At 36.7% G+C, this 69,233-nt stretch overlaps 2 protein-coding genes across 2 annotated transcripts; both read left to right on the forward strand.

Annotated features, from left to right (window-relative positions):
* Positions 1-17,377: 17,377 nt before the first annotated feature.
* Positions 17,378-27,563, forward strand: EIN2 (NRAMP metal ion transporter family protein). Its single transcript, XM_086569786.1, has 8 exons — positions 17,378-17,517; positions 17,924-18,807; positions 19,709-19,795; positions 19,924-20,034; positions 20,130-20,342; positions 23,739-23,930; positions 24,060-26,723; positions 26,908-27,563. The coding sequence occupies exons 2-8, from the start codon at positions 18,559-18,561 to the stop codon at positions 27,283-27,285; spliced, it is 3,894 nt and encodes a 1,297-aa protein (XP_086425912.1). The 5' UTR covers positions 17,378-17,517; positions 17,924-18,558; the 3' UTR covers positions 27,286-27,563.
* Positions 27,564-38,855: 11,292 nt separating this feature from the next.
* On the forward strand, positions 38,856-39,572 carry LOC147487680 (uncharacterized). The gene has a single exon (XM_086574108.1). The coding sequence runs from the start codon at positions 38,856-38,858 to the stop codon at positions 39,570-39,572; it is 717 nt and encodes a 238-aa protein (XP_086430234.1).
* Positions 39,573-69,233: the final 29,661 nt, after the last annotated feature.

Genomic DNA, 69,233 nt, shown 5'->3' on the forward strand with positions numbered 1-69,233 from the left:
TTGATAAGGACATTTTTTGGCTTATCAAAGACCATGAATACTGAGTAGTTGAGAATGTTCCCAGTGACCCACGTCAGCCCCCTTTTTTTCTCTGAGACTGACACATTAGATTTTACAATAATTCGGCATAAAAAAAGTAAATCTATGCCATTTTTTGCCGATTTCAATTGTTCGTAACCCAAAATAGATAAAAAAAAAAAAAAAAACCCCTCTTTCCATACTCTCTTTTCAATTGTACAAAACACTCCAAACTCTGCAAAAAAAAAAATCATCTTTTCAAACTCTCTCTCTTATTCTTCTTCCAAAATTAAACTAAGGTCATCCCTTCAAGCCCTCCATTCATCAAGTAAATCAAACTATTGCAATAACTTTACCAACATTATTAAAGTTTCAAGTCTCTCTCACACACAAAAAACCATGTTAAATTGTGCTTCAGCTTTTATTTATTTCTTGCTAGATGTCCTTTCTCATGACATCTAGGTGTCTGGTGGTTTACAGTCGGTTTTCATTTGAATGTTTCCTGATTCAACTGTTTCTTAACTATTAGATCTATTTCTTTAATATAGGTGCTGGTTTGCCCAAGATAAGAATGACTCAAGAGGCATTCAACAACACAAAAGATGGAGTTTGGAACTTGTAGAATGAGCAGACAAAAGAGCGTACTGTAGTGGCCCATTTAATATTTGATGATGGACACATGAAAGTATTTAAAAATCATGTCAGGCAGATTCTTATTTTGTCAGGGTCAACAACATTTACAAAGATCGTCAACAAATGGAATACAGCTCTCTTGGGTAACATTGTTACCTTTGGTTTTCATTTAATTTTCAGTTTTCTTTTTTTGTATTTTCTTTCTTTTTTTATTTGTAGATGTAGAATTTGTGATACCACAAAGACTCAAGTACTTTTGATTGCCTTTGACAGGTCTTATGACATACTTCTGCGAGGCAACTGTACATACGCAAGAACTGTTAGATTTGCTGGTCAAATGTGAAAATAAAATCCAAACACGTATTAAAATTGGGTTGAATTCAAAGATGCCTAGCAGGTAGGAAATATGGTTACCTTCTTAGAGCATTTGCAATGCAGGGGTGAAAAAGTCGCGACTTTATTCCCCAGTTCAAAACAAGGTGAAACCTTCCACCGAGATAGTGGATGACTTGTTAACTTCGGACGGGATGTTGGATTCCGTCTCGTGTGTTTTTAAAAAAAAATGGGTTTTTTTTCGGACGGAATGTTTCATTCTGTCTCGCATGATTTTTTGACTTTTTTTCGGTTTTTTTTTTAATTTCAGACGGGATGTTTCATTCCATCCAGAGCATTTTTTCGATTTTTAAGTCCAGACGGAATCTAACATCCCGTCCGAGATATTTTATTCACCTTTGCATTGCACAGCTTCACCTTGTTTTTCACCGTTTTGGTGAAAAGGGGGTGAATAAGTGCTGAGGTGAATAAGGGGGGGATTATTTTCACTTGCATTGCAAATGCTCTTACCAATTGAATTTCTTGAATTTTTAGGAAGGTCCTAATTAATAATATGTTATGTAGGTTCCCTCCTGTCATCTTCTATACACCAAAGGAAATTGGAGGACTGGTATGGTGTCAATGGGTCACATATTGATTACACAAAGTGACCTCAGATATAGCCAATAGACAGATGTTGGAGTAACCCATTTCCGAAGTGGTATGAGTCATGAAAAGGACTAGCTCATCCCGAATCTCTATCGTTACATACAGGTATTTTCTGGAGCCCCTGATTCACAATTTTATGCATATCTAAAGTTGAAACCTGTATATTAATATTCATATATACTAATATCCTATCATATTTCTCGACAGCCATGGGAAAGTGAATTTGTAGATCTCAACGTTCGGGCCGGGCTGAGTATGCGTTAAAGAGGCAGGAGGCACAATCCCAAAACAGGCGCTTAACTCTTGAGGATCTTGAGGTAATATTATTTTCACATGAACTCACATCTGTATAAAATACTAAAAATTGGACATAGTTGCCATCATTTGGTCAGCGGAGGTGTTGAACTTCAGGCTTAGCGGACGCAAGTCCTTTGTAGTCTTGATAGTGTGCATATGGCTTGAATGTGTGCTTCCATCAGAACTTTGTTGGTTAGCATGGAGCATTTTACAGATGTGAGCACTGCACTTCTAAACAATCAGGAGATATAATAAAGTTGTTGATACTTGAAGCAAGTTCACATAAATATTCACTAACAATATTAAAATAACTAAACTAATTCTAAAAACTATTCCCATTCCCTCTTCATAATTGCCTTGAGATATTCAATCTCTTCTTTTGAGAATATATCTTTTGAAATATGATTTACAATGGGAAACCTGTTGATTTGACTCCTGAACAAGAGGAGGTGGGGAAAAATATAATATATGCTGTCTGTTTATTGAGAAAAAAACTTTTCTATTTAAATACTCAGTACACCTGTTGATTTGACTCCTGAATAAGAGGAGGTGGGGAAAAATATAATATATGTTGTCTGTTTATTGATAAAAAAAACTTTTCTGTTTAAATACTCAGTACATGGTATTTTTCCAACCTAAATTGTCGTATTAATGCATTCAAATTGTTTTATCTCTCGGTTTGCATCGAAGTTGTTCACCTTTGCTAAGTGCAGGTTGCAACAATGTTTTGCGATGATGAAAGATCTTCGATTATGCTACGAAGCCAAAAATTTTAGAGAATTTCATGACTAATTGGAGAACAGTACTAGGGAAGAATCATATTATAAAGAAATTTGAACTTTGTGATTTCACCCCAATCTATGAATGGCATTAAAATGAGGAGAAGAAAAAACAAATGAGTTGTGATTACTATTACATAAAGAAACAATTGTATATGGATCTTAGCTTATTGTTCAATGTTGTTTTGATTTGACTAACATTCATGACTTTTGCAGGAGAAAAAGCTAATGAAAGAAGAAAAGATGAAGCAAGAAGAGAAGTATATGTGGGCTATTGTTGACAGTGTCAAAGAGAAGGTTACCTTTGACTTTGACGTATATAAGCTCTTAGATATTTATTTAAATGTAACATGAATCTTATGCTGGTAATTGCACTTAATTCTTTCTAATAAAAATAGACCTCAGTTTGAGTCATATATAAACTCTGATTAGAAAGAATTAAGATGATGGTGTATATCGAAGTCATGGTTTGGAGAAATTGGGAACGTAGAATGATAAAAAAGCATACACAATTCTCCATAGTTGGTGTTGTTTAGGGGTTGTGCTTTGTTGCATAGTACATAGTCCCCATTATGGATGGCCATGAGCGGCTGATTATGGTTTTTGTTTGTAATAGCATACAAACACCTAGAGTACTTGCATTTTACCAAAAAAAAAAGGGTGGGGGTGGTGTTTAGTTTTTCCGCTGAAAACATTTTTTTATATGCATATGTAATTTTAGGTACATGCTAATTTATTCAAGGTTTACATTTTTTTTAATGGATGTGACATTCTCAATCTCAGGTTGGAAACTTTAGAGTTGAACCACCGGGACTGTTCCATGGCCATGGAGAGCATCCCAAGGTTATATACTTTGTTGTTTATAAAATGATTGATTTTTAGAAAAGCATGCGAGTAAAAGCTTAGAATGGCTGTTAATAGAGTTTATTTTTATCATATTATATGTAGTATTATTGGTTTTTATGCTTTCAGATAGGAAAACTGAAAAAGCGCATTCGTCCAAGAGATATTACCATCAATATAGGAAAAGGTGCTCCAGTTCCGGAGTGCTCAATACCTAGTGAAAGGTTCTTGAATCCAATTGCATTAAGATTGCACTTATTTTATGTTTTGAGGTGTGGATGAGGATTTATTCTGTTATCCTTCCAAGGGTTAATTTATTTGGGGTGGCTTGCAGGTGGAAAGAAGTAAAGCATGACAATACTGTTACATGGTTAGCATTTTGGAATGACCCTATCAATCCAAAAGAATTCAAGTATGTATTCTTGGCAGCTAGCAGTTCATTAAAAGGCCAAAGTGACAAGGAAAAATATGAGAAGGCTAGGCTGCTAAAAGTAAATTCTCAACTCATTTCCATGTATTATTTTTTATGTTTGTTCTTGAGTACTGTTTGTGTGCATATGTGGTAATAATTGTACATTAATCGATATCTGTGCAGGAATACATTGAAAATATAAGAGTAAATTACGCCAAGGATTTCACGAACAAAGATGTTGTGAAGCGGCAAGTAGTAGTTGCTACTTATCTTATTGATAAGTTAGCTCTCAGGGTAGGAAATGAAAAGGTAACTTGTGAATGAATGTGTTTTGGCTTCTTCTGTGATCCATTTTGTTTTGTTATACTTAATTTCTTCTGAGCATTTTCTTATTTTTGAATAATTGATTATTTTCTGATTGGTTTCTTTATAAAGTTACCGCTTAACTTATGGAAACTCTGGATATCAAGTTCGGAAACTAAGGGGATGAAACTTTAAGGCACGTTTTTTATCTTAGTAGGACACCTCAGCTTTTTCAAGAATTCGACAGTAAAAAAAATGAAATACACACCCTTTTGTACGCATAAAAAAACAAAAAAACAAAAAACTCGAGAAAGTCTATTATCCTTATTTCTCTTTTCTCCCTCTGCCCCTCCTCCAAAGTATTAACTCAAGAAACCCTTGATTTCAAATTATAAGAACAACAAAGCGAAACGCCCGATTTTTGCTTTTTCTTTGGTTTTTCAATTGTTCACCATCCACCCAGAAAACCCCAAACTCTCTAAAAGAAAAAGAAAAAAAAATCATCTAGCCTTATGAACCGTTGCAATGATTCCCGTGCCTTCGAAGTTCGAATTGATCTGCTCGCTCCAACTCTATACGCCTAAACGTTCTGTTACTCCATGTCAAATTGATCATTTTTTTTCTTGAAGAGACCCCGACAGGTAATTCCCCTAGCTTTTGTTTTCCTCAATTTCTTAATTCAATTATATTTATTTCCTCATATGTGACTCCTGTGGATTTCTTCTACAAGAGAAATCATGGTCCAATCCTAGTAGTTGATGATATTGAGAGGTTACATCACATCCCTTAATTTCGTTTCTGTATTTTCAGAACTAACGAGGTTTATTTCTGATTATGTAAACTAACTTAATGTATTACTAGCGATGGTGTAGTTGCTAATGATAGGTAAGAAATGTGGGATCTCTTTTTTTACTCCTATTGATCTGTACACTTCTTCCTTGAGTGTTCTATTTTGTTTCCGTTCATTTCAACAAAGGATTGTTTTTTGGCGTTGCTCAAAGTTTCAATTAATCACTTTTGAACAAACCTCTTGCAAACTCTGAAATAATATTATTTTTTACAACTATGACGCAGAGCCTTTGTTGCACTTAGAATTGTGTCGATTTCCTTAGACTTTGTCTTTTACAGAGAAACGATATCGTACAATTGACCATATCAGACTGTCAGTATAAGTGTGTTATTCTCCATGAATGGAAAGATCATTTGATATGGAAAGAGCCAGAAGAGGAAAATGTTTTGGAAGGAGAATTCATAAAAGTATGTGAAGGACAGTCCCCATACAGATGAAGCCACAAGAGATTTGGAAATTAAACCATCTGTTGTACAAGACAGCTCAAGCACTTTACTGGAAAGTAGAGACCTTTTGGAAGCCCAAGAGAAAACAAAAGAACTCTGGGTTCTTTAAAATTCCTTAGTGGTGTTATTAACAATGATGCTTATCCTGTTCTCTGTGCTGATTATATGAAGCGTCTTTTCCCCATTCTCAAAAGTGCTATGCCTCGAACACTCTCAATCATGGGATCGACACTGGTATTATCTTTTTTTAATTATATGGGCTTAACCATTGTTTGTTATGGTGTTGTTTCTTTGGGTATTATTTCTCTTTTGTCGTTTGTTCTTATGGCTTTTATTTCAATACCCAAACTTCAGCCTCGACGTTGGCTTACATTGGGCAAAAAAGGAAAGAAAACAGATTGGACTCTATATTTTATTACTTTGTTTTGGAACTTGAATTTCTGGGATAATGCAAGTACTTTAGCTGGTGAAGTTGATAAACCACAAAGTACGTTTCCTAAGGCATTGTTTTAGCTAGAATTATAACATGTCCAGTATTTAGTAGAAGCAGGTAATCTGATTGCAGGTAACTGATTAAAAATTTGGATAAAACTTGGTTGGTGTTGTCTTCAATTGGATTATTTGAAGCACAGTTGAGTAGTAGTTCATATTAGCTCTTGGATATGGCTGATTTGGGAACTTTATATCTTGGGAATAATGGGGTCTAAGAAAGGTCCAGCAAATCTATCTAAGGCTATATATGAATGGCTACGGTCTGTCAAAATACTGCTTGGAACTTTGCTTCCAGTTCGAGGTAAGATTATTAATAGAATTTATAAGCGGGATGTAATCAAAATCAAAGATGTATAAATATGCCTATATATCCATTCCCTGTCTAAATTTCTTTTGGGATAATCAGCTTCAAACAATATATGCAACAAAATAGTTATGTATAAGCAATTAGGCTAATTGCACTATTGCCTTGGCAAGCGTAACCCAGCACAACATATTACAAGTGTTTAATCAGTTCTTATGTTTTTTACATTAGTTTTTATTTTTATATTTTTTTAATTCATTTCAGATTTTGCTGCAGGGAATTGAAGGTGTGGGAGTATTGCAAGAAATGCAGAACACCATCAATCCCGAGACTAAACATTCATATATCATTAGCATCATTAAAGCTTGGAAGGCTTACGAATGAAATTCACTTTACTGTCGATCCTCATATCATATCTAGGAAACAGGTTTATCTTTTGATTGTTATCATTGATTGTTATCATTGATTTTTTCATATTGTTCTCATTAGAAAGTAAAAAGTGGTCTGCTGAATGTTGGTTCTCGCCCCTTGATATTGCTATGTTGAGATTGTAATATGATATGGTTCTTTTATTTTAAAATATGGAGGCAGAATCTGTGGAGATAATGCTGGATTAAATAACGGGTAAAATCTCTAGGCCAATGTAATAATTCTCTCTGGGGTAAGAGCAATTCATTGCTTCTTGGTTTTCCCCACAAGTGTAGCAAGCAAGGTTTTCTTAGGTGGCTAATTAGAGCACGAAGATGATGAAACAGCACTGGGTTTGTGGGAAGTAGCTCCTCTCAAGGATTTTCCATATTAGCCTCACGAGATGGGGGATGTCACAAATGGGAAAAAGGTTCTTTTGTATATTGATTTCCACACAAAGCTTCTACATGATACTGTTAATTCTCTTTAACGGCTATGAGATGGTTCAATTCATATTCAAAAACCAAGAAGTAAAAATATCATCACTGTGAGCAAGTCTCCTACTTATTACCAAATATAAATCAACGTAGGTAAGTCACTAGGTGAATCATATTTATTTATGAAAGCACTTTCCAATTTTTTAGTTTAATGCCATCAAAGACCATTAATACTGAGTAGTTGAGAATGCTCCCAGGAAGCCACCACATCCCTCTTTTTTCTCTCAAATGGACACCTCAACTTTCACAATGATTCGATAGAAAAAATAACAAACTCACACCCAAATTTGGGAACTGTTCGCGTAACAACCTTATAACCAATGAAAGAAAAGAAAAACATAAAAAAAAAAAAAAAAAAAAAAAAACTTTCATCAAAACTCAAAACCCCAGCCCAACCTTTACCAAAAAAATGAAAAACCTACCTTGATAAACAATAAAAAGGTTGAAATTTTAACAATTTATGGTACATCTTCTCCTCATCTCAAATCCAAGTTGTTTTTTTGGTAGAAAAAGTTAATCCACATCTTCCCCTCCTCTCAAATACAAGTATTCGATCCCACAATATCATTGAATCAGTTGCACTCCCTGTTTCCACTCTTTCATGGAAGATAGCGAGGGCTTAAATAAATGTTTATAATGTTATCATGTAATTCTATTAGTTTACTTTCGCAATGTGAGGAATAATTTTTATCACTTTCCTTTTTCCTTGGTTTTGTGTGCGGTGTTCTTCATTCAATTGAGTTATATAATTGTAGTTCTACTGAATGTGAGGCTTATATTTGTGCTTTTCAAGCTTCTACTTATTGCCAGTGATGTTGTCTATTGAAGCGCACGATTGATTATTCAAGTTCTCTACATGTACTTGATTGGATTAATTTTTTATTTCCCAGGTATCCTAGCCATGCCCGTATGTGGGTAGCTCCTATCAGATTTGGGATGGGCGATGAAAAAACCAATGACTTTGAATCATCTATGGATGACTGATACAGATTTGTTGATGAGACTAAAATGGATTACAGTGTTGATATGGGTGTTTTGACAAAACATTTTAGTGAAGAGCAGAGAAAATACTATCTGCAGGTATATAGTAAATTTGTGGTGTTTTGGTTACAAGATATTTGAAATAATTTTGGATTTTTAGTTGTCTTATATGACTTTTCCTTTCAGTTCTAAAATATTTTAGTTACAAATCACTCTGTTTTCTCTGAAATCAAGCGATACTTTAACCTCAACAATCAAAAGCTTGCCTAGGTGTGATTTATGCTCTAGTACCCCGCCTAGGCAATACAATGGGTACTGGAGCATAAAGTGAATAAATAAAAAAGGCAAAATTATAATTGATTTAGGTTGTGTTTCATGTGATTAAATGCAACAGAGCAACAATCCATATCTACGGTTGTGTTGTTTCTGTGAGTTCCAGATTTTCATGCTTAACTGTTTAGTTTTATTTTGATATATAGTGTTCATGTGCCTACCTGTGTAACCCCTTGATATTGTACTTGCAGAGTTTCTACTCCCAATAAGCTCTAATATTGATCATGGATTCCACGTATTCAAATTTTAAATTATACCTATTTTGGTTATCATAAAATAGATTATAAAATTTTAAAATGAACACCATAATTTTTAACATCTAAATAGACCCTTAATCAATTCCAATATCCAAGTTTGCTTTTTGATCCATTTTTCTGATCTGTGTAGGTCAAATAACTGATAGTGGTGAATATTCTAAAGGTAAATTCTTAAAGATTTTCAACGAAAATATTCCAGGTGAGTAGTCAATTGCATTTTGTTTGCCTTAATCTTCGTTTTTGTTTGATGTGAACAACTTTTTTTACTTGATAATGATGTTTTTTAATACTTGGCCTGACAAGGGAAATTAATTGATTTAGGTTGTGTTTCATGTGATTAAATGCAATAGAGCAACAATCCATATCTGCCAAAGAGATTAAGGATACGACAAGTGAACCATGGTAAGCTTCCATAATTTTACCCAATTATTTGGCTTCCCATAATTGTTATGGCTCTTTCCCTCATTCCATAGATATTTGGTTTTAAAAAGATGTTTTCTAAAGTGATTCACCTGTTTATGAGGGCTATTCCCTGTACAAAGCTCCTGTAGGAAATACTTCCATTACCTCCTCGAACTTCATCTCACCTGTATTGGTATATAGCCACTCTGATGTAAATAATTAAGAACAAAGGATCTACATCAATTACTTGTGGTTATTTCTATAGATCCTTGATTAATCCATGCATGAATGGAAGGTGAGTTCAGTACTCTGAATATACTCACTGTCAAATATATGGTCACAAAATTGGTGGCACCTGTTACTAAAAACATTAATTAATGGATTATCAGGTACATGCATATATGCAGATTTATACGCAAACTATATGTGGCTACTGCTGCCATGTCTCAGGTTTGTTGGGCCATCCTTATCTGATTTTGTTTTAATGGTTTGGATTGTGTTAAAAATGTGTTCTTTTTGTGGAATTTAATGGAGAGGGGCAAAGGGGTTGTGTATTATGTTGTTTTATGCATTTTTTTTTTATAGGTTTGGGGGTGTATAATGTAATTGTTAATCCACATTTGTTATTCAGTTGTATTTAGAGTAAAACTTTATATGATCAGGAAGGTAGTTTAGAAAACGATTGTTTTTTGGTGCCCCGATCACCTGATTGTTACTGTAGTTGTCGTGGAGCGGTAAGAAGAATAGATACACAATTCTATGTGACAAAAAGTTAGAAAATTAGGGGTGTCTTTTTGGTTGCACATGGAATTTTCATTAGGTTCTTTTTATTGGTAGATAATTTTGTGACTTAGATAAGGGAATCCTTCTCCAAATTAAAAACGATTTTTAAGGAAGAAAAATACATATATATTAATTTCATGTTGCTTAGGAACCTAACTTACAAAGGGGCACATTGTTTGTTCCATCCCCTAATTGTCTATCAAACACCAACTTAACCATAAATTCATTGATAAGATTACCAACTGTCTACACTTCCTACCTATTGTTTCTTTCTCATTTGCCTCCATTTTTCTTTCTGCTTTGGTATCCTACGAAGTACAAACCTTATATGTGAGATGGCAGCATACTCATATAATCAACTAAGCAAATAACCTAATATATGGTGAAACTTAAGTACTTTTGTGACTTTATTTCAATTTATATTATTATATGATGTGGCATACCTTATGTGTTACCTAGCTAGGGGGAGGGAACAAATTGTATTTGGGATAACATCTTCCAACGGTGCATGGATATTTGAATACGGTTAACATATGATGTTTCAAAGGAAATCATGGATTGACCCAACAATCCATTTAAGGCCACTGAAGATCGATACCAGCCATAAGCTTAGGAATTTTTCTCTGTGATGAAGCATGCGGTAAGTGAAGGCAGAAATGATACCACCACCTAGGCAACCAAGAGTTGTAGTGTGAAGTGACAGCCAACTTCCAACTGACCTATGTTGAGGGAATTGATGTTGTGATTCTACTGATGTTAAGTAGCCACAAACCATCACACCTAGATGACGAGTGTGGGAGGCATTACAGACTACACTTGCGGCCACAATTGCTGCAATGTATGGTGGGAAAATCCATGCTACGTTGAAAAAAACCGACAAGGAGACAAAAAAGAGAGCCTATGGTAGTTGCACCACCAAAGATGAGATTGTGGTTCCTGCTGTGGTCCAGTGGACGACTGATTAAGATCAAGATTGGAGTCGCAAGACATATACCAGCAGCTCATGAAATTGCAGTCCATTCTAGTGGTCTAAACAAGTAATTGCTAACCTTTATTGATGGAGAAAGAAGATCTTGGTACCTGAAATTGGATCCGTCTATTTCAACAATATTGTTGTATTGCTATGTGAATTGAAGTAACAATACGTGAATGTTGTTGCTTGGCTTTTGTTTGTTCAACACGATAGCTTTTCATCTTATTTACATTATTATTGACACACAGGAAATTGTGTTCTTGGCTTTTTACATTTTGATAGTCTCTTGTCTATCTTGCAAGGAAGTTTTCATTCAGCAACGCCATTGCTTAGCCATTTCTTAGCTTGCAAAACTAGGTAAGGGACTTTAAAGCCGGGGTGCTGGAACCAACCCATGGTCCGAAGGCTAGGTACCTGAGTCTGGTCAAATTAGCAATCCCTATCTAGAGAGTCCCAAGAGACTCAAGTGTCAGATGTCTCACGAGTCATGAGTGTTGGTGTACTCCAAACCACCGCTGCGTCTTGGGTACACAAAGGCTTCTACTAAAGCATGTTCTAAACTTCTAATCTATACTGAAAATGAAATATAAAATTAAATAAATAATTAATTCTATTTAGAAGGAAAAGTACTCACAGTTTCATTTCTTTTGGGGAATCTTAAAACAACGCCAAAGGACTTAATAATTAGAGCTATTACAAAATAGCATAAACAAATAGTGTTTATCAACATGTCATTTGGAATTTCTGCAAACAGGAAACTGAAAATAGCTCTATATAAAGAAATAACCAATAACGCTGGATATAGACTCTGACAACTCTAATAGAGTTTAAAGGCATAATTAACTCAGAAATCTACTGCCAAAGGACATAGTCTTTATCTCCATAAATACTGGACTAATAGATATAATGTATGCTAAGAGGTAAAACTGACAGTAAGCATTACAATGTGATCAACATAAGCTAGAAAATAATTTAATTGACTGAAACACATAAACTTGCAAAGTATCAAGACATATTACAATTCAAAACAACAAAAAGTGTCATCCAAACAAAAAAATACTAACACCAACTTTCTAAAACTAACAAAACAACAGTTGGTATTTCTTAATAATATCCACAACTACCTCAGCAGCCAGCATATGTGCTTCAGCCTTGGACTTTCTTATCCATTTTACTCCTAATGCAGGTTAACTATTAAACCTGTCAAATCAAACATAAAATATTCAATTCAGCCATAACATAAATTAGGAGAAAGAAGAAGAAACAACAAGTAGGTGATATAAAGGAAATAACCTAAAAACGTGGTTTGGACGGTTTATACAACAACACACATGCACAGAGAAATTCCAAAGGGAAAGAAAGCCTATCACCAACCCAATCTGTAATACAAACATTTTAGGACTGTATGGACCTAGATATAACTACCAGCGGGTGTTTAATGGTACATGTGTATACATCACTAAGAATGTAAAGAGACTCCATACAGATATGTTAACTACTTCTGTTCAATTACCAAAACACTTAACCAATTTCACCTAAAGCCATGTCATTGTTATACAATGCCCTTCTCTAATGCATTTGTAAGCAATTCCAACTATCACACCTACCCTAGGGCATGGCAACTAAGTTAAACAACAAACAAAAGGATGTGTAAAATAGCTTAACTTAAAATCCCAAGGGTTTTAAAGGTAGAATTAAACTAAACAATTTGAAATTCAAAAAAATAACCTAGACAATGTTTTGTTAGACAACCTGAGACAATGTTTAGTAAACATATTAAATAATACTGTAACATATCCAATAAAACTTCACTGAAACCAAAACCTTCCCCTTACACTAAGTCACATGTACGAAATCATATATGATAAAAAAAATATTACCTATCAACAACTTTTACTACTAAATTCTTCTTTGTCTTTTTTTACTATCCACATTTCGACAACTTGAACTTCCATCATCATAAAGTTCTTAAATGCTCTTCGTTTCAAGACGAGGACAAACAACCTCTTCATCAGATTCATCTAAATTAATATACTTCATAAGAACTTCAACCAAAAATTCCATACAATTCAAGAAACTTAATCCTTCAAAGTTATTCTTATAATACTCGAGTAAATTATCCACTTCATTATTTACCCAGAACATCTTTATAGCATACGAACGAACACGAACACTTCACAAAAAAAAAAAAAAAACATCAAATTAATAACATTATAAGTAATTAAATTCCAAAAAAAAAAAAAAAAACCAGCAACCCTTACTCATCTAATATGTTCCTCATCTTTAGAAAATATCTCTTTTGCTTGATTTTTTTAATTAGATATTCAAAAAAACCAAAAATAGTAATGCACTCATAATTATACTGAGCATACATTTCTGCTAACCATTTGTCTTTTAGAGAACAAAAAAAAATTACGAAATTTACATGAATAATCTCTACAAAACATTAAAAAAAGCCCAAACTTATAAAATTATATGCTAAGTTGTTCACTGTAAAATTTACAGACATCAATGTGGAACAACTTGCATCCCAATCAAGTTATAGGGGTGCCCACCATTATCAAAGAAATTGATTGTTTGACTGCAACTGTCAATGAAGTTCTTAATGTGAGAAAGCTTTTCATCGTTGATCACTTTAGATGATACAATAATAACCCAAAAAAAGACTTCAAAAAATATTAGAAAAATATAAACCCTTCAAACAAAGTATGCATATACTATAAGCAATGTCATTAGCTATCAATATACATATATTATTTATTCAAGTGGACTTTAGGCTTTTGAGTCATTAGCTATCTATGTAGCAAGTCCGGCCATAGGCCGGGCCAAATAGCTAGTAACTACTAGAAAAACCAGATTTCATGTTTTAATTATTAATAAGGACATACTTGATTTTTTTTCACTATTTCCAATTTTACCCTTCTATGCTTGGTATGCACGTGACGGCTACAAGATATCATCAGCCAGATGGTATTATCTGGACACTTGTGCATACCATTTTCTTATGATGCTTGGTATGCATAGACGTTGATATATACTATTTTATTGTGATGCTTAGGTATGCACCAACATCTGTGCATACTGGGGTACTATTGTCTTTTTCAGATAAGAGTCAACTAATGTCCTTGAGAGTGTTTTTGAAATAAAGGTGGTTTTTTGGATTAATTATTTCGGAATTTTGTCCTTATTAGCTTTGTCCCCTTTACTATACATATGTTCTTGAGCCAAAATTACATATGTCCTTAAGCTGTAATCAAAAGTGAGAAGGGTGCAACTGAAATATTCACAATTTAAAAAATTGTTCAATGTCCTTGAGCCAAAAATAAATTTAGGTAAAAGTAGTTAATCCATAATTATTGAGTGGCGACATTTTTTATTTCAAGTAATTGGGGCTGAGAGCCCAATTTCAAAAAAAAAAAAAAAAAAAAAAAATCAGCCTAAGTCAACTTGAATTTTAATTTCACCCCAAGCATCAATGTAAATTTAAATTTACATATGAAAATTAAATACATGTGTAAATACAAATGTACATAGGTAAAAATACTATGTAAATTTAAATTTAAAATTGTATAAATTTAAATTTTCGCATATAAATTGGGGTCCCCCACCCCCTTTTTGGGCGGAGGCCCGACCACTTATTATCATTTGGTAAAACAGGAAATACACTGAAGGTTGTACTGCTAAGAAGGAGAAGATCGACAAGAATAACCAAAGGAAAAACAAAGAGTTTTGGTCCATATGCAAGACAGTGGGATAAATTTCAAATCACCACTTAATACTATCAAAGAAACACCATTTCTAATGGTATTCATCTTTCTTGCCATTTCCAGATATGCGTAACTTTTCAGGAATTAACTTTTCTTCTAATCCCTCAACTTTCAAATTAACTACCAAAGTGTTTAATTAATGTGTTTATTACTTTCGAGAACAACTATTTCAATGTAATAATTTGAAAATATTGTCTAAAAACAGAGATCAGGAAACCATGTCTAACCGTCTAAGCATAGATATTGTATTTTAAGCTTCTTAAATACTTTATATTTTATAATCAATAATTTATGTTCATGTTAATAACAAAACGTGATCTGATCAGGTTCACCGTATATGTTCTTCCCACTTAGGCTCCATTTGTTTGGGACATTGGCACGTTTGATAGAATCTATCATGTTTATAAATTATAATATATGAAAATAGTACAAAAAAAAAAAAAAAAACCCTAACCCAAAGTACCTACCTCATATGAGTAGTTTCATGCATGCATCAGCCGATCAACTTTGAAAGTTCGCTAGGTATCGAAGCTTAGTTAGAGTATGCAACATACTTTTAGAAATGTTAATGTACTGATTAAACTTGGACTCCACGTCACCAGGTTTACAAGAAGCGAGCTCTGGCTTCTTGGTAGTATGATAGGTTTTTTAGGATTAACTATTGGGACTACATCAGTTTATCACTTAAATTTAGATGTCTCAAATTCTCAATATCAATTAGGGACAATTAGATGGCTGATATTTCCGATATATTGTTTTGTTGCTGTCCTGGACTTTGCCAGTTCTTTTTGAGCTAGCTATGGGCCTATGGAGCTAAAAATCACGTTGCACATTTGACCGTACCCACATGGTCCTTGGATTGCAATTTAAAAGGGATTTAAAAGCTGTATAGTCCAGCACTGTACTCTCAAATTCAAAGTTTCAGTACAATATTACCACGTGTCGACTGTCCTCGATAGTCTAGCTCAAACTGTCCCATACTTGAGGTGTTTCCTAAAACTCCCTTAACTGATGATAAGGAAGTAGTTGATTAATCGACACGTGTTCAATTCACTTGGAACTCGAGGCATATCTATTTTACTCGATCAGTCCATCTGTGGCAGTAAACTGTTCAGTCAGACTTAACTTTACCTCAGTCCTTAGCCGAGTTGAACTAAAATGTGGAAAATATTTGCTTTTTCCTAGTTATGAATGATCACCTACTCACGTGGATTCCACCAACGTCGACATTGAGGACTTTGTGCACGTGCTGACAAATGGTTCGTGGTCACACCAATTAGTGGGTCATTCTCTCATATCATTTTGAATTCAGGAGTCAGAGAGCATCAATTCCCCAGTTTTATTTGTACAACAAAATATGCCGCCAAACTTCACCATTTAGATGAGCTAACCAAATTTCAATAATTGCAATCTCTTTTCAGATTTTTTGTCTTTTTCCGATAAATCTTTTTACATTTTCTTTTTCCACACGAATTTGTATAATTTTTTATGGTCTTAACGTACTCGGACAAGTTTTAAGGAATTCTTCCATATCCCCATTCACAATTCAAATATCAAGCTTCTTCTCGATGAAAATATTGTTTGAAAGTATTAGTTTATCATTGATTCTAAAGTCTTAATTTTCTAAAATCATCAAAATAACGGTTTTGTCAAATATTCTTTTACTCGTCTAACTTTTTTGAAGATTTATTTCGTTTGACTTGATTTTGGGGGACCATAGATATCTACTACGTTTTTGTCTTCACAAAAATACAAAGGTCCCACTGAGATTTCTATTACGGGGTTTCCATTTTGTCATTGGCTTCCTCCGTGCCGTATCCAGCTTCCATGCAGTCTAACAAAACAGATCAATTGCTTTCTATTGCAAACATTTTCAAACACCAAGTGCAATAGGGCAAACTTATTAAAATTTATGTGGTGTGTTAAGTCACTGTCTAGATGGACACATTGCATTCTAGATATCACGTCGCATACGACATACTCCCGCATAAACACCTTTTTTTAAAAAATAAAAAATAAAATTAGAATAAAATCTCAAATTTTATATACAAATAAAATATGTTTGAACAAATTAACACCCCCTCCCCCAACCAATACCCACTATATCCTTTCGTCTCGTCACCACCAAGACCAACTGACCAAGGCACCAACCATATGCACTAGTGCACTACCAATTCCATCATTACCATCGATCAGGCAACAATCTTAATAAATACAAATTATTATTACAAGTACATGTAATTATGAGTTTTCAGTAAAGGATGATAAGGGGCAATTTTTAAAATAATCTCAAATTCCTTTTAACAAATTATTTATTAAAAAAAAGGAAAAAAAGCAGAAATTAATATGTTTCTTATCTATGACTCTATGAGGACATTTAGAAACGATCCAGAAAGAGAAACTCATAAATAAAAGGCAATGCCATTATTGTCGTGGCAAAATCGAGATAAATGTAAGGATATATATTCTCCTTCCTGACAACAAAGCAACAAACAAACCAAAAGTTACTATTACTTAAAAGTAACCAACAGATAACTAACTAAAGCCTACATTTATTTAACTAACCGCAGTTATATTTCTCTTTCTTCTTTCCATTAACACGTACTACTCTCTCTCTCTCTTCTCTTTCCTTTTTATTATATCTATCTATCCATCTCTTTTTCACTACACACCTCCACATTCTTCGGGCTTCTCTAATCTCTCTTTCTCTTTTCTTTCTTTTCCACTTTTGAACTTAAAACTAGCTAAAAAAATAAAGGTAATAGCTTTACTCATCAAACTTTATCTGTTTTTGTTTAGATCTATTTTGAGTTAATTTGTTAGTGTTTAGAGTTAATGTTTTTTTTTTCAATAATATTTTTGAAGTGTACTGTACAAGTCATTGGGTTGTATTATGACGTTGACTTTGTTTGTATGTAAAGATCTGAATTAATTCATTGACTGTGGTTTATTTGTTTTTAGTGTTGTTATTAATTAAGTTTCGTTTTTGTGATTATGGTATTGGTTTTTTGTTTGAATATGTGAATGCCCAGTATAAAGAAGTAGGCGAATCACTATAGTTACTTGATACTTGTTTCTTGTTATTGTTCTTTCATTCTTGAGATTCAAGGCATATATTTGATTGCTTTACTTGTAACTTAACTGAATTTTAATGGGATGTACAGGTGTCTCACGGAGTATGTTTTAACTGCAATGTAAGAGTTGGAGCTAGTTTACTATAAATTACACGGAGGTCTCTGGCTTATGTGTTAATCAAAAATACAGGGAGTCTCTGATTAGAGTCCTGTCATTTAGTACATTGACATTGATAAGGGCAGTGGTATTTGTTTATCTGTCTAAATTGACAAGGAGAGTTTCTGGTTGCTCTCTTGCTGATAATAGTTTGGGGACGTCCTCGTTTTTCTGAAGCTAGCATGTTGGTGTACAAATAAATGTGTTCTGAAGAAGAAGGTTTCAGGGTAGCATTGGGTCAACTCATTAGAAGGGACTTTAAAACATTGTTCATTAAAGTTGTCATTGGATAAAGGTGTCCCTACTTAATTATGCTCCGTGGATAATAAGAATCTGCTTCTAGCTTTCAGTTGCTGCAAACAGAAATGGTTACATAATTGGAGCTACAGATGTGATGGGAGACTTGCAAAGATATCGTATTATGTATGTCACGGATTCAGTTGAAGCATTGTGATCTGAGAACATGTGATTTGTCGAGCTCGTCGCTTCATAGAGGATTTGCATATCTCTTAGTTCATAGAAAGAATCATACTAACTGAAAAAATCAGATAGTTTAAGTTTCGAATATATGGAAGCCGAGACTGCAAATGACCACCTAGTGTTTGGTATGGCTACACGGCTCTTTCCAGCTGTTGGGCCCATGTTTCTGATTTCCATGGGATATATCGACCCTGGAAAGTGGTCTGCAGTTGTGGAGGGTGGCGCCCGTTTTGGGAATGATCTTGTGTTACTTCTATTTATTTTCAACTGTGCTGCTATTCTGTGCCAATACATGGCTGCCCGTATTGGTGTGGTCACTGAAAAGAACCTTGCACAGGTAGTACATCAGTTCTCCCTTTTTAATTGGATTTTTGGCTCTCACACAGACACACATAACTTCGGGGTTATAATCACAACATCTTGTACCACAACAGATATCATGTTTGTTTACCAATTTTGATAATGCTGAGAAAGATTTAGAAGGAATATATCACATTAGAGTTGTAGTCCTTATACTCTTCTAATAAAAAAATATGGTTGATTGTACCCCGCTAGCGCACTTTTATAACCAACTATTTTTCTTATTTGCTTCTTTTGTGTGTGTGCTTTGTTATTCTTCATTTAACTGTTGTCTCTGTCCCTACAAGCTTTGTTGTATGGAATCGAATTTAAATTTGTATTGAAACAAATCAAGAGATGTAGGAGGCAACCAACAGGACATATTGTTCAGAACAAAAAAGAATATCCTTCCAGTCCTCCTCCACCTTCACCTTTATAAACAGAAATTCTTTAGCAGATTGTTGAGATTATAATCTCATATCCACCTTTGTAAACAGAAATTCGTTAGCAGATTGTTGAGATAATAATCTTATATCCTGGGATTGCTCCACTTATCATGGATAATAAGAAAACAGGATAGAAAAAAAGATCAGAAAAAAAGGTAGAAAGAAAATCCGACATTATAATCCACAAGTGTTCCTCCTATAGAGTTCATACCATTCCACTAGTTATTACTAAATTAGCTGAATTTGCTATTGTATGGTCTCACCTCAGCTCACACACATGACCACTAGTATATAAGCTTCAATTTCCGTATTACTTGTCAAAAGTGCGGTTTGATGGTTTTATGGTTAACACATGTTGTTTTCTTGGTAACTACTAACTAGTGTATTTGTATTAGTGTTGATATATATTGCCTTGATATTTCCAACTAATCGTGGTTTCTTCTGTTGCAAAAGATCTGCAGTGAGGAGTACAGTAAGTGCACATGCATATTTTTGGCAATGCAAGCAGAACTTTCAGTGATTATCTTAGACCTGACTATGGTAATTTTTGTGCTTCATTTCATCCTTCCGTTATTTTTCTTTGAGGGTGAATGTCGAACACAAGCCTACATGGCCAGGTATGAGCCATCTTTAGGATCCCCTAACGTATAATTCTCTTGGCTTGTTAGATTATGGGAATTGCACATGGGCTTAATCTTCTCTTTGGGCTGAACCTGTTTGCTTGTCTCCTTTTTACTGCCACTGACGCTGTTCTGTTTCCACTTTTTAGATTCGTTATGGTAAGTTTTTATTTTCTCTCTCTCTGTCTTCCCAATTGTTTTTCCATTTAAGCATTTAGTAATCATAATGATTGTTATCTGTATTTGTTATTCAGGAAAAGTGTAAAGCAGAAGTTGTCCTTGTAAGCATGGCAGGCTTTGTATTGGCAGGTTATGTACTTGCAGTACTACTTAGCCAAACTGAAATTCCAGAGGTCACAAGTGGGATGCTTACAAGGTTAAGCGGGGAGAGTGTGTTCGCACTTATGAGTCTTCTTGGAGCAAATATTATGCCTCACAACTTTTATGTTCACTCTTCTATCTTACAGGTATCCACATTTTCTTTCTAAAATGTCCCCTCCCTCTTTGGCATGGATCACAGTTCACATTATATTGCATGTTTTTCTTGTCAAAGTCATTGTCCAGTCTCGTTTAAATTCTTACATTTGTAAAATCTGTTTTAGTAAGAACTTGTTCTCACAGTCTGCGTTTCTAAATTGATGAGTACAACCTTTTTATGCGTAAAATGTTACATTGGCTTTGAACTTTGACTATATTAAAAACGTTCACTCTGTTTTTAGAAAGGGAATCAATGGTGTTAATGATTGTCACCACTGAATCTAGATTCTTCAGCTTGCCCCCATTAGAGAACAAAGCCTACAAAGTACATACCCGAGCTCCTAGACTTTTGTAGGATGGATAATTAGGAGAATATAATACAGTTTTTTATATGAACACCTTATTGTGTCACGTTTTTATCTTCGAATCATCTTACTTTTGTGAAATAGTATGAGGACCCTATTTAAAATAGTACGAGGGACCTTGGTATTGGACGTGATGAACTCCTTTAAAAGCAGAAGCTGATGTGGGAAATGACAAACTGCTTTGGGATGGAGGACTTATGGGAAGAACGATAGAGACCCTAGTGTTGGGCTGATGAAATGTGTTGAGTATGTTAGATATTAAGTGCTCTTTGAGTTAGTAGGATTATATGTAGTGGGTTTTAGTCCCACATTGAAGAACTAGGAGTCTTCTTTCACGTTCTCTCCCTATTTTGGGAGAGTGAGTCCTTAATATTGATTACACCTTCTTTATATAATATATTTAGGAACTTTACATGGTATCGGAGCTTTAGGGTTCAGACCTAGGGTTTCACGTTTCCGGTCACTGGTTTTTGGGCCGGTGACCAGCAGGTTGCTGGATTCCGGCGAATAACATATTTTTATGTATACGGGTTTCTTAGATAAAACTAAAATGATCAGATTACAAGACAAGACATGCATGACACGCTTGGTAGCTGGATTGTTTGCTGCCCAATTAAGTCGGATGGTGATGATTTGCTTCTACTGTTTGTGGATTCCCTTGATTTATGGCCTTATTTTCCCCCCCTCGTATATGTTACTAGTGACCTCTTGTGTGTGCGAAGCAAGGTTGGAAGAGGCTATTGGTGTGGTGTTGGGCTTCTTGTAATTGATTTATGTCCTTATCTTTGTGGTGCAAATCCATTCTTGGTTCCACCTTATTGTCTACTATGAGTCTTGACTATCAATTTAATAGTTAGTGCTTGTTATGTGTACTTCCTCTCCTCTCAAAGTTCAAAATGTGATAAGAATCCCTGATGATTTATTGTTTGGTTGGTAAGCACATTCGTTTGTAAGGGTTTGACTCCCTTTTATGGTTCAGCTTGTAAGGTTTTGACTCCCTTGTATGTCGTGGTGCTGAGTTCTTGGGTGTTTCACCGGTTTTTTATATAGCTCCCTGCTTGAGGAGCACATATATATTTGCTGTTGTCAATGATGGTTCAACTTTTCAGGGGTTGATTCCCTTTTATGCCGTAGTGGTGCCAACTACTATGGTGTTTCACCAACTTTTACTACCTCTATAAGAGGTGTTTGTAGTTGTTTTCTGATGCTCCCATTATCTGTCTATGATAAAATGCTTGTAAGGGAGTTCATTATAGTATATGCGTTGGGATTTGAGGGGGAGTGTTTGAATTATTTTGTTGGTACATTATTATCAAGTGATGTTAGAAGTATTATTTTGGACGCGAGTAATTTAATTATGTGGTTAGAAGTTGACTTCTGAATGAAGGTCTCTCTTGTTTTGGTTGCATCCCCCCAATTTGTTCATGATTTGCTTGGATTCATCACACTAAATGCTATCATTGGTATTTACTATTGATTCTTGGATCGAACTCAACCTTTGTTCTTGTTAGTCAAGCTCTTCAATTATTCGTTGCACTCAGTTCTTGAGCTACCCCTAGATGAGGAGCATTTGTTGTTGAAGCTGGCACATATGTCTGGATCCATTTGGAGCTACCGAGACTTGCGAGTCCGGAGCCTTTGGTTTTTGTTTGTTGATGTTGTTGCGGGTGCTTGTTCGAGGATGATGCTTGTGGTTGGAGCTTTGTGTAAATATTATTTTTGTTTTTGTGGTTAAACGTAGCGGGGAGATAGTATCCATGTATTTTGCTGGTTTACTCATTGTAGTTTCAAGCCTGAAATATACATAATTTGTATATTTTGGCTTGAGGGGGAGTGTTAGAGAAATAGCATGTTAGAGTATGGGTTTTAGTTCCATATCGAGTAGGTAGTTATAGTAGTATGTCTACTCTCCTTGTATTAGGAGAGTCAGTCCCTAATGTAAAAGTAACTTTGCTTATTTAATATATTTAAGAACTTTTGCAAAGTGTATGGAATTCTTTTAGGCTGTGCTTGTAATGTAAATCTGGAAGTCTATCCATGTAAATTTAAACTAGAATGTAGGATGTTTAAGTAGCTAATGGGTGGATCTATCACTAAGAATTTACAAAAATGAATGAAAAGTTGGTGAATTTTTTACAGGCATTTCAAAACTTCCACATATCCAATATTAATGAGCTTGAGTGCTTGAAAGTCGTACTCCTAATATTTTGCATGTTTTGGGAGGGATTTTGGAGGTTTATCTACCAACTTATGATGTAATTAGCTGCATCAGTAATCTTGTCAAACATCGTCCCATGTTCTAGTTAAATTTACATGGAAATGCTTTCAATTAAACAGGCACAACATAAAAGCAAAATCGAATGCAGGAATTAACGAACTGCTGGGAGTGAGAAGTAATTTTTTTTAATCCAACTATGATTACTGAATCTTTTCTTAGTCTGAAAACAATGTCTTTTCGGGGAGGCTTTAAGGAAGGATGTCTAGTGTAGTCCTTTGTCGGCAAGAGCAAAGTTGTTAGTGGATTATAATCCAAAAGCTATTATAAGGGTACTATGTGAGGAGCAAAACTGTAGGATCTTTGAGAACGACGCAAAGGATAATCATAAGAATTGTATGGAAGGGTATTGCGTGCATCACCCCACCACCACTTTATTCCAGCAGGAAAATAAAATGTTTTGTATGGAGATTAGGGAGGTCTTGTATGATTTTTAAAATTTCATATGTAATTGGTACTCTCTAGTGGGGTAAATTAACTGCACTAGTCTTTTGTATGGGCTATGGCTATTAGTGACTTGGTAATGCCTACCACCAAGGGATGACTTTGTTTGTTCTGTAAGTTTTGGTTTTTTGGAATGCAAAATTGACTAAAAAAAAAAGAAAAAAGAAAAACAATGTCGTGTGGAAAGCCAAATACATTTCTGACCTGAATTGGTTTTTGCTAAAGTCTTGCCAAAAGATATCTCATATCTTTGCTTTTTCTTCACATTAGTTAACTCTGCCCTTTCTTTTATATTTATGCAGCAGCAGAAGCAGAAGCGACTAGCAAATGCATCCAAGAGCTCTGTATGCCATGACCATTTTTTTGCAATCTTATGCATTTTCAGTGGCATTTTCCTGGTCAATTATGTGGTGTTGAGCTCGGCAGCATCAGTTTTTCATAGTGCTGGCCTGGTTGTGCTTACCTTTCAAGATATATTTTTGCTAATGGACCAGGTTTGTTATAGCTTCCATTTGCAAATCAAATTCTCCGTTACTGACATATCATATGCATGGGATTCTTTTAGCATATAAAGTGCATGCTGATTCTTTTTTCTTTTTCTTTTTTAAAAATATCTGGAACAGGTATTCAGGAGTCCTATAGCTCTTTTGTTCCTTTTTCTTGTAATGTTCATTTCAAGTCACATCACGGCATTAACTTGGAATCTGGGTGGGCAAGTTGTACTGCACGAATTGTTAAGGATGGACCTACCTGTTTGGATTCATCGGGCTACAATTAGGATGCTTGTCATTTTTCTGTCTCTTTACTCGACATGGAATTCAGGGGCCGAAGGGATATATCAGCTGCTTGTTTTCACTCAAGTTATACTGGCTATGCTGCTTCCATCTTCTGTCATTCCCCTTTTTCGGGTTGCCTCATCAAGACCATTAATGGGTGTCTACAAAATCTCTCAGTTTATGGAGTTTTTGGCTTTGACTACCTTGATTGGGATGCTTGGCCTAAATATTATCTTTGTAGTAGAGATGTTGTTTGGCCATAGTGATTGGGTGGGTGACTTTTGGTGGAATATTGGAAGCAGTATGTCACTTCCCTATATATTTCTTCTTGTCACTGCTTTTGGATCACTTCTATTCATGCTCTGGCTTGCAGCTACACCATTGAAATCTGCTACCTTGAGAGCAGATACGCAGATGAGGAACTGGGAATTACAACCCGAACCTTACACAGAAGAGCCAAATGATGCACATGATAGTAAATTTCAACAAGAGGATCCTGCAGCAGAAGAGCAAACATTAGAGAAGTCTGTAGATACTCGTTCAGATAATTCAGTTGTTGAATCTGACTTTGTCTTGTCTGACACAATTAGAAATTCTGATCATCGGTTTCAGTTATCTCCCATTGAGGAAAATGTTACTTGTCAGATAACTCCGACACACCAACTTGAAGATTCAACATCCTCGTTTCAGTTGGTCCCTGAGACAATTGTAGATAAGGAGGCAGCTGATTCTGAATTGCCTTTAGAGGATACCTTGCATGAGATTGAGATTGTAGCCCCAGTTGGGAAAACTTTGGAAGTGGAGGTAGATTTACAGATTGAGAAGGACGAAGATCTGGGGGATATCTGGGAACAGGATGAATTATACAGAGAGGCTTCTGGACCCACTTCAACATCTGAAGGCCCAGGATCTTTTAGGAGTCTTAGCGGGAAGAGTGAAGAAGGTGGCAATGGTAATGGAAGCCTTTCAAGATTGTCTGGACTGGGTCGTTCTGCCAGACGTTCATTGGCTGCTATTCTTGATGAGTTCTGGGGGCAGTTGTATGACTTTCATGGGCAAGCAACTAAAGAAGCGAAAATGAAGAACTTGGATGTTTTATTTGGCATTGATGTAAAACCAACTACTCCATCACTACAAGCAAATTCCACAGTGGCCTTTTCTTCAGGATACTTCCCTTCAGTGGCTGAAAGAGGAGCTGCACTTCCATTTAGATCAAATATTTACAACTCTCCTAAGCAACAGAGGGTAGCTAGCAGTATAGAGTCACCTTATGGATTGCAAACAGGATCCTCAATGTGGTCAACTGATCTGCAACATTTGGATGGATATGTTCAAAGGCAGTCCCGCGGTGTACAAGATTTTGGTGAGAGGCGTTATTCTAGTTTGCGCCTTCCGGCATCACCTGAAGGGTGGGATGACCAGCCTGCCACTATACATGGTTATCAACTTGCCTCCTATTTAAGTAGGATAACTACAGACAAAAATTCAGATTCCTTCAATACTTTATTGGACTCGCCAACCCCTAAGTCCCCATCTTTTGCTCCAGCAAGCTACAGAGATCCGCTCACATATGGCTTAGGGCAAAATTCACAAAGCCAGGTTAGCACCATTCATACAACTAGCGTGCATAACCCTGTGATATCTAGAGGTAGCAGGTTGCAAGCGGAGAGACCTTATTATGATCCCGGTTCATATGGATCTGGTGAGAACGGCGGTTTTCCTTCCTCTACCAAAAAGTACCATAGCTTGCCTGACATTTCAGGACTTGCAGTTCCACAAAGAGATTCTTTTTCTGTAGATCGGAGATCTCGTTGGAATGGCCCTCCTGGGTTCGGGCCTTCTGTTAGTAAAACTGTGTATGATAAATCTCTACATACAAATGCTGGACCCAAAGCGGGAGTTCCTTCAGCCTATGATGAACTATCTTCATCGAAGATCTACAGAGATGCTTTCACCATGCAGTCAAATGTTAATTCAGACACAAAATCTCTGTGGGCTACACAACCTTCTGAGCAGTTGTTTGGTGTGGCAGGCAAATATCACGGTTTAGGGTATGAAATGGGAAGTAAAACTAGTTTAGTTTTACCGAGATGCGATTCCCGTGTAGATGAGATTGAGCTGCTAAAATCTTTCCGATATTGTATCTTGAAGCTGTTGAATATGGGGGAGGGTTGTGATTGGCTGTTTAAACAAAATGGTGGGGCAGATGAGGATTTGATCGATCGAGTAGCTGCAAGTGAGAAATTTTATTATGATGCAGATATTAACCAAGTTGGTCAGGGTGATTCCCAGTACTTCTCTTCTGATAGGAAACATGTGAAGAACCATGATGCTGATCGTGCCAAATTTCTCGTTTCCTCTGTTTCTAATTGTGGGGAGGACTGCATTTGGCGAGTGGACCTGATAGTGAGTTTTGGGGTTTGGTGCATTCGTCGGATTTTGGAGCTTTCACTTATGGAAAGTCGTCCAGAGCTGTGGGGGAAATATACTTATGTTCTCAATCGCCTTCAGGTAAAATTCATAGTCATAAATTCTTCTTCTTGAAATCTTGATGCATTACTATGAAAGAGTTATATGGGACAACTTCCGAGGTTCAAAGTGTTTCTGATCAATATCTGATTACTGCAGTTCTTCTGTTCTGACACTTACGATGGACAATTGGAACTTACTAATTTACAAGCTTTATTTGTTGCAGGGTATTCTTGATCCAGCATTTTCTAAACCGCGGTCTCCCTCTCCTCCCTGCTTCTGCATTCAAATGCCAGTGACAGATGCAAGGAAGTCTAGCTCCCCACCGCCTAATGGACTATTACCTCCAATTGCAAAACCAGGCAGGGGAAAATGCACGACTGCAAACACAGTACTTGAAATAATTAAGGATGTTGAGATTGCAGTGTCCTGTCGTAAGGGCCGAACTGGTACTGCAGCAGGTGATGTTGCTTTTCCCAAAGGTAAAGAGAACTTGGCATCAGTTCTCAAGCGTTACAAGCGTCGTCTTTCTAACAAACCAGTTGGAACTCATGATGGTGGGTCTGGTTCACGCAAGGTCCCCATGGCCACCTCTTGTGTGTAGTAACAGCCTGTGTATGATTCAGCATGGATAAGGATTTTTGCGCTTTGAAATTGTGGAAATCCAGTTCACCTTGTACAAGTAATATCTGCAATTCCTTTCCATTTGTTAATCTATATATATACATACTGTACACATTACTGGAATCAATTGCAGTAAAAAGGCAAAAGGACATAATGGAAAAACCTAAGGCATAGTTGAACGTGAAATTAAGTCATAGTTGAGATTGAGAACCTTGTGATGCAATGCCTTGAAATTTAATTGAATTTTGTAGATTGTAATGGTAGAGTGTTGTTTAATTAAACAGTTAATCAGTTGATAGCCTTGCATTAAATTACTGATGCATTTTGCGCCTTTGGCTGTGCTCTTTTGCTTGTAAAATTTTCATGTAAAAGATTAATTGGACTCCTTTGAAGTAGAGGGTTTCTTCAAGGTGTTGATAGTTATAGATGTCTCTCTCTCTAATTTCTTTAAGACGTTCAGTTTTCTCTTTTTTCAAATGGCAACAAATCAGTGGTGGTTGAATCCTCAGTCTGACAGAGACAATGTTAATGCAAGCGTGTTTAGTCTACGACAACAAAATCAGGAAAAGTGTAAACTACTCGAACTGTAATTGCACAGGGCTCAAGGCCATTGAAGCGTAATGTGTATATGCAGATGCATTGAGGAAGGCTGCAGAGAAGTAGAAGTGGAATCAGACTCATTGAGAGCCATTAATGCAATCAACAAACCGGAGAAACTTTCTTGGTACTGCCTAGATGTGCTTGCTGCCATTGAGTTAAAAAAGGCCAGAATTAAACTTCATATCCTTCTCACATATTTTTAGAGAAATAAATAGAGCTGCAGACTATCTTGCTGGCCTAAATCAATCTGTTAGCTTTTTCTAGTTTACATTTTGTTCCTCCTATAGATCATGTCTTACAAAATATTGTATATGAAGATGCGAGGGGAAAATTTATGTAAGAAAATGTTAATTATCAATTACCGGTAGGGGTTTATTTTTTAAAATTGCACATCAGGGCCTAACACTTTCTCAAGCTGCAAAACTGGCTTGATTTACCATCTCCTTTTTATAGGCTGCTTCTGCTGCACATTTTTCCATCTCTTCTTTCGGTAATAATTCCAAGGTCCTTAACGGCTTCTAGAACTACTATTCAAAGCATCGAAAGATACTTCCCACAGCAGCAGAGCGAGCGTCCCATTATGGAGGCCAAGCTTTTGATCATAAAATTTAGGCTAATAGTTGATGGTCAATTTATTGAGCACCGGGCTATTGTTGAGCAAATATCTGGTGAACTCGATTTCATGAGAAGTAGCACAAAACCCAGTAAGCGCAATCTCCTTGAGGTGGAGATGAGGGGAGTCAGGCCTCCAAACTTCTTCGCATTCTTTAGCAGAGTTGAACAACTGCAGCAATGAAACAATTATTTTTTGCTTCTGCAGGTAAATTTTCCTCAGAGACACTTTCAAAAATTCTAAGCACATCAGAGCTGGGAATATAGTAATAGTATATACCATAAAATGGAGTCAGAAGTTTTATCTCTTCAATTATTGAAAAAAAATGCACTCTATCATCTCCTCTAGTTACAAATTTCATAACTCAGATCGAATAGCCTGTATATTTATCTTTTATATATATATATATATATATATATATATATATATATATATATATATATATATATGGGGTGGGATAGAGGCACACATTAGCCACATTCTGACATAAAGTGACTCCCATCCACCGATCTGTTTCAATCCTACGGATATGGGTAGTTCAATCAGCCAAATACTTAAATGCTTAAATTATTTCGGAAAACAAAATTTTCAAACAAAAAATAGAAAATCTCCAAAAAAAAAAAAAACAAAAGATCGATATATTTCTCTTTTCTCTCTTAAACCTTCTTCTTCAAAATTAGATCAATCTCCAAAATTAAACCTCACCGAAAGCACATGCTTCCACAGAGGGTGTTACCAAATATTTGAAGCTCTGGCCGTCACCGCTTTCTTCGATATAGAAGGTAAGCTTTTTGTTTGTTTTTTTAGTCGCTATTTATTTCCATTTAGTGGTTGAGCTAGATTTAGTGTATGCCACAAAAATCTGTTTTTACTCCGGATAAACGGAGACTAGTTTTGAAGAGAGAGAATCTTGAAGGGATTTGGGGAAGAAGGATTTAAGTTTTGAAACAACTGGAGGTTTTGGTGTAGCATTGAAGTTTGGGACTGTTTGAACTTGTCTTTGGAGTTGGTACTTGTGGGCTGTTGTTCGACATTGTAAATTTGGGCTAGAAATATCTTGAGAAGATTGAAATCTTGGGGTTGATGGATTGCTACCACAGTAAAGAAACCTAAACTTGAGTCTACTACTACTTCTAGGAGTACTAGGTGTACTTGGATTTGGGCTTTGTTTATCCGAAAATGAAGTTTGATGATCCGAAGATGAATCTCTTGGAATAGATGTGCGTAAAGCTCTTCTCCACCCAGTTCCACCCATATCACTGTATAGAAGATGATAGACACAAGAATTAAAACGAAAAGAAAAGGGAGTTTGTTATTTGATGTATTCCTAGCTAGCTAAACAAGACAAAATGATCAAAAGATGAACAAGTAGTGAAGGTTCCCGAAGTCTCTTCCATTGAAGGCGTGGCATCCGTAGACCGAGGCATCTAAAGTTGCGAGAATTATCTTCCTCTCTCCGGTTCAGTCTAGTCCCACTATGTCGTCAAAGGGGCTCCATTTGACATGAACCAAATTCCTCGACCTTCACATCGGGCTTTGCGGCAAGCAAAGTGAGTAGAATTGTATGCTCTCCTCACATACACCCCTAGAGAACAAAGGCAAATGAGGTCGGTCCGGTGATTCAACTTCTTTCTCGGTCATTAGATGCATTGCCAAAAGACAAGACGATACACCCTCAAAGGAGGACATGATAACCTCAACCAAGCTGAATTGTTGCGGGGGTAGCGGAATATCATGTTTAAAAGGAGCAGCCAATGGAGATGAAACTAAAGATTTGAAGCTAGAACTCACTGGGACATCTATTGAGATTTTTCCGGACAATGGGACCATTGCTACAGTCTCGAGGCTCCACCGGTGTTGCGAGGGATAGAACAGAGAACAGATGGGACATTGAATGGCCAACCTGTTGACCTCAACGGCAGCCATGTAGATCTTTGAATACATTTTGTGGCAGTTGAAATTAAGGACAAAGGTGTTGAAGATAAGCAGAGCTCTGTTGCCACTGGATCCCAACACGTGACCACTCAAATGATTGCTGAACTTAGCAAGATGTGGGAAGAAAATCATGTCCGGTCAGACTCGGAGATTCCAAGGAAAGATGAGACTTCTCCTTCAAATGAAGGGCCATCAAAATGAGGCCATGAATGCCACTGATATTCATGCACCGTCCAAGCAAAAGAACGATCACTCAACAAATTCTGAAGGCTGACGATACATCCACAAGACCACAAGTGAACTTCTTCCTTAGTTTGATCTATTAGTGTCAGGTAGGAATCAACATCAAAGTTTGTGTACTAAAGTCCGTGTAAAATTTACATGGTCGGATCTATTTAGAAAACTCTTTGAGGGTTGGACATACTTGATGAATCTTGTGTATGTGCAACCAATTGTAGTTTCATGATTTACTTTTTATTTTTATTTTTTTATTCACATTTGATGCTTCTCTCTCTCTCTCTCTGACCTGCACAAGCCACACATCACAACATGCATAAACATTTGCTTGTCACTGCATCTGAGGATAATCACGGCTGTTTTGTGTTGATAATTTATACACTTTCGGTGCTTATTCCCTCAGAGAGCAATATTGATTGGGGCGGTATTCGGTTACGTGGTGGGAAACTTGTGTAGGCAAAAAGAAATATTTAAAATGTGTGCCTGTCACCACTATGCCATGAAATTTTGCATTTCTAATTGACTAGTATTCCAGTTGGTGCTATCTTGTCTGGAGCATAATGCTAACGTCATCGACAGGCTTTCCCTTTGTTTTAGACTATCAATACTTTTGAAGTTCTGATCCCCTTGTTGGTTGTATCGGTCCATTAGTTAGTTAGATCTCTGTCCTTACAAACTTTAATATCGAAACCTCCCACCTGTTTTCTACGTGAATTCTTCTCTCCTCTCTTTTACAGAGTCCGAGCTTCATTTTTTATGTATTTCTTCACATTCAATAAGTTGGGTACAAATTGGCATAAAAAAAATGGTATGTAGCTGATATGTTCAGTATAGCGATTGGCCACGGCTTAAAACACTTAAAAGATATCTAGTTAGAGGGTCTTCTAAACAGCATGGAAGTAACGTTTGGCGAGGTTGATCTTGAGACCATAAAAACTAGCATACCAATAGAAACTGAAAACTTTAGAAATGAACAGGTTTTTCTGGTAAGGTTAACAAATAACAATTCTGAATAGAAGTAATCTTTTGTATGATGATTTCCATTATGTTTAAAACTCAAGATCGCCCTCACAAACAATCATGATCGAAATCCAAAATAAGCACTACGTCAACAGACCAATAAAGACTGGTGTCTGTCACTCCAAACCATGACACCACATGCAATCCAAATGAAACATCCAATTTTCCTGACAACAATGAGATCAACAACTATAGAGCTGACGCAGATACAGCGGTGTTAAATATGATAGCTCAAAGTGCCAAGAACACAATAATTGTATCGTAAAAGTGAAACTTGATAATCTTTCAAGTGAACAGAGATGCAGATAATGCTCGATTAAATGTGGACGCCATTGATTCATAATAACCAACATACAACAAGCGGGTATTTAGCTTAATCTATTGCAAATATTTATTCTCGCGGTATATGATGACAAAACTTCATTTTTCGCCGCCAGAAAACTTAAAAAGAATGAACTCATCAGATAAATATTGACACAAACTCTTCACATGACTAGTCAGATAGAACGAGAAAGGAAGTAACCCGGTTGTTCCAACTCTCAGCTTTTTTTTTTTTCTTTTGTCTTTTTTTCCTTCTTCCAAAGTACAACATAAACTTGAATGTTGAGTTATGAGGACGGATTAGCAGCCGCCTTTAACTTTTTGGTGGTGGGTTTCCTCCGGATGCCACAAAATAGGTATAGAAACATAATATTGCAAAGATCGCCATTCATTGGAAAGTGAGTTCATATTTATGAGTAGATGTTTTAACTCGAGCAATTTTGGTGAACAAAAACATTACAAAAGAATATAGGCGCACCTTATTACAAAGATAAACCCCCGACTAAAAGACTTTCTTTGTCTGCAACCATGATCGATATCAGGCAACATTCAAAGCAAAGAAAATCGCTTATTGACGAGTAAAAAATAATTTATAACAATGATCACTTACCAAAGAGTAATTTTGAAGATGTTTCCAGAAAAATGCTGCAGAGAGTACTGCAAAGTCAAGCAAAAGAGATGACTTCTATTGCTGTATATAGAATAATATCATCCCATCTTATCATTTTGTCTTGTTTAGCTAGCTAGGAATACAACAAATAACAAACTCCCTTTTCTTTCGTTTTAATTCTTGTGTCTATCATCTTTTATACAGAGTGATATGGGTGGAACTGGGTGGAGAAGAGCTTTCTGCACATCTATTCCAAGAGATTCATCTTCAGATCATCAAACTTCATTTTCAGATAAACAAATCCCAAATCCAAGTACACCTAGTACTCCTAAGAAGTAGTAGTAGACTCAAGTTTAGGTTTTTTTTTCGGTGGTAACAATCCATCAACCCCAAGATTTCAATCTTCTCAAGATATTTCCAGCCCAAATTTACAATGTCGAACAACAGCCCCACAAGTACCAACTCCAGCACAAGTTCAAAACAGTCCCAAACTTCAATGCTACACCAAAACCTCCAGATTGTTTCAAAACTTAAATCCTTCTTCCCCTAAATCCCCTTCAAGATTCTCTCTCTTCAAAACTAGTCTCCGTTTATCCAGAGTAAAAACAGATTTTTGTGGCATACACTAAATCTAGCTCAACCACTAAATGGAAATAAATAGCAGCTAAAAAAACAAACAAAAAGCTTACCTTCTGTAACAGAAAGTCAGCGATAGCAGGCTTCAAATATTTGGTAACACCCTCTGTGGAAGCATGTGCTCAGTGAGGTTTAATTTTGGAGATTGATCTAATTTTGAAGGAGAAGGTTTAAGAGAGAAAAGAGAAATAGATCGATCTTTTGTTTTTTTTGTTTTGGAGATTTTCTATTTTTTTGTTTCGAAAATTTTGTTTTCTCGAAATAATTTCGCATTTCGTATTTGGCTGATTGAACTACCCATATCCGTAGGATTGAAACAGATCGGTGGATGGGAGTTACTGTGCCTAGAATGTGGCTACAGTGACTATGCCTCTATCCCACCCTATATATATATATATATATATATATATATATATATATATATATATATATATTTATTTTTATTTTTATTTTTATTTTTATTTATTTATTTATTTATTTATTTATTTTTTTATTTTTATTTATTTTTTTTGCAGGAATGTTCTCCATAACAATGAGATTGTCATTAACATCCACCCACAACTTAAAAAAGGGGGAAAGGATGGGCAAATTCATTCTCATTTGGATGTATGGCATAGTGTATAACACATTAAGATAATGTACTGTCACTGCATACCGGATTTATATGGCAAAATGGAAAAATAATATCTTTGTATGCAGTGAAAGAAGAGGTAGCAGACTATATATCTGGACGAAACCCAACGTCTTGCGTTCTTTTAATAAAATGAAAACATAAGATGCAAATACAAAACACGAATCAAATAGAAAATGGATATGCATAAAAACAAATATAAAGATAAAATTTTCGTTTGCAACTATATAACAGTGACAACTTATGTATAATATAAAACTACTTGCATGCAACTCAAGTCTCTGTAGGTACGGGGATGCCAGGAACAGTGCGGTAAGACCCCAAAGAACTTTTTCAGTCTTCCTAACCTTCATCACCAACTTCTTCATATTAATAAACAACGGTAAACATTGAGGAATCTGTTGGGTTTGTGGAACGTTTGAGTTTTGTTCCGGTGTCCGATAACGCGTTTGTCGTGGGCAAATATCGTCAATTCGATATTTCGGCGGTTATTATCGATATTTTGTATTACAATTGATATGTTATAGGAAAGCGGGAAAAAGAAAGGAAAAAAGAGAGGATGGACACATGTCAAGAGGGGATTGGTCCAAGCTATTCTAAGATAACTATAAATAGACTAGTAAGAAAAAGATTAATTCATTGGAGATCATTACAACAAAATGAAAAACTGAAAGTAAGAGAGAGAAAAAGAGAGAATACTATAACCGATATTATTACTCAAGAACAAATATTATTTCAACTCGATTTCAATCTTGATCTTTCATCTTAGCAATTCATTACTGTTACTAGTGATAAATTTCTTAGAGCACTACATTGGCGCCGTCTGGGTTCAAAGACAAAGATCGCTACTGTGATTTCTCATTGTCTTTTTCTTTGGTTGAATCCATTAATTGAAGTTTTTGGTTAGAAAGAGTAATCAGAATGCCTCCAAAGCGTGCTACAGCAAATAAGGCAATGATGGTTAATGAGGAAAGCACTTCTCAGGCTATATCTAAGAATGAGGAGAGAAGAACTCGAAGATCCACTAGTAGGATGACAGAAGAAGCAGAGGTGATACAAGAGAAAGAAGTGTCATTGAAAGATTTGTTAAGAAGGATGAATGATTTAGAAAAGCAGAATCAGATGTTAATAGCTGAGAATAAACTAATAAGGGAAGAGAAGGAGAAGCGTGCTGAAGACGCTAAGTATGAGAAGGGTGATGAAGAATCGAGTTCAAGAACTCCAATAGTGCGAAAAAGTTATTTAGAAGAGAGAAGAAGGAGTCATATTGGAGAAGTACAATCGGTGGCAAGAACAACACCAATAGTAGCCCAAGAGGAAGAAGGAAAAGTACTAGTTACAAAGAAAATGGTGCAAGAAATAATGTCAAAGCAATTAGGGGATCAGTTGTTAGAAAAAGTATCAGCATCGATAAGGAAGCTAGCAGATAATGTCGGTAGAAATCCATTAAATAAAGAGATACAGAGGGCTTCGTTACCTCCGAAGTTTAAGAATCCAAAATTAAGCCAATATGAAAGAGCTACGGATCCAATGGACCATCTTTTTAGTTACCGACATCAGTTCTCAATATATCAGGGTACCGAATATTGGGATACTGTACTATGTCAATCTTTTTTGTCAAGCTTAAAGGGCAAAGCTTTAAAGTGGTTCTGTACAATTCCAGAGGGGTAAATATCAAGCTTTAGAGAAATTGAAGAAAGGTTCATAACTAATTACGATCACCAGAGGGTGAAACCTAAGCAGGTGTCGGCTTTGTTTCAGTTAAAACAAGCAAAGAAAGAATCTATGAATGATTTCTTAACAAGGTTCAAGGCTGAGACACAGTCGGTGGAAAGGTTAGATGAATCGGAAATGACGGCTGTCATAGCATTTCAAGCAAGATTAATGCCAAGATATTTTATGCATAAGTATTTACTGCGAAAACAGGTTAAAATATTGCAGGAGTTGTATGACAAGGTCGATAGAGATATATTAGTAGAAGAGGGTTGAGAACTGCCAATGCGCAGGCAGTTTTACAAGTAACCGATGCGGGGAAAAAAGAAAAGGATAATAAGGATCGCCATGAAGGACGAAATTCCTCAAGATCAGAGAATAAGAGACCTCAAGACAATTACTCTAATTGAGATAATCAGCCACAGCAGAGACGGAAATATGATAAGACTTTGAGAGAGGAACTCGATCCTAGTAACTTTATAGCTCTGAATTCTACCCCAAAAGATATTTTGTGAAGAATAGAAAAGGAAGATTTTGTTGTGTGGCCGAAATACATTCTAAGAGAAAAAGGGGAAGCCATATTGTTACTTTCACAAGGTCGAGAACCATGAGACAAATAGATGTCTCCAGTTAGTCAAGGAAATAGACAGGCTAATGAAATATGGAAAGTTGAGAGAGTTTTGGGCAGATATCAGGCCAGCAGAGACGACAATGATATGAGAGAAGCATTTAGGGGTAATAAACATGATTTATCAGGGGGAAATTCCTTAGAAAAAGATTGTTCGAGATAAGATAAGGAAGATCTCAACGGTCAAAGAAGTGCTCGAGGTCAATATCGAGCCAGTACCAGTGAGCCAGCAACTCATATCGGCTAGTGTTCCAGGGGCAATCATGTTCGTATCGGAAGATTTGTCCAAGGTAATGTTACCACATGATAATGCTTTGCTAATCACTTTGCGTATTTCGGGTTATGATGTACAGAAGATATTAGTAGACTGTGGTAGTTCAGTTAATATTCTATTTTGGAAGGCGTTTAGCGGAATTGGTTTCGATGAGTCACATTTAAAGCCCTCGAAGTTCAGTTTGTATGGGTTTAATGGAACGGTACCGCACCGATGGGGGAGATAAAATTGCCGAAGAAGAGGGCCTCAAACGGTGATGACAAAATTTGTGGTCATCAAGCACCAGTCTGATCATAATGTTATATTAGGAAGGAAATGGATACATAAAATGCATGCTGTTCCTAGTACATTTTATCAAGTTTTAAGATTCCCAATTGTATCTGGTTTACATGAGATTGGGGTGATTAGTCAGAATCAGAAAAGTGTAATTTTTTTACAGTAAAGGGAATGATGAAGGGTAAAGCCTAAGATATTGGGGGCGTTGTGGAAAACTCTACAAAGTAGTTACAGCAAACTTCACCTGTCGACATCAATATGCAGATACAGGAGCAGGTAAAATTCACTCAAGAGCTGAAACAACATGAGGAGCAACCATGGGAAAGAAAAACAATAGAAGCGGTGGAAAGGATTAATATCGGGATAGGAGAAAGTGAACGTTATACGTTCATTGGTACATAAATGGATAAAAATATAAGAAAAGGGTTGGTAGTCTTTTTAAAGGAGAATCAGGATGTTTTTGCATGGTCGATGTCGGATCTCACTGGTATCGATCCAGATATCTGTATGCACAAGTTAAATATGGAAGAAAACGCAACTCCAATACATCAAAAGCACAGAAAGGTGAGACCAATATACGAGGAAGCGGTGCAAGCAGAGATACAAAAGATGTTAGATAATAACATCATCAAAGAAGTCGAGCATTCTGAATGGGTAGCAAATATAGTGGTTGTGCCCAAGAAAGATGGTAGAGTTCGGATTTGTGTCGACTTTACTGATGTAAATAGAAAGTGTCCAAAGGATCATTATCCTATGCCTCGAATTGACGAGTTGGTGGACCGAACTGCTGGTTTCGAGTTGATTAGTTTTTGTGATGGTTATTCAGGATATTTTCATATTCTAATGGCTGTACTAGATCAGTTAAAAACAGCATTCGTGGTCAATGGAGAAATATATTGTTTCATCAGAATGTCATTTGGTTTAAAGAATGCTGGAGCCACGTACCAAAGATTAGTGGAGAAGATGTTCAAAAAACTCATCAAACATATTGTCGAGGTCTATATCGATGACATGGTCATTAAGTCTATGAAAGCGGGAGATCATATAAAGGACCTCGGTACTGTATTCAGAATACTGAGAGAGTTTAATATGAAGCTTAATCCGGAAAAATGTACATTCGGGGTCAGCTCGGGCAAGTTTTTGGGTTATATCGTTACAAAGCGGGGTATCGATGCTAATCCTGATCAAATACTAGCACTTCAGCAAATGCCGTCACCAACAACCCGAAAGCAAATACAAAGGTTGATGGGAAGGATAGCGGCGCTAAATAGGTTCATCTCCAGAACTTCTGATCGTTGTAAGCCACTTTTTAAGTTGCTCAAAAAGAATGTCAAATTTTGTTGGAATGAAGAGTGTGAAGAAGCATTTTCTGAATTAAAGAAATATCTCCAAGAAGTACCGACTCTAACAAAGCAAGAGGAGGGAGAGACTTTTCTCCTTTATTTGGCTGTATCAGATTTCGCTATAAGTTCTGTCTTGGTGAAAGTTGAAGGGGGGTTGGAAAGACCAGTGTATTTTCAAAGTAAAACAATGCTCGAGGCTGAGACTCGATATTCAATGCTAGAAAAATATGCTCTGGCGCTATTATTCTCATCTCAGAGGTTAAAACCATATTTTCAAGCACATTCAGTGATAGTGATGACGAATCTTCCGTTAAAGCAAATTCTGGCAAGGACAGCGAAGTCAGGAAGGATGTCTAAATGGTCTGTACTCATAAATGAATTTGGAGTCAAATATCGAAACCGTGTATCAGAAAAGAGTAAGATATTAGCTGATTTCCTAGCTGATTTTCCATCTGAGGATGTCAGTTGGGGCATGGAAGAAGAGGAATTTGCAATGCTGCAAGAGCCTGAAGATGTTATCGATGCAGATGATCCATGGGGCTGGAACGAATGGTTGGAGACTATTTGTCGATGGATCCTCTGGAGGAAAAGGTTGTGGCATCGGAGTGGTGTTGGTTACTCCTGAAAATCAAAGGCTCGAGATAGCAATAACGTTAGGTTTTCATGCATCCAACAATGAGGCTGAATATGAAGCTTTAATAGCTGGGCTCGAGATGGCTAAGTCTCTCAATGTTAAAGAATTGTCGATTTTTAGTGACTCAATGCTCGTGGTTAGTCAGATCAATGGGGGATACTCAGCAAGATGTGAAAATATGGTGAATTATTTGAATTTTATAAAATCCAAGTTGAAGTATTTCAGTAAAATAAGATTTCAGCATCTCAACAGAAATGAGAATAGGCATGCGGATGTTTTAGCATATGTGGCAACGATGCTAGAAAACACGGAGGGTCGAACTCTGCAAATCGAAGTGCAACAAAAGCCTAGCATCGACATCGACCAGCAAGAAGTCATGGAAATTGATACACTGGGGACGTCATGGATGGAAGCATATATTTTATATCTAGTGGAGGGAAAAGTAGTGGAGAATAAAAATGAGGCTAGAAGAATTAAGTTGGGCGCCCAAAGATATGTATTGGTTGATAATGAGTTATATCGAAAGAATCCTGGAGGTCCACATTTGAAATGCATATCGTATGAGGAGGCACAGCTAATCATTGCGGAGCTTCACGAAGGCGAGTGTGGAAACCATTCAACTGGTAGATCGTTGGCAAATAAAATCACGAGACAGGGATATTTCTGGCCTCAAATGCGAAGGGATTGCCTTCGATATGCAAAAAAGTGTGTAAAATGCCAAATTCATGGGAAAGCCATACATGTTCCGGCTGAAGAGTTACATTGTGTTTCAAACCCATGGCCTTTTGCTCTATGAGGGATGGATATTGTAGGACCGCTTACACCAGGGAGAGGTAAAAGAAGGTTCATATTGGTAGTCACAGATTATTTTACGAAATGGGTTGAAGCCATAGCTCTGCAGCATATCAAAGAAAAGGATGTCATAAATTTCCTCTTTGAACGAGTCATATGTCGATATGGATTGCCATATGCTATTATATCAGATAATGGGCCGCAGTTCGAAGGAGGAAAGGTGAAAGTTTTTTTGGAATCTTACAAGGTTAAGCATTTCACATCGGCGTCATACTATGCTCAGGGTAACGGGCAAGCAGAGGCAACAAATAAGACCATTATGGATAATATCAAGAAAAAACTAGAAGACAAGAAGGGTCTTTGGGTGGATGAGCTAAATAGCGTTTTGTGGGCTTATAGAACAACACCTCGAACAGCCACGGGGGAGTCGCCTTTCACTTTGGCATATGGTATGGAGGCGGTAACGCCAGCTGAAATGGTGGTATCGACATAAAAAACAAGGATGATAGAGAGCGGTCAGAATAATGAAAAAATGGCTTCAGAAGTGCTCAGTCTTGAGGAGACAAGGGATCAAGCAAGGGTAAAACTCGATTCCTATCATAGGCAGCTGAGAAAAGCTTTCAACAAGAAAGTTAGAGAAAGGCATTTTCAGGAAGGTAACTTGGTATTGAAAGAGGTCACTTAAGCAACTAAAGAAAAAGGGGCTGGCAAACTAGCGGCAAGCTGGGAGGGACCTTATATCATTCACAAGGTTGGAGTAAATGAAGCTTATTACTTAAAAACGGCTGAAGGTGTAATATTACCAAAGCCTCAAAATGTAAGCAATTTGGAAGCATTTTACCAATAAAGGATATTTCAAGTATCATGATGTAATAATTGGTATCAAGGTTATACATTCAATAAAGATATTGTCATAATAAATATTTGTAGATATGGAGTTATATGATTGATTGCAGGTCAATAAAATCCTGTTCTTGGCAGAAATGCGAGTTCAGGTCAATAAAATCCTGGTGATCTGTAGATCCTCATCTCGATACCAAGTTAATAAAATCCTGTTCTTGGCAGAAATGTGAGTTCATGTCAATAAAATCCTAGTGATCTGTAGATCCTCATCTCGATACCAGGTCAATAAAATCCTGTTCTTGGCAGAAATGCGAGTTCAGGTCAATAAAATCCTGGTGATCTGTAGATCCTCATCTCGATACCAGGTAAATAAAATCCTGTTCTTAGCAGAAATGCGAGTTCAGGTCAATAAAATCCTGGTGATCTGTAGATTCTCATCTCAATACCAGGTCAATAAAATCCTGTCCTTGGCAGCAATGCGAGTTCAAGTCAATAAAATCTAAATTTGAGCATAAAGGCGAATGGAGGAGATATGGAATACATGGGGTTGATTGATCGACGCCAGAATACGGATGAAGTAAGGTATGTTTTTTGGAATAATATTTAAATATAATGTGGATGTCGAGTGTCGAATATCGACATACATTTATTTTTATGTCAAAAACAGAAGCAGATATTAGCAATTAAGGAAGCTAGTATCAGAGATAGTGTGATAATATTTCATTAGAAAGAGAGAAGCCTATCACATGTTACAATAAAAGATAAAATATAAGAAACAAAGTTAATCATAATTTTCATCGTCATCTTCATCTTCATCTTCTTCTTCATCTTCATCATCACCATCTTCACCATCATCTTCATCAGAGTAAATATTGGGAGTTTCTTCATTATCATTTTCGTTATCTTTGGCATAGTCATTACAATGGGGATCTTTCAAGCATTCATCGCTAGGGGCATTTTCTTTTTCTTCCTCATCAGATTCTTCGTTTTTGTTTTCTTCCCCTTCTTTAGGCTCTTCTTCTGATTGCTCTTCCTCATCAGAAAGGTCAGTGGTGTTGCAATCAGACCAGCGTTCTAGGGAAGAGGGAGAGGGGTCAGGATGATTGGGTAAAACCATAGTAATGGCCAGAATAATAAGGAAGAAAGCATGGGCAGTCATGGTGAAAGTTGTATGTTAAAATGCAAAGATTGTAAGACATTTTATAGAAGAAATAGTAGGATGAAAAGGTTTGTTTATTAAGGAGTTGATAAGAAAAAGATAAGTACTAATGGTAGGTGGGCATGAAAACGACGAAGAGGTATGAAAAAGCTGTTTTATTCGTTGTATGTGCATGGGACAGTCAGAGGTTTGAGAGATGTTTGTGTAAAGTTTAATAATGTGGTTTAGTACAATCAGTATTGGTATTTGAGCCTGTACTTTGTGAGTCAATAGAATATTTAATTGTTATAATAAATGCATGCCAAAGAATAATATTATATGATAAGTATCGATACTACTTTTAGTGGGAGTGGCATCGAAACTCATTTTAAAAATTTAAGTATATGATAAGTATCGATACTACTTTTAGTGGGAGTGGTATCGAAAATCGTTTTAAAAATTTAAGTATATGATAAGTATCGATATTACTTTTAGTGGGAGTGGTATTGAAACTCGTTTGAAAAATTTAAGTATATGATAAGTATTGAAACTACTTTTAGTGGGAGTGGTATCGAAACTCGTTTTAAAAATTTAAGTATATGATAAGTATCGATACTACTTTTAATGGGAGTAGTATCGAAACTCGTTTTAAAAATTTAAGTATATGATAAGTATTGATACTACTTTTAGTGGGAGTGGTATCGAAACTCGTTTGAAAAATTTAAGTATATGATAAGTATCGATACTACTTTTAGTGGGAGTGGTATCGAAACTCGTTTGAAAATTTTAAGTATATGATAAGTATCGATACTACTTTTAGTGGGAGTGGTATCGAAACTCGTTTGAAAATTTTAAGTATATGATAAGTATCGATACTACTTTTAGTGGGAGTGGTATCGAAACTCGTTTGAAAAATTTAAGTATATGATAAGTATCGATACTACTTTTAGTGGGAGTGGTATCGAAACTCATTTTAAAAATTTAAGTATATGATAAGTATCGATACTACTTTTAGTGGGAGTGGTATCGAAACTCGTTTGAAAATTTTAAGTATATGATAAGTATCGATACTATTTTTAGTGGGAGTGGTATCGAAACTCGTTTGAAAAATTTAAGTATATGATAAGTATCGATACTACTTTTAGTGGGAGTGGTATCGAAACTCGTTTTAAAAATTTAAGTATATGATAATTATCGATACTACTTTTAGTGGGAGTGGTATCGAAACTTGTTTGAAAAATTTAAGTATATGATAAGTATCAATACTACTTTTAGTGGGAGTAGTATGGAAACTCGTTTGAAAATTTTAAGTATATGATAAGTATCGATACTACTTTTAATGGGAGTGGTATTGAAACTCGTTTTAAAAATTTAAGAATATGATAAGTATCGATACTACTTTTAGTAGGAGGGGTATCGAAACTCGTTTGAAAATTTTAAGTATATGATAAGCATCGATACTACTTTTAGTGGGAGTGGTATCGAAACTCGTTTGAAAAATTTAAGTATATGATAAGTATTGATACTTCTTTTAGTTTGAGGGGTATCGAAACTCGTTTTAAATATATAAGTATATAATAAGTATTGATACTTCTTTTAGTTGGAGGGGTATCGAAACTCGTTTTAAAAGTATATAATTATATGATAAGTATCAATACTTCTTTTAGTTGGAGGGATATCGAAACTTGGTTTAAAATTTATATACATGTTAGAGAAGAGGAGTTTATTTACTGTTTAAAGGTGGTAAATACCATAAGTGTTGTATGCAAGAGGAATCTATAGAAAGCAAAAAGATATTTTGTTCACATATCAAAAGGAGTTTTAGAAAGATTACAAAAGAAGGTTTAAATCAGAATCAGCATTTAAAGCTTGTCATCGGGATCGTGGACAAAAAAATAAATGGATCATTGTATCAAGATTACAGTGATAGAGTAATAAGACAACAAATTAAAGTGGAGTAAGATCCTCGTTGGGGTTCAAATCAGCTTTCTTTGCTCCAAGAAGGATGTCGAGATCAGCACTAGGAGTACTAATGAAAGTGTCAGGATTAAAAGGTGGAGTAGATATCTCTGGGTCTCCAGTCCCAACAGCATCATTTACATGAAGGGTAGAATCTACAGCATCGGTATCAGTAGGTTCGGAGGGCAACTCAATTTCAGTGTGAGAATCTAGCCCTTTGTCTTCGGCAACATCGTCAGGAATGTATTTCCGTAAGCTTCTCATGGTCTTGGCCACATATTCCATGTTGGCAACATATAAAGCAACTTGGGCATGGGCTTTTTCCAGTTCAACTTCAAGATTGTTTTGTCGAGTCGTCCAGACAATTTTTTCAGTAGCAAAGGAGGTTTTGATTTGAGTAAGTTCTTTCTCCATAGACTGATAAGATGCGGACAATTTCTCATTCATAGCTGAGGTGTCGTCAAAAAACTTCTTCATCTTGGCAGAATGTTGTTTTTCGGTCTCGAGAGTTTGCTCAAGATGATGTTTATCTTTCTTCAGTTGAGCATTTTCTTCTATATATCGAATTTAAAAGCAAGACATTTCATAATCAAATTGCCCCAAAAGAGCAATTTTGACCTGAGAAGGAGAATATATGATTTATGAATAATAAATAAGGAGATAAGAATAAAGGAAAACATAGAAACTTACTTTTTCAATAGAAGAACACAGAAGTTGAAATCGTTCATCAGAGCTAATTGCAGCAATTGCTCGTCTATCTCGAGGAAGTATAGTATTTGTCACAAGAGCTTCCTCGAGACCGAGTACTGCAGGTTCAGATAACCGAGAAGCAGTGTTTTGGACGTTGGTTTGATCTCGCATAACGAGTTTAACTTCAAAGTCACTGGAGGGCGAAGAAGTGGCAGAAGCAATAGGGTTTGTGTTAGGTGGAAGGGTGGAAGTTTTCGAAGATAAAGTAATAGATGCAGTGTCATTAGGTCTGATGGGTTTGCTTATTTTAGAGGCTGGTGGAGCCAAAGGATTGGTTGGTTCTTTTCTTTTCTTCGAATGATGAATGGGATCGACATTTTTATCTTGGGAAGAAGTAGGAGCTTGGGAAGAACTGCCATCCGTGGTTTTCTTTTTGCTCAAAATCTTATCCAATAATTTTGAGGATTTGACAGGAACTTGTGGAATACGAGATGCCATATCTGTGAAACATAAACAATGCTGATCAAATACGTCATTCAAAAGAGGATAATTATAGAAGTCAGGAATTTCTTGTTTGATTTGAGGGAAAAGATCTGCAGTAATTTTAAAACCAGTTTGCATATATGTAAAATAACATGGGGAGTATTAATGGGTAGTTCAGTAAAGTTGAAAGTCGTTCGTAATGTTTGTTCAGAAGATCAAGGTTGTAAGGGACAGGGTTTGGAAGGTAAGGAATCTTGACCTTGAAGAACGGAATTCTTTAAGTAGTATAAAGGAGCAACATAGTTGGCGATATCAATAAGCTCGACAATCAGTTTTGGGTTGCCATAAATATCAGTGCCAGTTCAAACATTGATCTCTTTATCAGTGCCTTTTAAAAGATCTGTTACTCTAGCAGATTCCCTAAGGCTTCTCATCAAAGATGGTTTAGGAACTGAAATAAGCTCGCAATAGTAGATAAGTCAGAATCAAGGCTCGAGATAAAGAAGGAGAGGATATCGAAAGATAACATACCATTGAGGTTAAAAACAGGGTGTGCCAAAGATGGAACTGCTATCGGTTCAAGTGATTCCCACCGATCAGAAACAATGATAGGGTATAATGGCCATTGGAAGTCATTATCTCGGTTTATCCTTATAATACCAGCACGGCCAATTCGTTTCTTAGGATAAAAATAACCACTGGGTACTTTCGTATCATGGATATTTTTCTCATAACGTTCAAGAAAGGAATAGTGTTTTTGGATATCGATAAGACGAATTCTCTTCGAAGACCGGACATCGGGTTCAAGATGAGAATTATAGAAGTTGCAAATGTACAACAATCTCCAGAAGTTGCCTGTGCCTTGACCAGGAGAGATGGCCAAATAGTTAAGTACTTCTCGGTCAAGGGTAGAAAGGGGATGACGTAAGCCGGCAGCCAATTGTCCAACAGTAATAATGGTGGTGTTGAGCTCACAACTTTGGCATTGAGTTCCTTTTTTACTTCCAGCATAGTGTTGAAGTTGGACGCAGTCTGGAATTTGATAGGCAGCTCTAACTAGATGTAAGTTGGGTCTTTCTAGAAAACAAGGGTTCAAGCCGCCACTCCAAATACTTTGGTCATCAATAATCTCACGATCGGTGTCAGAATCAACAGTCTCGAATGGATGGCAGGGTAAACCATCAGCTAAATAGGAGGCATGCCATTCTGGTTCGGCAGACTCAGTTCGTTGGGATGATGAAGCAGAAGCAGATGAGTTGATGCGAGTTGCAGACTCAGTACTTTCGTTCGATATGGTGGTATCACTAAAAACAATAAATTTTTTATTAGAATTATATCCTTTATCTGAGCTACTATCGCTATATATAGTATAAGTATATAATATATTAGGTAATAAGCACGTGTCGGTGTCTCGAGATGATAATGTCGGGTTTCGAGGTGAAGAGGTGTATCTCAAATGCATACGTTCTTGATGTCGAAGCCGGGATTGTTTCGAGAGAGTACGTATAAAGTTAACACAAGTTTTTCTCCTAGCCATACTGTCAAAAATTGGTGTTAAAAATCTAGTTAGTATAAGGGTACACAGGTAATATTCAAGTATTCAAAGCCTAAACGTTAAGTAACATAATCTAGAAAAAAGAAGATGGTGAGATCAGGTAAAATATTTTCAAGAAAATATGGAATCGGAATAAGAAATAACATGTTAAGTTACTTTGTAGTACTAACCTGATATTGTGCAGAAGAATTTGTTGAAAGTAACAGCAAGTACAAACAAAATGAAGCTTTTATGAAGACGATAATGGTGGTGGGGTTTGGAAGGATAAAGCTTTTTTGGGAGAAAGTGAAGAAAGAGAAAGCGGTGAAACTCTTTTTATTGTGAATATTTCGAGATAACTGTTCAGATTTCTAGGTGTAACCGCCTGATTTTTTGAAATTTTTAAAATTTGAAGCTATTCATATTCTGATAGATTCTCGAAGCATTCAAATTTTATAGGTTGAAATTTGAAAGTTTCGAGAGGGGGCGATGTCGTGGGCAAATATCGTCAATTCGATATTTCAGCAGTTATTATTGATATTTTGTATTACAATTGATATGTTGCAGGAAAGCGGGAAAAGGAAGGAAGAAAGAGAGGATGGACATATGTCAAAAGGGGATTGGTCCAAGTTATTCTAAGATAACTATAAATAGACTAGTAAGAAAAATATTAATTCATTGGAGATCATTACAACAAAATAAAAAACTGAGAGTAAGAGAGAGAAAAAGAGAGAATATTGTAACCGATATTATTACTCAAGAACAAATATTATTTCAACTCGATTTCAATCTTGATCTTTCATATTAGCAATTCATTACTGTTACTAGTGATAAATTTCTTAGAGCACTACATCATTCACGATTTTTCTGTTTGGAAAAGGAGACGCGACCTGCGCTCGAGTTGGCCTTGTAGAAGGCACGCCCCGCCCTCATGCTTGCGAAAGTTACTGGAAGTTGGTAACAAAGGGGGCGCGACCTGCACTCGACCACGCCTTATCCAGGGCGCACCCCGCGCTCATGCCTTCTGAAATTTTCACTGATTTTTGATATTTCGTCCCAAAGCCCATTTTCTCACCTTTTTCTATGTGTACCTATATAAAGGAAATAGAATAGGGTTTTGAGACAACTTTGAGAGATTCATTTCATGGGAATTGTGGGAGCTCTATTGAGCTAGGGTTTGAGTGAGGCCTTTTGTTCTTGATTCTAGATATTTCTTGTAAACTCTCCAATCTTTACTATAAAGGAAACTCGGCTCTTGTGTAGACGTAGATAACACTACCGAACCACCTTAAATCTGTGTCTCTTTGCATTTACTTCCTTATTTATTGTTTGCTTGTTGATTGTGATGATAAATTAGTGGTTTTGTTTTGTTGAGTTTGTTATGATAACTACCAAAGTCTTGGGTGGGTGATTTCCTTGGTGTGATCTCTAAGTTGAAATCATTTAGGATTGAAAGTAACTAGGTTGAGGTGTGACTTCCTAGTGAAATCTACCAACAAGTGGTATTAGAGCTTGGTTCCTGAATCAGTGTATACAGGGTGTGTGAGGAAAAGACCCTGCCTTTAGCATTGGAAGCTAGGTGTTTGTAGAAATTCCTCTGAGAGGGTCTTCACCGTTGTTTTAGTTCATTGGAAGTCATGACGACCGACAAAGAAAGCTACAAGATAGAGAAGTTTGATGGAACAAACTTTGGCTATTGGAAGATGCAAATTGAGGACCACCTCTACCAAAAGGATTTGTATGAACCTTTGATGGGAGAGAAGCCTACGAGTTACAAGCAAAGTGAATGAGATTTGCTAGATAGAAAAGCATTGGCGACAATTTGATTGAGTCTCTCAAAGTCGGTGGCCTTCAATATTAAAAATGAGAAGACGGCGGCGTCTCTCATGAAGGCACTCACATGCATGTATGAGCAACCTTCGTCCGCGAACAAGGTCTATTTGATTACCAAGCTCTTCTCTATGAGAATGTTAGAGAATGATTCCTTCAAGGACCACTTAAATGAATTCAACCAAATGAAAGACCAATTAGAGTCGGTTGAGATTACATTTAGTGATGAAGTGAGAGCGTTGGCGATAATAGGACAAATGCCTCCAAGTTGAAAGGCTACGGTTGTGGCTATTAGTGGCTCGGTGGGAATAAATAAGTTGAAATTCAACGATGTTGTTAGTATGATACTAGTAGAGGAAATTCGAAGGAGTTCGGATGGGGCCTCGACATCAGGTTCGGTTTTGAGTATTGAGAGCGAAGGGATGCACATGCACAAGGGTCGTGGTAGACCGAGAAATAGAAAGGGGAGAATGAACTCTCATGCCCATAGTGATGAGCCTAGAGATGATAGTATCATTATATGTTACAATTGTGGTTTGCCTGGCCACTATAGTAACCGATGCCAAGCACCAAGGAATGACAACTACAAGAAGAATCAAGAAGGTAATGTAGTTGAAGTGGAAGATGATGCTTAGATATGTTCAATGGAGAACAATAAGGAGTCTTAGGTTTTAGATTCCGGAGTATCATTCCATGTGACCTCAAATCGAGAGTTCTTTGTGACTACACCAAAGGTGACCTTGGAAAGGTCTTTCTTGGTGATGACCAATCTTGTGCCATTGTTGACAAAGGTGATGTCCGTGTCATGTTGAAAGATAGGACATGTTTATTAAGGGATGTTCGACACGTTCCAGATTTGAAGAAGAATTTGATTTCGGTGGGTCAATTGGCTAGTGAAGGATTTGTTACAATCTTCACGAGGGATACTTGAAAAGTCTCTAAGGGTTCTCTAATAGTCGCTAAAGGTGACAAGGATGGTACTCTCTACATGACTGCACACGGGTGTGGGTCTAATGTCGTGGCAAATTGAAAAAAGGATCCAAATGTTTGGCACCACAGACTTGGTCACATGAGTGAGAAAGGAATGCAAATCCTTCACTCCACTAGTAAACTCCCGTTAGAGTCGACGGACTTTGACTTCTGCAAGAATTACATGTTTGAAAAGCAGAGAAGGGTGAGTTTTCAGGAGATGGGTCAAACTCTGAAAGCTAGGAAGCTTGAGTTGATTCATACAGATGTCTGGGGGCCAGCTAATGTCTCTTCACTTGGCAGAAAGTTATATTGTGTGACTTTCATTGATGACCATACTAGGAAGGTATGGGTCTATTTCTTAAGACACAAGTTCAAGGTATTGGAAGTGTTCAAGATATGGAAGACCATGGTTGAGAATGAGACATGCTTCAAGGTGAAGAAGCTGAGATCCGATAATTGTGGAGAATATGTTGATTCAGGTTTTGAGAAGTATTGTGCTAACAGTGACATCAAGATGGAAAAGACTTTGTTAGGGACATTTCAGAAGAATGGGGTCGCAAAGCGGATGATTAGAACACTGACAGATATGGCTAGGTGTATGCGTACACTAGTAGCCTTACCTGAGCAGTTCTCGGCAGAGAGTGTTAGCACAACAGCTTACCTGATCAACCGAGGACCATCAGTACCTTTGGATTTTAGGATTCTAGAGGAAGTGTGGAGTGGGAAGGATGTGAAACTTTCCCATTTGAGAGTGTTTGGGTGTGAGTCCTATGTGCACACTAGTGACCAAGCTAGGAGTAAGCTTGATGTCAAGTGTACCTTCATTGGATATGGCGATGATGATCTTGGTTATCGTTTTTGGGATGACCAAAACTGGAAAATTATTCGAAGCAGAGATGCCTTGTTCAGTGAGACGGTTTTGTACAAAGACAGAAAAGAAGCACAGCCCATAGAGCCGGTTACAGATAGTGACACTGAGTATGTTGAGTTGGAAGGCTCTTATATGAGTCGTGGTGTTGTGGAAGTTCCACAGTCAAATAATGATAGTAATGACTCGGGTGAAGAGACTACGCCACCAAGTCCATCTCCACCTCATGCACTAAGAATGTTATCCAGGCAAACTGTACCAAGCATGAAATATCCTCCCTCCACCTATTTATTTACTAATGATGGTGAACCTCATTGCTATGATGCTAGCATTGGAGGTTGGTGATGCTAGCGAGTGGGAGCTTGTTATGCATGATGAGACGAAGTCCCTCGTCTTTAGTGTCACTTGGGAATTAGCCAAAGTACCTAAGGACATGACTCTACATAGCAAATGGGTATATCGAGTCAAAAAGGAACATGATGGTTCTAAGAGATATATGGCAATGATATTCTCCCCAAATACTTTTCAGTCAGTGTTTAGTATTGTTGTAGCGGAAGGTTTAAATCTTAACCAGTTAGATGTGAAAACTGCTTACCTCCATTATGACCATGTTAAGGAGATTTACAAGCGATAATTGTTGGGTTTCCTACAAAAGGATAGAGAGAATATGGTACGCAAGCTGAGAAAGAGCTTGCATGGTTTCCAACAAGCCCCTAGGCGATGGTACATGGTCTGCACGCACCTAGATATATCCCATGCAGTGGGAGTTGCTTGGAGGTTTATGGCTAACCTTGGCAAACATCATTGGGAAGCGGAGAAATGGATATTGTGTTATTCATGGAGTACCACGGAGACATGTCTATGTCATGGTAGGGGTGTTGTGAAAATGAAGTTGAAGTGTTCAACTTCGTCGGGTCTTCTTGCTTGAAGACCATGATGAATGAGCCGAGTGCTTCATTAGTAAATTGGATTTGAATTGAGTTGATACAATTAAGATGTGATGTGCATGTAGAATCTCGAAGGTTCCAAGTGGGAGATTGTTGGGTTTGTGGAACCATCGAGCTTTGCTCTGGTGTCCGATGTCGCGTTCACGATTTTTCTGTTTGGAGAAGGGGGCGCGACCTGCGCTCGAGTTAGCCTTGTAGAAGGCACGCCCCGCGCTCATGCTTGCGAAAGTTACTAAAAGTTGGTAACGAAGGGGGCGCGACCTGCGCTCGACAACGCCTTATCCAGGGTGCACCCCGCGCTCATGCCTTCCGAAATTTTCACTAATTTTTTATATTTCGGCCCAAAGCCCATTTTCTCACCTTTTTCTATGTGTACCTATATAAAGGAAATAGAATAGGGTTTTGAGACAACTTTGAGAGATTCATTTCATGGGAATTGTGGGAGCTCTATTGAGTTAGGGTTTGAGTGAGGCCTTTGTTCTTGATTCTAGATACCTCTTGTAAACTCTCCAATCTTTACTATAAAGGAAACTTGGCTCTTGCGTGGACGTAGGTAATATTTACCGAACCACCTTAAATCTTTGTGTCTCTTTGCATTTACTTCCTTATTTATTGTTTGCTTGTTGATTGTGATGATAAATTAGTGGTTTTGCTTTGTTGAGTTTGTTATGATAACTACCAAAGTCTTGGGTGGGTGATTTCCTTGGTGTGATCTCCAAGTTGAAATCATTTGGGATTGAAAGTAACTAAGTTGAGGTGTGACTTCCTAGTGAAATCTCCCAATAGAATCTTCTCTTCCTGAACTCCAACAAAATTGAATTACTGTAATTAGAGAAAGCCCAGCGAAGAGTAAGTAAATAGCTAACAAGATTCAACTTACCTCCATGGGATCAACTGATAGGAACAAAGACTCTAGATTGGGAACATCACTTGATAATTTTCATAGAGCATAACTTAGAGTGGCAGAAACATCATACGGTATATTGTTAATTGTAAGATTAGAAAGATGAGGGACATTCACAAAGGAAAACTTTATTTGACACCCGCAGTATTCAAATATGGTGAGATTTTTAGCATCAATCTCTACCTCACTTACTCCATAACATCTGACTATAGTAAAGCAAGTCAGTTTAAGGGATGACCCTCAAATTCTGAAACTACGCAGCTTGTGGCAATCTTCTAAACAGAGGATTTCAAGGTTAGGATAGCTGAACAAAACTTTGGCAACATCATCCTGGTTTATAGGAACATTTCCCAACTGGAGATCTATAAAAGAGCCAAAACAGTGGAAATCAATAATCTCAAAATTACATGATCAGTGAAAAGCCAATACGGAAATGTTTCAAGGCCTTTAACCGGAGAACTAGTTCCCAAGTGCGAAAATGAGACAAATTGATATCGAAATTCCGTACCATCTTAGCTATTGCCAAACTTATCCATTTATCAATAACATGAGCATATTTTTTCTTCATGTAAAACCGAACTCTAAATGAATCAACCATAAGACTATAGTCTATCCAGCTAGCTGCAAGATCTGGTCTATCCATCCAATAAATTTAGGTAATTTAATTAGGCACTCATCAAATTGCATTGGGCAACCCCCCAAAAAAAGAAATATTACAAGTTTGCCATGAAAGCCCAAGCCCAACAACCAATCCAACCGGTCTCGCCAGGTTGAAACCCCCGAGTCGTTTAAGTGTATACTTAAACGGTCTCTCTATGTCGTTTGAGTATACACTCAAATGGTTTCGCCATATCGTTTGAGTGTACACTCAAACGGTCTCCCCATGTCTTTTCAATGTACACTTAAACGGTCGTTGCGTGTCGTTTGAGACAAAACTCTTGGGTTTTTAGCTAGAAGATATAGCGGGGTCGTTTGGGTAGTCTCCAGGACGACATGCCTGGGTCATTTGGGGACTCTCTTAGGCGACATAGTCGGGTCGTTTGGACTAAAAAAATTGAGAAATTCATTTTGTTTTTTGGTCACTTTCATATCCCTTTCCAAAACACAAATTCCACTTTCATGTCGGGATTGTCGCATGCTATATCAGTAGATTTGTCAATGCTAGAAACTTCAAAACAAGAAGAATTTCAATTTCAATTTTTGGAAAAAAACACTTTTCAATTTCAAATTTTGGATTCCTTTGGTATGCTTTCTTAATTCAGTCCAAGAACACTGCCCGAATAATGCATCCACCTTTCCAAATCCTTGCTAATTCACCAAATTGAGATTCCAATCCTTTCAAGTTCATTGGAGAAGATGTTGTTGCTGGAAAAGATGAAGTTCGAAAAGGTTGTAACCGATTTTCCAAATCGTTGCTAATTCACCAAAATTGAGATTCCAATCCTTTCAAGCTCATTGGAGAAGATGTTGTTGCTGGAAAAGATGAAGTTCGAAAAGTTTTTCCCAATTTTCCGGTTTCTCTTTTTAGGTGGGGGGTGTATTGGGCTATTGCTATCGAACTTGGTTGTTGGGCTTGGGTTGGAGGCTGCCCAATGCAATTTCGTGAGTGCCCAATACATGACCCTAAATTTACTCGTCTCAGTCTGCAGAAACTTATTCCTTATCTTAAGAATACAATTCACATAACCGCCAATTTTTTTGGTGGAATAGCTACTTCCTTTCATAGCTAATAGATCAAGACTGAGGCTATGAGAAAATTCTTAGAATCCTTCCAGAGGTATATCGCCATCTGCGTGAAAGGATGTTAGTCCTAGTTGCTTCTCTCAATGGCTGAAAAGAAAGAGTGAAAGAGAGAATTTCATCCGGCAATTCACTAATAACATCTATTGAAATCTGGAAAACCAAAAAAAATCAGTCCAAAGTTTGTTTATGAAGATTTAAAGTTCCATTCGACACGACCATACCAATATTTCAAGAAGATGCTGAATATCTACGTGATTTTTTCTTCATGTAAGAAAAACCACAATCACTTACACCTACCAAACACAAGTAATCAGTGCATAATGGATTAATGGTGCTGTAGACCTCTACTATGAAAGAGCCTGGCTAGTGAGGAATAGTGAAAAGAGAGAGAGGGAGAGAGTCAAAGTGGTAAGACATTATAAGGAGATATACACCTATACAATCCAACAACACCCTCTTCATGACAACCAAGTTATCACTCTTCACAAATAATTATATTAAATGTTCTTGTTAGGAATATACAACTTAAATGTACTTACTCTTTACCAATCACTAAACAGTACAAACCTTTTACCTTGTAAGTGTCTTGTACTTCTTTGTTAAATCTGAGCCTAGTATAGAAACACTATGTCCTTAAGACAGATTTTCCCACTCACGATGCTTGAAGGTTGATGGAAAATTGTCTCCCAAGATAGAATGGAATTCCTTCTATAGAAAGTTAGTACTTTAATTCTACAGAATCAGTGAACACAACATAGTATTTGACTAAGAATAGAGGGAGAAGAGAAAGAACAGAAATGTGTGATCTGGTGTGTCTTTCTCTCCAAATTCGTCCACTACTATTTATAGGTGAGTTGTGCCTTTTTGAAATAGCACAATAACTCTTAGAAAACGTTAGGCAACTCTTTAAAAAGTCCAATGTTTCGGAAGGACGCACCATTTTGGCATAAAGTACTGTTCGAAACCAGTGCCTATTTCGAAAGGTCGCACTTTTTCGGCATAATGCATTGTTTCGAACCAATGTACCATTTCGAAATGGTGTATCGAACTTTACTATTTCAAGAGAAACTAACTAGCTTGTTGGACCCAATTTGGATTGGGCCTAATTTATGAAATAAGAAGTCCGTAGTCCAAAAAAAATATACACAACAGCCAAGACCAATCCCAAACCCAAACTCGACCCAAAACTGAAGCCGAGAGGAGTGGACGGGCAGGCGACGGCGGCGCGTGCGCGTGTGTTTCTTGTTGAGCTTGACTACTTTTCCTCTCCATGGAAATTAGTGGTACCCCTTGGGGCCCAACCCAAGTAGCCACAATTAGGCCTTATAAACTCAACAACTTTTTGGTCTTCTTCCCTTGTGGGACTAAGTGTTTTTCACACTTTCTCACACTCATTTCTCAATCATTTCATCTCAAGTGGGGTAACTTGGGAGACAAATTACTCATTCATTTCTGAATGAATTTGTGTAATTTCAAGTTCCATGTGTTCACTACACTTTGAACTTTCAATTACAACTATTTTTCTAACAATCCCCCACATGAATGAAAATTTGTCTTTTTCACTCATAAATAATGGAATTATGGACTTTTACAAATGAAAAGATACCGCATCAGGTCAAGCAAGTAGCATGAGTATACTTTAAGTATCCCAAAACTCTTAGTATGGCAGTCTAATGATCTCTGCCAAGATGACTTATATATCGACTTAGCTTGCTCACAGAGTATGCTATGTCAGGCCTTGTACAATTCATGACATACATTAAACTGCCAAGTATACGAGAGTACTCTAGTTGAGATATGCTATCTTCAGTATTTTTAGCTAAATGAAAATTTATGTCAACTGGTTTCCTTTTTGGTGTAATGTTATATTTCTTGAATTTTTCAAGAATCGTCTCAATGTCATGAGATTGTGATAAAACAAGTCCATTCTTCGTCCTAGAGATCTTAATTCCTAAGATAATATCAGCGACACCTAAATCTTTCATATCAAACTTACTAGACAATATTTGTTTGGTAGAGTTTATGACATCCATATTACTCACCAAAATTAGCATATCATCCACATAAAGACAAATAATGACACATCCCTTTTGAGTGCGCTTTTGACATAGACACACTTGTCACACTCATTTATTTTGAAACCATTTGACAACGTTGCATTGTCAAATTTCTCATGCCATTGCTTAGGTACTTGCTTTAATTCATATAAGGATTTAACAAGCTTGCAAACTTTCCTTTGTTGTCCAGGAGCAATAAACCCTTCTAGTTGTTCCATGTATATTTTTTCATCTAACTCACCATGCAAGAATGTCATCTTTACATCCATTTGATGTATCTCAACTCTATATATTGAAGCTATTGCTATTAGCATCCTTATGGATGTTATTCTTGTAACTGGAGAGTAAGTGTCGAAATAGTCCAATCCTTCCTTTTATCTAAAGCCTTTGACCACAAGTCTGGCTTTATACTTGTTGATTGATCCAGTAGTCTTAAGTTTCTTTGTGAATATCCATTTATATCCCAAAGTTTTGGAACCTAGTGGTAAATCCACCAATTCCCATGTATGATTTTGCATTATGGATTCAATCTCGCTATTTATTGCTTATTTCCAATAAGTAGATCCTGGAGATGACATTGCCTCCTTGAACGTTTGAGGATTATTTTCCAACAAGTATGTTAGAAAATCAAGTCCAAAAGATGTTGACGTCTTGGTTCCTCTGCAATTTCATTTTGTGTAGGATGGCTACTGTTGTAGCATCTAAAGTTATCTTTGATGAACTTGACTATGTGCACATGTTATACGGAAACATATTTTCAAAGAATGAAGCATTCCTTGACTCAATAATCGTATTAGCATGTATATCTTGAATCTCTGATTTATGAACCAGAAAATGATATGCACTACTATTGTTTGCATATCCAATGAATACACAATCAATAGTCTTGGGGTCCTATTTTCACCTTCTTAGGTTTAGGGACTTCCACTTTAACAAGACACCCCCACACTTTTAAGAATTCGTAAGAAGTCTGATGACCTTTCCACAATTCGTCTGGTGTTTTAAGCATATTCTTGTTAAGAGAATCTTGTTGAGAATGTAATAGGCGGAAAGTAAAGCTTCTCCCCACAAATTCTGGGGTAAACCAGAACTTAACAACATAGCATTCATCATCTCTTTTAGAGTTTGGTTTTTACGCTCTGCAATATCGTTTGATTGAGGTAAATAAGGAGTTGTAGTTTGATGAATGATTCCATGTTCAGAACATAAACCTTCAAAAGGTGATTCATATTCACCCCCTCTATCACTCCTTATAGCCTTAATCTTTTTGCTTAGTTGATTTTCAACTTCATTTTTATAGTGTTTGAACACTTCAATAGCCTCATCTTTACTTCTCAACAAATAAACATAACAGTATCTTGTGTTATCGTCAATAAAAGTAATGACATACTTTTTACCACCTCTAGTTTGCACGAACTTAAGATCACATATATCTGTGTGTATTAAATCTAGAGGTTCAGTACTTCTTTCAATTGAATGAAAGGATGATCTAGTCAACTTAGATTCAACACAAGTTTCACATTTATAGTGTGGGTCTAATTTTATCTTTGGTATATAGTCCAAATTAATTAATCTACGCAAAGTATCATAATTAACATGTCCTAGTCTACCATGCCATACATGTGAATACTCAAGCAAGTAAATAGAAGATTCAAATTTATTAGCGCTCTTTGGCAATAGTAAAACAAGACATTCTAAAGAGCCCATCACTAAGATAGCCCTTGCCCACAAATACATCATTCTTAGTCGGTACAATCTTTATCAGAAACAAAGACCAACTTAAAGCCATTCTTGCTCAGTAGTGACCCAGAAACAAAGTTCTTGCGAACATCTGGCATATAGAGCACCTCATTTAGAGTTAGTTCCTTCCAGAAGTCAACCTCATCACCACCTTTTCTTTACCTTCAGCCTTGGAAGAAGAATAATTTCCCATGAAGAGTTGTTATTCCTTTTCAACTGGATGATAGGTGGTGAACATCGACACGTTGGAGCATATATGACGAGTAGCACCAGTGTCCACCCACCATTCTCTCTCGTTTCCAACCGTGAGACATTCAGAAACCACAATAGTGTCATCTGGGACTTGGTAGGCACACTCCTTTCGCCTTGATTAGGGTCATCTTGGCGCTTCCTTTTTCCTTTAGTACTTGTGCTTTCCACAATATTGGCTTTCGCCACCATGGGATCTTTCCCCTTCTTCTTAGATAAGCGGTTATCTTCCTCTATCCTCAGACAGACGATTAGTTCTTCAAGGTTCATCTCTTTGCATTTATGCTTGAGATAGTTCTTAAAATCCTTCCAAGATGGTGGTAACTTCTCCACCACAGCAGCCACTTGGAATGATTCACTCATACTTATTCCTTCAGCAATAACATCATGTAGGATTGCTTGAAGTTCTTGAACTTGGCTTATGACAGTCTTAGAATCTGTCATTTTGAAATCAAAAAATCTGCCAACTATGAATTTCTTCATGCCAACATCTTCACTCTTGTTTTTCTTGTTCAAAGAATCCCAGAGTTCCTTAGTTGTTTTGAACATACTATACACATTATATAATAAGTCAGCTAACCCGCTAAGGACATAATTTCTACACAAGAAATCAGCATGAAACCAAACATCTTTCGCCAACACCTTTTCCTTGTCAGTTTCATCATGACTTATTTCGGGAGCCTTATCCCATAGAAACCTTGCCAAGTTAAGGTTGGTCAGATAGAAGAATATCTTTTGTTGCTAGCGCTTGAAATTAGTTCCATTTAATTTTTTAGGCTTCTTTCCATGAGGAAAATAGAAACAAATTCTGTTCGGTAAAGAAGAAGAACAAAGAAAAATATGTCTTAAATTGTTAGGAATATATAACTTAAATGTACTTACTCTTTACCAATCACCAAACAGTACAAACCTTTTGTCTTGTAAGTGTCATGTACTTCTTTGTTAAATCCGAGCCTAGTGTAGAAACACAATGTCCTTAAGACAAATTTTCCCCCTCACAGTGCTTGAAGGTTGATGGGAAACTGTCTCCCAAGATAGAATGGATTTCCTTCTATAAAAAGTTAGCACTTAAATTCTATAGAATCAACGAACACAACATAGTATTTGAGTAAGAATAGAGGGAGAAAAGAAAGATCAGAAATGTGTGATCTGGTGTGTCTTTCTTTCCAAATTCGTCCAATATTTATAGGTGAGTTATGATTTTTCGAAACAGCACAGTGACTCTTGGGAAATGTTAGGCAACTCTTTGAAAAGTCTAATGTTTCGAAAGGACGCACCATTTTGGGATAAATCACTGTTTCGAACCAGTGCCTATTTCTGAAAGGTAACACCTTTTTGGCATAATGCACTGTTTTGAATGAGTGCACCCTTTCGAAAAGGTGTATCTCACTTTATTGTTTCAAGAGAAACTAACAAGCCTATTGGACCCAATTCGGATTTGGCTTGGTTTAAGAAATAAAATGTTCGCAGTCCAAAAAGAATATACACAACAGCCAACCCCAAGCCCGGACCCGACCTGAAACCGAAGCTGAGTCGAGTCGAGTCGGGCGGTCGGTCGGTTGGACAGACGGTGGCGGCGGCGCGCGCATGTATGTTTCTTGTTGATCTTGACTACGTTCTGTCTCCACGGAAAATTAGTGGTACCCCTTGGGGCCCAACCCAAGTAGCCACAATTAGGCCTTATAAACTCAATAACTCTTTGGTCTTTTTCCCATGTGGGACTAATGTTTTTCACACTTTCTCACATTAATTTCTCAATCATTTCATCTCAAGTGGGGTAACTTGGGAGACAAATTACTCATTCATTTCTGAATGGATTTGTGTAATTCCAAGTTCTATGTGTTCACTACACTTTGAAGTTTCAATTATAACCATTTTTCTAACAGTTCTTTCTTTTCAATTTCCTTTTTTTGAATATAAACTAAAAGACTGATACCAGTGTAAAGGCTGGATTTGTGTAAAACCTTTAAGTTCGAGAGAACAGTAGATAAAGGGGGAGGTTTGATATGGATTGACTGAGTTCGTGGTAGATGCGAGCTGCCTACGTATCAAGTTCTTGGGTATAACTTGAATCAAATCAGACGTAGTTCTTTTTTTTCTTTATATAGGCAAGTTTCCCGCATTTTCTCCTTTCCCGGGTCAGGTCAAGTTCCAGACTTAAATTCGTTCAACGAGCCATGATGGCGAGTAATGGGAGTTTAATGGTGTGCGCATCTGATGCTCTGGTCTTAATGGTCACAGTTGTGGCGTCCGTTACTAGCCGTTGTGGTGTTAGCGGGTGCGAGCTTTCTAGAGGTCGCTACTGGTTCAAACTGATAGGACGACCTCCTTGTTGGGGTCGTGTACTTGGGTCGAGTTACTGATGAGCGACTTGATGAGTATTGAAGGTTGGTTCGTAGGGACGTTGTGCTAGACATGTGTTTGATAATCAATGGATGTGGATATTGCTCCCTGAAGTAGTAGTGGTAAGTAAATAAAAAAGTATTGATGTGATGTTCACCATAAATTGTTTAGAACTTGGATGAAAGGGAGTCTTGAAGGAGAAAAGGTAGGCTTCTTAGCCTTTAGGACTTGTTTTGTTAACTCTAGTTGTATTGAAGAACATTAGAAAAGACTTTGTTGATTGAAAGATTGATTGAAATCACAAACATTGAAAGAAATAACTTGATTGAATGAAGAACAAAAACTTGAAGAAATAACTGGATTGAAAATGAAGAACAAAAAGTAAATAACTTGAATGTAAAATGACTTGAATTAAAATCCTACATGACACTAGAATAAGTCTAGGTACATTCTCTCATCCTATTTTTGAGTTCTTATACCCCTACTTTACAAAATAGGACTAATTTGCCCTCTCCATCTACAATCAAGACACCTCACCAAGTTTGCTTTATGCTTTTCCTTTTTCCTTTTTGATTTCTTTTTTTATCAAGATACATTTTAGAGAAAGCCTTCTTTTGTGTCAAGGACATCTATCTCTGGTCTTCTAAGTTAAGGACTTGACTTTCAACTCTCTAGTTTGGAGTCCTTGACCTTTGACTTTTGATTTTTTCATAACAGCTTCGAGTCTTCATAATAAGCATAAATAAGACTCATTTTGATGCTAAGACACAACTTTTATGATAAGTGGTTTGAATTGCTCTGTAACCTGAAAAAAATAATAAAGGTTATGAGTTGTCTTTTCATTATGCGTAAGAAAGGCTATAATGCAGTAATGTAAGGATAATAAAACGTACATTTGGGAGCTTATCACCACCCCCAAATAGCATTTTTCTTGTCCTCAAGCAAAGATGAGAGAAAAAACTAAGATCACAAATGAGTCATTTATTATAAATTATACTAATCTCGTTTTGCGGAGTGCGATTGCATTGACCATATGCAACAAGGCCTTAAACCACTAGGAATTCTCTAGTGGACGAGCTTTAAGCCTCATGAGAGATTTCCAATGAAGGTACTCACAAACTTCTTCTATCTAGTACAAAGGGTCTTGTCTCCTTATTTATTCTCAGAAGTCTATACATCTCATTAGCAGGGAATAAGGACAAGCTCCTTTGAAGTTAGAATAACATATGTACAACAATTTAATCATCTAAAGATAAATGTGCAAACATGAGCAATGAAATGCAAAAGCAGAGTCATTTCTGGGACTTTTGGAGAGCGTCCTTAAGGTAGGTTCTCACAGGGGTGTATTGCAATCACAACTCTCTGATAGATTATAGCGGGCACTTATATTCCTCACATACACAAATGGCGTCCAAAGAAACTGGGGTTGATTGATCACACTTGCTATTTATTATCACACCATCCTATTTCTAATTGAGCTAGAAGTTTTTTATTAGGAGTTACTGGGCTAGGGTGATGCTTTAAAAAGAAAAAGAAAGGGAAAACAAAAATCTGATAAGTTGAGAAATTGGGTCTTCAAGACATTTGTAACTAGAGAAGAGCGTCGTTTTGTTCTTTGCTTCCGAATTGTGATTCATTCTTTAGCCTTTTGGCTTTGTGACTCCATATGATTTTCAAATTTTGGGAGTTCTAACTTTGCTTTTGTTTCTTTTTGTTTTTGTTTATGATATCGTCTCCTTTTGATTTTGAACTTTTGGGAGATTCTCCTTTGATTTTTTTGTAGTTTTGGTTTTTGATGGGTCTTTCTTTTCTTCTTCTTCTTTTCTTTTCGAAGCAACTAACTGATCTATTTTTGTACAAGGTCTTCTCTTCTCTTATTATGATATCCATCAAATTCTCAACTTATTGGCTGGGTAAGCTTTTTATTGTGTGTTGTAACGGGTCAGGAATTTATGATGAAGAATAAAAAGGCTTTTAGAAATTGGAGAAGGCTAAAAAAGGGGTAACTAGAGAAAAACTATCTTTTTGGGTTTTTAATGTTTATTTAGCTATATCGATCCAAAAAGGGCCTAAATTCTCTAATATGATATGGCGTGGTGATCAAATAAGAGGACGTGTAGTCTTTCTATCCAGACATCCTTTGTGTCATCACTCAATAATCATTCAGATGAGGCTTTTGGCTAGATTCTCACAGGATATGAAACTTAATTATTCTAACCTTGGTCTCGAAACACTGCTATATACAATCAAATACTTATGCATGCCATTCATAAAAATATGTAGAAACTATTGTACGTATATTTGTCTAAGTTCAAAGAACAAATCCTTACTCTATTGCTATAATGAGACTTCTAAACTTTTTATTCATCATAGAAAAAGGAAACGAGACTTTTTAATTCTAAATAGAAAAATATTTTTGGTCTTTTTTGAAAAATTTTTTAGAAAGGAAGAAATATACTATTATATCTAATATAGAAAATGCATAGTTTTTGCAAAATGTTACTATACCACCCCCAAATAGAAATATGCTTTGTTCTCAAAGCATGAAGAGATAAAAAAAAAGATATTACCATAGAAACATGAGCAAAAACGGTGATACACCTGTATTATATTCCTTATGATGAAATTACGATACCCCCAAATAAGTTTGGGGCTTGGGTTGTTTGATATAGAACGAGAAATACATGATATATTGTACTAGGGATAATTATTTTACTATGGAATATTTTTTTGGGTTTTTTGTATTTTTTTTTTTGAAAACGTATGCAAATGCAGAAATGAAAAATAAATATAGAAAATTTTGGCATGATGTATTTGTATTACCTTCTACTCATTTACCAAATTCCACAAGAAAACAAATAAAATAAGCAGACGATATTAAAATTACACTACTAGTTATAATTATACATAAATGTTGAGAAGGAAATAAACTAAAAATAAAACATAAACTATAAACTATCTATACGGATACTAGGGAGCTGCCTAGTCAGAATCCGTGCGTGACTCGTCACGATGTCGAGAATATCCTTCTCCTTGACGTCGGGTCCTAGGGTGTCTATCACTACGCGGGAGTGCATCTCTAATACTCTATAGTGTTCTAGTGACATTGTGCTAAAAACATCGCTGCTCCTATTGGAAAGTCTGTTGCTCATCTCTGAGGGTCTGCTTTGCCGCTATAATGACTCCCTGTGTTTGCCTGAGCAAGTGGATGTGCTATTGTAAAATCCTCTGGCCTCCATGGAGGAAGTGAATTCCATCCATGGGCTGAGTGAACTATCGAGTGGCACTTTAAGCGAAGGAGTCCACTTGCTCGGTAGGGCGTGCTTGCTTGGCGGCTTTGGCGGCAGGTGGATGCCATAATTTCTGAACGCAGTGGGCATAGATAGGACATGTGGTAGCGTCTTTGACCTCCACTAGAGCGTCTGTAGCCTTGAATCCCCAATGCTGCATGATCCTAGTGACCAGCATTGGTAGAGGGGCGGTGGACCTCCTGGGTTTACAGAGTTGCTCCCAAACGAAGGTGATGATGCAGAAGCTGTTCTTCTGCTCCTGAAGAATCCGTAGGATGTGGAGCTTCGCCTTATAGATATCAGAAGGCTTGGCAGAGCCTATCAAGTTGTAGGTTGTCCAATGAGATATTACCAACTGATTCCTTCTCAGCGAACTCTGAAACATGCATTGTGACTTGGGGTTTTTCACCCTCTTGAGAAGCATTTTTGCCATCATCACATCGATTGTAAAGCCCGTATTTAAAATACATATTTATTTATTAATTAATTAATTTAATTATTTCCTTAAAATTCACTCGATTGGATTTGGGATATGTGGGCCTGATTTCTGGGCCCGAGTCTGTGTTGGGCTTAGGTTTCAAACCCAAGTATATATTCATATTTTTCTAGAGAATAGGTTTTTTAGATTAAAATAAAATAAAAATGGAGGCGGAGATAAACGCTCGCTTGCTAGAGTGTTGGAGCGCGACGATTCGAACTATGATGAATTTGTAGAGCTTTTAATACAGGTGAGTAGTTAGTTTTTCTTTTTCACGGAATCCAGAGTTTTACGGGTATACAGACAAAATTTTACTGCCTAAGGTTTCGTTCATTTTTCTGTAGTTATTCTGCTATAATGTCGAAGTGTTAAACGGGTTAAATGTTAGTATAGTGTTTGCTTAATTATTGAACTATCGAAGCTTCGAGAAGCTGTCAATGGCGGCTAAAGCCCCAAAGGAAAGAATCGTCATGTACGTTCTGGACTGAACTTGTATATAGTTGTGTATATGGTTTTGAAGTTTGGTTATTGTTGTTTGGGTGGGCTGTTGAAGTTCTGCCGAAGCTTCAAGAAATCGTTAATGGCGGCCGACAGGAAATCGCCTAGTTTTATTCAAACTTTGTTGTTGGGATTTTGATTGTGTTTTTGAATGGATTGTTGGTGATGTGGTTATGAGTTTTGATTAAGGGGATGAAGGTTGTCGAATGAGGGCTGTGGGGGAGCTTGAACAGCCGGCAATGGCGGTCGAGATCTGTTGGAGAGTGATCTCGACAGTTGCCAAAACCGGTGTTGGTGTGAATTAATGATGTGGGGTTTTTCTTTAGGAGTCCAACCGCTTGGTTGAAAAGGGGTGGTGTGTGGAGAAGTGGTGGCCGGACTTGAGCAGCTGGTGGTAGCTGATGGAGAAGACGACCTGTTGGGGTTGGGCTTGGGGCTTGGCCTTAGTTGGTTTTTCTTTGGGCCAGTTTCAAATTTTGTTTGGACAGGTCCATATGACTTAAAATGGGTCCAATTAGGTCTTTAAGTGTTTAGACCTTTGGGTTTTGGGTTTTGGGCTTTTATTGTGGACTTTTGACATTTTAATTGTGCTACGTTTTATGTTGTAAATTGAATAGACAAAACAAATGATAAAATGGTGCGGAAGCTTGTATAAATTTGGTTGTCATTATCTAAGAAAGATTTGACGTTGATATTGTGTATTTTTGACACGTGACGAGATAGAAATTTTAGGAGACCTAATATTCCTAAAACGATATAAAAATGTTATGCGGTACGTTTGGATAAATGGGGACATTATGTGGTATGTGGAAATTGTTTTTATGTTAAATGATATCATATGATAGGATATCTATTAAATGCAATACCTTTGAGAAATTGATATAAACGCTCTATTATTATATATGTGAGATGCTACTATAAGGTAGTATAGTATTTGTGGATATTTCCCACGAGATTGTGGCTTAGTGCAATAATATATTGACACATGAAAGAATGAAAGTTGTTATGAGATGTATTGAGATATTTCTAAATATAGTGGCTTAGTGCAATAATTAATTGGCATGCACGTGATAGAGTGAAATGGTTATGAGACATGAATGTATGACACCTGAATAAATTACATAACGAAAATCCTATAACCTAGCTACCACAACTCATGTGATTTGACCCTTATGATGGGCGTATGTGATATGATTGGCCCTTCTGGCGTTTCAGTGAATCTGAATGGCCCTTCGGGCATAAGTAATTTGATTGGCCCTTCTGGCGTTTCAGTGAATCTGAATGCCCCTTCTGGCGTAGCCGAATAGTGGCTTGATTATTCCGTTTGCAAAATTAGAACGAGACGCGCGATATTTTATGCCGAATAGTGGCAGTACTTACATAATGGCTTCCGTGTGAGGGTAACCTGGTGTGCAGCATCCCGCTCAGGGTAGTTACACACGGAGTGGTTCATTATGTGAGGGGAGGCATGTGGATGTACATGTTCGGCGTTGGGAAGTGATTGTGGTAGCCAGGGAAACTAGGTAAGACATAGATACGACGTGATTTTAGGGACACGCAAAGAAAGCCTTAATTAATATAATTATGGTAATATGTTGGTTAATGATATATCTTTAGATATATGATTGTATATGGTTTTGCAAAAGGGTGGGTCAAACTAATTACTTGTGCGGAGACGACCCACTCTATAATTGAGCATGAAATGCGGTAAGTATAGAATATGCTTGGCTGGTTATTAGTTTAGTTAGAACCTAAGGCGCCTCGTGGAGGAACTAAATGCCTTTTTATTATGCATATGGTTTGTTGTGTGGTTAGTGGGAAGTTAAGGAGCCTCAGTGGAGGAACTACCTGCCTTACTTATTGTAGTTAAGAATGTCGTATTAGTTGTTGGAAGTTAAGGCGCCTCGGTGGAGGAACTAACTGCCTTATGAATTTTGTATGTATATGTATAAGTATATGTTGTATTTTAGAGCTACTCACACCAGTATTTTTATAATGCTGACCCGATTTGCATGTTTGCTTATCGGGTGTGTTCATTAAATGAACATAGTTGATAAGTCTTGATAGGTTTAGTGTTGAAGAAAGTTAGTTGCTGCTTGTGGTTTGCGTTAGCGTCGCATTTCAAGATAGGTTTTGTTTCTCTTGAGGTGAAATAGATTTTCAGTTGAGAAAATGGTATTTGTATTTTCAATTGTAATTTTAAATAAAGAGTTATTGAAAAGAGATTTGTAACCTAATCTTATTTGTGAATTTTTGTAATTAAGAGGACTTTTGTTTAATTTAAAATTTTTATTGGTTTTTAATTATCCGCATATTTAAACTATTTATGGGTTTGTGGAAGTTGGGAGTGCATCACACCTAAAAAATCGAAGAGTCGGGAACAAATATTGTTTTTCAAATTCTGTCGAAATTCGGGGTGTGACATCGATGGTCTTGTTGTTTGGGGATTGTTCCATCTGCGTATAGACCTTTAGAGGAATCCCCAGAACCTCACTCACCACCTCTTTAGTGAGCTCGAGCGTGCAGCCATCCTTAACAACCATGATGCGGTCATCCTCCCCTCGTTGCATGTAGTTATAAAATGAAAGAGTGAGAGAGGGGGAATAACTCGCACCTTCCAACAAAACCAAAGACTATCATCCTCTTCTTCTAATCTCAGCCTTGAAGTGCACTTCAAATAGATTGGAATTGAAGATGGGTTTAAAATTTTGCTCTGGCAAGGTTTTTAGAACTTGAGCCATTTAGAGTAGAAATTGATAAAATCGGGGTTTTTGGTTGGAATGGGGGTTGAAAATGGAGCAGGCTGTAAAAAAATTGGAGTGGTGGTGTGTATAGGTGGGCGGGTGGTCGCGCGGTTAAAAAGGGCGGACAAGCGCGCGGTTAGGTACGGCTAGGGTTGGGAAATTTTAGGGAAGATGAGGTCGGTCGGGCGGTCGCGAGGCTTATTAAAGTTTGATGGTATGTGCCTCGTACATGCCTTATAAGTTGTTTTGAAATTTTGGCCCAAGCCCAAATGAAATCAGGTAATTCCAATAATGTCCTTAGTGCCTTGCCAACTTCAAAAGCCGATCCGCTCTTCATTACTCGTCCGATCTTGACTCGTGAGGTACCACAACGATCAACATAAAAAATATTACACAAAGATATAGGGTACACTCACATCCAACAGTGGATGAAAAACAAACACAGGAAAGAACGGAAAAAGAATTTAAGGGAAATATATGCAAACAAAGGAAGGAAAAATTTTAATTAATTTTTTTTGGGTTTGAAATAAGTTTGACTGAAATTTTAAAAGGTGGGTCGTTTTAAGTCAGATTCCCAAGACTTTTAAGTTTTTGAAAACTTGAGTCAATCCTAACCAGATGGTTGGATTACTCTCCTCAACTGTGCTCAGTGCACAGGTGGCTGGCACATGAAAACCTTGAAAACTGAATTTTCACTATGAGGTTGAAGACCGAGGCAAGTTGGTGTTTGACAATTCAAGCACCATCCTTCTTTCATAGCTCATCTCTTACGTGCGTATGAAATCTTACCTAAACCAGGAATGATTTTCGGTATATGTGTTCATATCTTCAGCTGCAGTTCTCTAGGAAGTGCTTGCACACGATCATTGAAATATCCATCTAGTCTTGCTAGGTGGAGGGGGGTTTTTTTTTTCGTAACAGAAGATATTTTTGACAGTTTTTGAAAGAGAGAGGTTGGGAATGAGAAATATTTTTAGAAGAAAGGATTTTTTTTTTAAAAAATTTGTACAAGTTTGAGTATTTTAACATCAGATTCTTGAGACAAATAAAGAGGTGGAGACAAAAAATAGAATTAAGCAGAGAATAATATCACTTTGGGTTACTCTATTTGTTTAATTCTCATTTGGAGACGCCTCGTTTTTTTTTTAGTTGGTTCCTAAATTACTTAAAACAATAATAGAAAAAGAGAAAACTACTAAGAAGAATCACTATGAGGAGAGTGATCCACCTAATAGAAGGAAGAGATTTTTGAATTTAGGTGACTCAAATTGCAAACCATCCCATGGTTTGGCCTCCCTAGATCTTCCACCTCTGTTTTGCAAGTAGGTAAATATAGTGAAGAGGACTAGCCTTATTTCTAGATAATCTAGTCTCTCCTCTTCTACTCTCTAGTTAGCCCTAGTTAAAGCCATCTCAACTAGATTGTAAGATGAAACTCGGAACAACTAGAAATTGCCCACAGAAGGAAAAAAAATTTGAATTAAAAGGGCTCCAATTGCCAACCATCCCATGGTTTGGCATGCCTATATAAGATGAAACATGGAAAACAACTATGAAAAGTAACCGTAATACACCTCCACTCAATCACCATCTCTTCTTTATAGAGGAAAGACTACTTAAACGTCAATAATGAAGATTGAAGGACAAATCTTATGTGAGACAGAAAACAAGGAAAGAAAATTATTTTGAAAGAGAATGTAAAATAAAGAAAAGAAAAATTGTATACTCGCTTCATAGGGTCACACTTACTCAAATGACAAGTAAAAGTGTTTTACAAAGAATATACGAGATATACGTGGACTCAAGGCTCCAGCACTTACAATCATACACTCTAAATGGAGGATCTGGTTACCTTATTGATGTATTGCCTTTAAAGCAAAAGGTAGAATGGAATGAGGAAGGAATACATCGGGAAACAAAGATTTAATCCTCGTAGATAGGATGATTATGAAAGATTTTTAGTGCTCCAACTTCGTTCACGTCACTTGTTGCTTCAAAGGCTGTGTTTGTTGGTTTAGGGTTTGGAATAACTTGTCCTGGGAGCACACTTTTTGGGTTTTGTCTTGGGTTAACAAGTTCAATGATTGTTGCATGGATGCTAAGATTTAGGTTAACGCTTGTTGTCGCATGACAGATAGCATTATCTCGATGGGCTTATCTATTTGGACACTAGTTGATAGTGTAATGGGAACTAGGTCTCTTTGGTTGTTGATAGGTAGGTTTTGGTAGTTCTAGTTAAAATGGGATGGAACCAATGCTCTGTTGATTGTTATAGGTACTTTGTCCTTGTCTGAATGTTTTTGATGGTTTATGGAAACCTAGAGGTGGTTGGGTTTGTGGATTATTAGTCCATGC

This window comes from Coptis chinensis, chromosome 7, assembly GCF_015680905.1.
Source record: "Coptis chinensis isolate HL-2020 chromosome 7, ASM1568090v1, whole genome shotgun sequence".
NCBI classification, from domain to species: domain Eukaryota; kingdom Viridiplantae; phylum Streptophyta; class Magnoliopsida; order Ranunculales; family Ranunculaceae; genus Coptis; species Coptis chinensis.

Bases quoted from the DNA above. Each gene is read 5' to 3' on its own strand.
- EIN2 (XM_086569786.1), top strand. From the start codon at position 18,559: ATGGAAGCCGAGACTGCAAATGACCACCTAGTGTTTGGTATGGCTACA. The intron at 20,343-23,738 runs GTATCCACATTT...ATATTTATGCAG, and splicing joins TTCACTCTTCTATCTTACAG to CAGCAGAAGCAGAAGCGACT. The intron at 23,931-24,059 runs GTTTGTTATAGC...TATCTGGAACAG, and splicing joins TATTTTTGCTAATGGACCAG to GTATTCAGGAGTCCTATAGC.
- LOC147487680 (XM_086574108.1), top strand. From the start codon at position 38,856: ATGGCTAAGTCTCTCAATGTTAAAGAATTGTCGATTTTTAGTGACTCA.